Here is a 72,089-nt window from a genome sequence, read left to right as displayed (position 1 = left end):
TCGATTTTGAACTTCTTCTTCCTTAAAACTTTTGTTGAACCTTTGTTGTTTTCTTGAAATAGGGTACTAAAGCAGAGGGGACTTCCCAGCCCGAGCCTTCTTCCTCTCCAGCCCGCGCTGTGAGTCCTTATCCTTCTCAGGCCAAACCCTTAAAGGTATACTTCTTTCCTTCAATACTGGCTTAATTGTGTTTTTTGAATTTTCAAAGCTAATCTTTCACTTATGTTGTTGTCTAGGCAAGGGAAGGGTTTCCATGACACACCCCGACCCGGAATGTCCACTAGGACTCCGAATTGAGTTGTGTGGCCGACACCCGGAGGGTGACAAAGCCATAAAGTGTAGTGATGTGGAAAATGTGAATAAATTTAAACCTAAAAGTACCTAAAGACAAGAGTGCGCTGTGAGCAGGGATGAACCCATTTTACATGTGACGTTAGAGCATAAGTAAAGTACAGTAGTGTGGGTAAGGATCATACCCTCGGAGGTAGCCACATATACTGAGATTGGCCAAGAATCCTCGTCGATATGGACTTTCAGCAGCTAAAACCTAGAGGGGCGCAAAACAAGGGTGATTGGGCCTGAAAATAAAGTTTTTAATAAAAACCTTTTGAGAATGTTATAACCCTTCGCCATAAAACCCGTATAATTTTCCAGAAAATAATAATACATATGTATATAGAAATCATGCTCGAGAGTAGTAAAAACCGAGTATATGCCATGTCAAGTATCTCAGCAATGAAATAAGTAAGCCAGGTGAAATAAATCGATGTAAAATGATATGCCAGCCAGAGTCACCTAATGTGACTTGTACAGCTGAACCTATAGCTCATTAACCAATTCTTGCACACGAATCGGAACCACCTAATGTAGTATGTATGACAGGCTGGGTGTAAATAAGTACGCTCAAGTGCTACGATCATGTGAAGGCTGTGCGAAATATCGCAAGTCACCTACGAGTCGGAACTACCTAATGTGGTTTGTACGACAGGTTGGTACCTGCCTTGGATCCAAGGTGAACATGCTGTGCGGGAAATGAACGATCACGTGAAGGCTGTCCCTGGCCTCGGGTGGAGCACTAACACCGGGGTGCAGGATAATGGGCACTAAATGCATCTAAACATAACTATACACACTACAATCACTATCATCAATATGCACTCAACTGAAGCTTACCTGGGCATCCGCAGTCTCATGCAATAATATGCATATCTATATTAATGCATATACTAAAATGTAATGCAATTGACATGGCATTTAAAAACGTAAATCCATTTAAAACCATTTCTGGGAAAATGGAAAACATATATACATATATATAAAAAACAAAAATGCCACTCACCTGGAGTCCGAGCTACAACTCCCTAACACAAACATCAAGGCGTCACGAACGATCGATGCCTGGAACAATTATCAAATCATGTCTTAGAATTCTTATCAATAGAAATTTAGCCTAGGAAGGTCAGGGGATGTCTCAGCCCATGCGCCGCCGCAGGTGGCGGTCAGCCGGCCTGACTCGCTAGAAAATTCAACTATTTCTAAAAATTCTCAAAATTCATAGAGATGAAGATCTCAATGAGTAGATAACTTTCATACCTGTGGCCAAGGCTAATTTGCCCCAATTTCACTAAAACTCGTTGGAAACACTATAAAAAGTGATTCTTGATTCATCCTCCTATCGACTTCGACGCTTCAACCAATGATTGGGTGTCATTCCTAAGCTCAAGGGAAGGCTAATGTTGGTAGTGATCGAAGGTTTTGCCTTTAGAAATGGTGGAATTCCGCCGATCTCCCCTATAGTGCAGCCGGTGCTATCCTTGCGAAATCAAGACAAAAAACCGTCGGGTTTGGGGTAGAAATAGAAGAAGAAGGGTCGTGGAGTCATGTGCAGGTGATAGCGATGGTCAATTTTCCGGAAAAATGCTAGAATTGGCATGGGGTGTGTAGGAATTGGGTCGGGTCGACGGGGAAAAACCGAGTCAAGAGTGATCCGGTGCTTCTCCACTCCCCCATTTCCCCTCCCTTATTCTCTCCCCTATTGGTCACTTTCTCTTTCTCTTCTTTTTGATTGGGCGTTGATGCGAGATTTATACGCACACAAATTAAACCCTCTTTTTATCAATTGTAGTATATGTATAAGTAGGGATCGTTCTGGACCGGGGATTAGGAGGGATTGTTAATCACTTGGATTTGACTAAAAAACGTAAAATAAAGTTTAAAACACTATACTAGACTCAAAAAATGCAAAACTAAACTTTAAATCACTAAGACAAACCAAAGACTCAAAATGCTTTAAAACATAAACTAAATTGAACAATAAGGAAAAAGGGGGGAAGAGTTTTGATTTGACGAAAATTGAAATAACAAAACAAGTTAATAAACTAAGCAGAATGTAAATGTGAATATGGATGATGGAATAAATGGAATGAAGGCTAGCTAAGGGGTTCTTCTCCACACATGTTATACTTGCATACAAGATTGATTCTCAGTTGGTCTTTCGATAAATTATGAAACTCAATGCTCCAAGTTAATTAGGTCCGCTTAAATTAACTTTCAGATTTCCCTAAATTCATTGGATTGAATGGAATACGCATTACAACCAAATTATTCTTAATCAAAGTCCCTAACTATGGAATACGCATGATAAAGACATTCAACAAAGATCATTAAGTTCAATGAAAATTAGAAGTGTTGACGAGGCATTCGTTACTATGGAATACGCATGAAACTTATGCCAAGAATTCGTTTAACGCGATTGTTTATAAGCAACCTCCACTACTTGTGAATATAAGTTCATAACGATTAGGTGAAACTCACTTATATTCTAGCGTCATATTCATGCATGAAAATTAAGCTTGCAATCTCAATGAACATACATAAATAAGTTATCAATCAAACAGTTAAACGAATTGAATCCACAACTTATGAAATTCCAACCAAAAGTAATCAATTCATATTGCAAATATAAACATAGTTTCGAATCACTCCCTAGCTAAAGGGGGATTAGTTCCTCATTACTTTGAAATCAAAGAAACACCTAAACATTCCAACAACTCAAACTTGAATTGTATGAACGTTTAGGCATTCTTCTCTTCCATTCCTCATACGTACAAAACAAAGAGAATTGAATTTAAACTTTGAAATCAAAGAAACACCTAAACATTCCAACAACTCAAACTTGAATTGTATGAACGTTTAGGCCCTCTTATCTTCCTCGTTGTTGTAGCACAAGGTCTAAGGTGAGGTTTGGGGAATTATGGAAATGGATGAGGAATGGTGGAATGGGGACTCACGGTTAGGGAATAATGGAAGTGTTTGAGGGGTGTTGTGTTGTGAAATGGAATGAGATCTCCATGAATGAATGAATGCAAGGGTATTTATAGGAGTAGTGGAGGGAACATATGGCTATGTCATTTGTAGGTGAAGTAGGTGGATGTTGTAGGTGAAGTTGGTGGATGTTGTAGGTGAAGTAGGTGGATGTTGTAGGTGAAGTAGGTGTTGTAGGTGAAGTAGGTGGATGTTATGTTAAGTGATAAGTGATGAGTGATATGATATGTGGTTATGATATGATAAGTGGTTAAGTGGTGATGATAAGTGATAAGTGATTAAGTGATATGATATGTGGTGATGATAAGTGATAAGTGCATGTGGGTTAACTAATGAAGGAAATGCATGTGCAATGACAATGTGTTAGAATGGATGTGTGTTATGCATGGCATGATTGGGATTAGGAAAGGTTTAAATGTCCTAAAACTAAAGAGAACAAGGTTCCAACACTTTGGCTCCAATTAGGTCTTCAATTTCGTCCAACACTTTGGCTTCAAGCATAAGCTATCCGTCCTTAGCCCAAAAGTGCTCCAAAAGTCTCCAAAATGCATCTTTTTGCTCCTTTAGCCCTTTGGACCTACAAACACACGAAAATAGCTTAAAGTACTAAAATAACTAAAGAAACATAACGTAAATGTACGAGAACAAGCCATTTAAGTCGCATAAATATGCTCCTATCAAATACCCCCACACTTAGCTTTTGCTAGTCCTCGAGCAAAACAGAAAAACAAAACAAAAAGAACAAAACACAACCTACACCTTCCAACAATCGTATCAGGGACTTCCAATGCACATGACAAGTTAAAAATCATTATTCTCACAGATTTGAGCCATCTTTACACTTAAGTACATTCTTAATCATAGTCACCACATACTAGTTCACAATTAAGCAATTAAAACACATTTCAAATGTAGTAACATGCCTTTAGAGAATTCCCTCAATTTCTTACTAGATGTACTCTCGTTTTTCACACAGATTTTCTGACTACACACCCTACACTAGGTATATGTGAGAAGATTGATGTAAACATGTAGACGAACACTCACATATGTTATAATAAGGAAAGCATTTTCTGGAGTTAATAAGCATGTTTAGATATGATCTCATGAATGGAATGCTACTACTTAGACGCAAGAACCAGTGACACCATAAGCTCATACCAAGTTCAAACTCCACAATTGAAATACATAACACTCAATATAGAAGTCAAAGGGTAGTAACGGGGTTAGGGTATTGGCTAACAATGAAAGGTGAAGGATAAACAAACATTCTTAAAGCAATAGTGAGCAAAGTATTGAATTAGGCACTTAGAATTCCCTTAAGAACGCAGAAGTCAACTTTGAACACCCAAGGGAAAATCACACAAAACTTAGGGCCATATTCAACTTTTTGGACCCTTTCTTCAACCATCAACGCTCGTGAGTTCATTCTTACTTATTTTCACTCCTTTTTTTTTTTTTTTTTTTTTTTTTTTTTTTTTTTTTTTTTCTTTTCTTCTTTTTCTTTTGAATCTCAAAACATACATATAAACGTAAGAACAAACTTTTACTCCCCCACACTCATTTTCTTGCATAATGTAACTCAAAAGGAATTCATTTAAGTCATGCTCACTAAACTTTAAGAACAAGGGTATAGGAAAGTCCTACTCTAAGCTAGGTAAGGGGTGATGTGGGTAAACAAGGAATAAAGGCAAAACGAGGCTCAACGGGGTTAAAACTTACAACATATACGAAGTATGGGAAGTAAGGCTATTTGGCTATGGTGGTGGTCACTACACAACTTCTTCTTGAATATGTGTTATGCAAATCAATAACATGCTTTGAATGAAATGGGCATGAGTTCTAGCATTTGGAACTATATGATGAAACGCCTTCTAAGTAGTAACCAAGCAAAGAATAATGAGATCATGCAACGACTTTAGAAAACAAGAAATCACAGATTATACTCTCCAAAGAACGTTATAGGCTCAAGTCTCTCAGGGTTGTAGCGTTTGTTTGAGTTCCTTCCTTCAAGCATGTTACAAAAACGAATTTTTTTCTTTTATGATTGCATGTGAAGTCATACATTATAACCATAACCAAGCATATACCAAGAGTAAATCAAACTTTTCTCTATGTTTATAACTCTTTCTAACCGTCATGCAATTATAAACCAAATCCTTATCATTGTGTTGGAAGGTACCCTAAGACACAAACACACAAAAACGACTCTTAAAACAACTCTTTTTGGGTTTTTCAAAACAATTTTTCAAATTTTTATAGGATTTTCAAATTATAAAACAAAACACACTAAAACACTCTAAAACAACTTAAAAACACCTTAAAACAGCAAGGAACAACATTTGAAGTTATGGGTGATAAAATCCCACGAATTTAAATTAACAACATTAGTTACCCCTCCACACTTAAATCAAACATTGTCCTCAATGTTTTAAGCATAGATTCACACAAAACATAAGTAAACACACAAAAAACATTTAAACATACTAAACATGGCAGAATGTAATTAAAAAGAGAAGAGTTTAGGGACGCAAATCTGGTTATGGAGTGTAAATTCCCTCTTCTCCTTGGTGATTGCATTGAGGCTTTGATCTTTGTGATTCCACAGGCTTACTCTTGAACTGGTTTCTGCCCATCGTTGATTTTCCTTTGTGCTACTTCTTGAACTGGGCAGCAGGATGGTTCTTTTGGTTTCCCCCGAAGGTCTGAGCTTCCTCCTGTTATCTGTTTCTTTGTTCAATCTTTGCAGGAGTGGTCCCTTCTCTGGAAGTGTATCAACCGTTGAAGATGACTACTCGAGAGCAACGCTAGGTAAGCAATCAGGAATAGATTCCAGGCAGTTGGCTCCATATCGGAAGACTGACTCCAAGTGCCGGCTGATTGCTTCTTTTACTTTGCCATGCAAGTAAGAACAAGGACAAAGAAAAAGACAGGGAAAGAGCATGATATGAGATACTTTTGCTTTTGACCTTGATGATATGAGATACCTTTGCTTTGAAGAAGCGGTGAATGAATCAGCACATGCTTCAATCCGCCGTTTCCTCCTGGGTCATATGTACTCCAGGCATCTGGTATCATCTTTGGGGAAGAAGAAAGAATTGAGTATTTTGGATGGCTTTGCTAGGAGTGCACCCTCAGAGGTGAGGGAGAGTTGGGCATTTTCTTCAGGTTTGCCCTGCCATAAAAGACGAAGGTCGACATATATAGAGATAATATCAAGTGGTGGTACTTTTTACCCTTGTCGACAAACGTTTTGATCCCGCAAATCCGGCTCTTTGAAATAGTGGCGCCTCTTCGATCTTTGAATACGCCTCTTCGATTTCTGAGCAGGCGCCCCTTCGATTTCTGAACGACGCCCCTTTGCTTTCTGAACGACACGTGGTAGTGCAGATGCGGCTCCTTTTGACAAAGCTGCACGCGTCTTCTGAAAAGCAGAGAAAGCGTCACCGAACTTTGCGCTTGTCGGCTAAAGATGTGTAGATGCGATGATGGCCTCCACGTGTTTTCAGCTTTGTCAGAAATCTTTTGACAAAGTTGAACGCGTTTTCTGAAAAGCCGAGGGAGCGTCGCCTAAATTACGCCGGAAAATCCGGCTCTTTGAATCGGTGGACGCGTCGTCTTGGCTTTTTATAGAGCTATCAATCACCCCAACACACACACTCTGAAGATTTCCCATTCCTGAAACTCGACTCCGGCCCTTTGTGAAATTTTAACTCCATCCACCCCTTCTCTTTGAACACTTTTGAAAAAAATGGCAAACTCATCGAACCTTAGCTTAGATTTGAGTCTCAGCAGCGATCCGGTTGCGCCCCGTCAAGGTAATGTATGGCGCCCTTCTTTTTTATCTTCTAACGGTCCTCTTTCAGGTGAAGACTCTGTGATGCAGGACGCCACAACAGCTACAATAGTAGCTAAAAACCTCCTCACTCCAAAAGATAGTAGGCTGCTGTCAGGACGGTCCGATGAGTTCGCCGTTCAAGAGTCCCTCGCACTTAGTGTTCAGTGTGCGAGTTCTGTGTCCAACATGGGCCAACGCCTGCTTGCTCGGTCCCGCCAAGTGGAATCGTTGATGGCAGAGGTGGAAAGACTTAAGCAAGAGATCCAGCAGCTTAAGTACGAGAATAGAAGTTTGCATGTGCTTGCAAATAACTATTCGTCGGGGATGAAGAGGAAGCTTGATGAGCTGCAAGAATCTGAGGGTCGAATTCACAGTGACCGTCAAAGGCTTGCGTCTTATCTCCAGAGGCACCTTTTTCCTGGGTCATCCAGCGCTTGGCCAAGTATTGAGGCCTGGAATGCTCTAGCTCCGATGCCTCCCGCTCCGATGGCTTCCGCTCCGATGCCTCCCGCTTCTATGCCTCCCGCTTCTATGCCTTCCGCTTCTGCGCCTCGTAGTGGGGCTTCACGCAAACAACCTTTGTGAAGCTCCACCTTTCTCCATGTTTAGTATCTTTCTTTCTCTTTTTTTTTTTTTTTTTTTTTTTTTTTTTTTATTTATTTATTAACATAAATAAAATCAAACGGCATGGAATTGGTCCTTGAATGGAAGGTGATACTTGAAGTGAACCGGCAATGGTTTGAATTCTAGTGTAGGTGCCTGATTCATAAAAAACAGCAAGTTAGTATAAAATGTAAAGGAATTTGAAAAAAACTTACTTGTTTTGTCCGACAAGAACTCAATGACAAACACCACTCCTTTGAAAGTTTCAGGGATATTGGACTTGGCCAGATTGCAAGTGATGGTTATGACTTCTCCAATGTCATCAAATTTAACTTCCTTGGATTTTGTGGTTTCAAGAACGTCCTCTTTGATGAATTCATGACATTCCCTACTTGTCACCTTTGAAAGGGCTTCCAAGATGTCTTTTTCACCTTCTTCTTCCTTGGAAGTCATGAATCTGCAAGGAATAGGAATACTTGTTGGAACGGGGTTAAAAATAATGAAATTTGGAACAACCATACCTGTATTAGATGGCATAGGAGCAGTAGGTGCCTCCGGTAAAGGTGTTTCCACCCTTTCCGTGGGTTGGGTGTATTCCTCTTCCTTGTGATTTGATTTTGATGGTTGAGGGTCCGTTCCAACCTCCTTGTCACTTCTCAACATGATAGCATTGGTGTTTTCAAATTCTCCCTTCTGATTTGCAATGGTTGAACTAGGGAGTTCGCCTTGGTCTCGAAACTGTCCTACGAACTCCGCGATCTGCCCAATTTGCTTATCCAAGTGGTCCAACCTTTGTGGTGGCTGCATAGGCGTTGAATAGAACTCCTCATATGGCTGCCAATATCCTTCTTGTTGAGCCTCATTGTCTTGATTTTGTGAGCCCTGCACCAAACAAATTAATTCATTAAGCTTTTGATTATAATCTATTGACGAACTTAAATTTGGTTGGGCATATTGAATATGAGGTTGTGGTGGCTGCCAATATCCTCCTTGTTGAGCATTTTGAGGTTCCCACCACATAGAGTTTGAATGATCACTCCAATCCGAATTGTAAGTATTGGAAAACACGTTATTCCTTGATTGAAGATTAAATATATCAACTCTTTGCATTTGGGACCTTTCCATGAGCTGTGACAAAAGAGAAGCGTTATCAAGTGCCATGTTGTTCTTAACAAACAAAACACAAATAAAAAAAACTAAATCTAAAAGACAATACAGAAACAAATAATCCAAGGGATTAGCAAATTTTCTAGTCCCCGGCAACGGCGCCAAAATTTGATGCGAGATTTATACGCACACAAATTAAACCCTCTTTTTATCAATTGTAGTATATGTATAAGTAGGGATCGTTCTGGACCGGGGATTAGGAGGGATTGTTAATCACTTGGATTTGACTAAAAAACGTAAAATAAAGTTTAAAACACTATACTAGACTCAAAAAATGCAAAACTAAACTTTAAATCACTAAGACAAACCAAAGACTCAAAATGCTTTAAAACATAAACTAAATTGAACAATAAGGAAAAAGGGGGGAAGAGTTTTGATTTGACGAAAATTGAAATAACAAAACAAGTTAATAAACTAAGCAGAATGTAAATGTGAATATGGATGATGGAATAAATGGAATGAAGGCTAGCTAAGGGGTTCTTCTCCACACATGTTATACTTGCATACAAGATTGATTCTCAGTTGGTCTTTCGATAAATTATGAAACTCAATGCTCCAAGTTAATTAGGTCCGCTTAAATTAACTTTCAGATTTCCCTAAATTCATTGGATTGAATGGAATACGCATTACAACCAAATTATTCTTAATCAAAGTCCCTAACTATGGAATACGCATGATAGAGACATTCAACAAAGATCATTAAGTTCAATGAAAATTAGAAGTGTTGACGAGGCATTCGTTACTATGGAATACGCATGAAACTTATGCCAAGAATTCGTTTAACGCGATTGTTTATAAGCAACCTCCACTACTTGTGAATATAAGTTCATAACGATTAGGTGAAACTCACTTATATTCTAGCGTCATATTCATGCATGAAAATTAAGCTTGCAATCTCAATGAACATACATAAATAAGTTATCAATCAAACAGTTAAACGAATTGAATCCACAACTTATGAAATTCCAACCAAAAGTAATCAATTCATATTGCAAATATAAACATAGTTTCGAATCACTCCCTAGCTAAAGGGGGATTAGTTCCTCATTACTTTGAAATCAAAGAAACACCTAAACATTCCAACAACTCAAACTTGAATTGTATGAACGTTTAGGCATTCTTCTCTTCCATTCCTCATACGTACAAAACAAAGAGAATTGAATTTAAACTTTGAAATCAAAGAAACACCTAAACATTCCAACAACTCAAACTTGAATTGTATGAACGTTTAGGCCCTCTTATCTTCCTCGTTGTTGTAGCACAAGGTCTAAGGTGAGGTTTGGGGAATTATGGAAATGGATGAGGAATGGTGGAATGGGGACTCACGGTTAGGGAATAATGGAAGTGTTTGAGGGGTGTTGTGTTGTGAAATGGAATGAGATCTCCATGAATGAATGAATGCAAGGGTATTTATAGGAGTAGTGGAGGGAACATATGGCTATGTCATTTGTAGGTGAAGTAGGTGGATGTTGTAGGTGAAGTTGGTGGATGTTGTAGGTGAAGTAGGTGGATGTTGTAGGTGAAGTAGGTGTTGTAGGTGAAGTAGGTGGATGTTATGTTAAGTGATAAGTGATGAGTGATATGATATGTGGTTATGATATGATAAGTGGTTAAGTGGTGATGATAAGTGATAAGTGATTAAGTGATATGATATGTGGTGATGATAAGTGATAAGTGCATGTGGGTTAACTAATGAAGGAAATGCATGTGCAATGACAATGTGTTAGAATGGATGTGTGTTATGCATGGCATGATTGGGATTAGGAAAGGTTTAAATGTCCTAAAACTAAAGAGAACAAGGTTCCAACACTTTGGCTCCAATTAGGTCTTCAATTTCGTCCAACACTTTGGCTTCAAGCATAAGCTATCCGTCCTTAGCCCAAAAGTGCTCCAAAAGTCTCCAAAATGCATCTTTTTGCTCCTTTAGCCCTTTGGACCTACAAACACACGAAAATAGCTTAAAGTACTAAAATAACTAAAGAAACATAACGTAAATGTACGAGAACAAGCCATTTAAGTCGCATAAATATGCTCCTATCAGGCGTCCCACCCCTCATATCTCTCCTTTATACTTCATCTCCACAGCCCATCTTTTCTGTCTTTAAATCTGGGCCACACACGTGCCTCCACCAGATTTTGCTTCAAAAATCTAGAGCATTCTAGAAAATAACTAATTTACTAAAATGCCCCTGACTTTAAACGTTAATATCTCATTCGTTATAACTCCAAATCACGATCCGTTTACGCCCATGTGTCCGTAGGGATAAGTACTATGGGAATACACCAAGAAAATGAACCTTACGTGACACGACATGGTAGTCAACAAAAGTCAACACTTTGGGGCATTTTTGTAAATTCACTTTTGAAAATTATAAAAATCATAATAATTAAGGACAGGTTGTTACATTCCAGCTTCTCTAGTCGAGCGAGCACCCATCCCCTCTTCTTCTTCTTCCAATGCTTCGGCGATGGTGGTGGTCCCTACTTTCCAGTTTAACCCAACAACTGGGGAGATGCTACATTTCGTGGAAGATGATAGTGCCCCAGTAACTTTTTTAATCTTAAGATCTTCCTTAAATTTTCTTTTCAAGTTTCTTCAATAACTCATAATCTGTGTATTGTTTTTTGCTAGTCTTCTCTAGTGCATGAGGCCACCCCCCAACCAACAACAGCCTTCGAGGAACCCGTTGCCCTTGAGATACCTATTGTTTCAGAGGTAACTAGTCTGAAGGCTCCTTAAGCTCCTACTCAAGCTAGCGTGCTTGTTTCTTCTAAGGTAGCAGCATCAACAGAGGTCATTCATCCCAAAGCTTAAGGTTCAACTCAAGTATACAAGCTTTTGCTTTTCTGCTCTTCTTTTAGTTTAGTTATAGATTGATTAAACCTTTAACACACCATCATTTTGGTTTACAAAGGCTTCTGGCAAGGGCTCGGGCAAGGCTCCTCAACCCGCAGTGTTCAAGGTTGTCATTCCTTGGCTTCTCAAAGCTTCTAAAGTCACAAGGATGCCTGTCCCTAGGCCCAGGAATACACCTATGACAGAGGCTCCTCCAACCATCTCATTTGAGGCTGCTTCCACTACTGTTGCCTCTGGAGGCGCTGGAGTTATGCCTCCCCCCTTGGCATCCATTCCTGCCACAACTTTCTTGCCTGAACTTGTTAGGGAGTTCAGGCAAATTAAGACAAAACTAAGGTCTCCTAGGTGCCCCTCTGAGCCTCAACATCTTTGAGATCTGCACAGAGTCTTCAAGGAATGGATGCAGAAGGACTTCATAACTTCCTTTAGCCTTAAGGCACTTCAAGATGCCGAAAAAGCCATCACTGAGTTGTACAAAACTCAACAGATGTCGAAGGTTCAATGAGTCTTTCCATTCCTTCTTCAAAAATCTGAGGACTCTGAGGGATCAGTATCTTAAGGCTAAGAGGCAAGCTAACTAAGTGGAGTGTTACAAGGAGAAGCACTCCAAAACCTCTACCTCTCTGCAACAATTAGTGGAAGAGGGCTCAGCAATGGAAGATCGGATCATGGTGGTTGATGCGGAGATCCAGAAGTTGGAGGAGCAACTTTCTGCACTGAAGGCTGAATAGATGACCATCTCGAGCAAATTATATCAGAATATTGAAGAAGTGAAAAGGGTCAATCTCGAAGTGGAGGATGTTGAAGCCCAACTTGCTAATAGCAACATAGCTTTGGAAGAGCTTGGTCAAATTTTCACCATTATGCAAACCTATCATTCTAGGATAGCTGCTCTTGCCAAGGATGTAAGCTTGATAAAATAGGATTTATGTAATTCCCCCATTATGAAATGAAAAGTTCTTTACTTGCTCCAATACTTGTTTATTTACCATATTCGCAATACTTAACTACTTTTGAGCATAACAAAGACTTCTCCCACTTTTCTGAATACTTAAACCTCATTAATGTAACAATCTCTAACATCCCAAAGAGTTGGTCGATATTTCTTTAAAAACTTGGCATTGACTGGATGTCTTTGCAAACTTCCTTCTAAATCTGCCAAGTAATACTCTCCTCTATCTAACATTTTGTTGATGATAAAATGGCCTTCCCATATGGGACTCCATTTCCCAAAACCTCTAACTTGAGCTCCCAAGGGTAGAACTGCCTTCCATACCAACTCTCCTTCCTTGAAGGCTTTCAATTTTACTTTCTTGTTGTATGCTTAGGCAACAACCCTCTTTCTTTCTTGGACCTTGTTTAAGGCTTCAATTCAGGCTTCATCCAAATCTTCAATCCCTTGACACATAGCCTAGATACTATGTAGTCTGAACTAGTTTTGAAGTCTCACAAAACTTACATTAATCTCCATAGGGAGTACATCATCTTGTCCAAATGTTAATGCATAAGGGGTGGTCCCAATTACTGCCCTCTTTGAAGTTCGGTAAGCCCAAATATTTTCTCCTAAATTCTCATGCCATCTTTCTGGGCTATCTGCCACCATCCTCTTGATAATATTCACCAAGATCTTATTGCTAGCTTCTACTTGACCATTTGATTGGGGATAATAAGGACTAGACTAGATCATCTTTATCTTGAACTTATATACAAAATCTTCTACTTCTTTTGAGATAAAAGATGGCATTCTGTTTGTAATAATTGTCTCAAGCACCCCATATCTATGTAGGATTTTGGTTTCAATGAATTTCTTTACATCAGTTGAATTGATGGTTTTCACAGCTGAAGCCTCCACCCACTTAGTAAAGTAGTTAGTTTCCACAATTATGAAGGTGTGCCTTTTGCTAGAAGCTGGATAAATTTTCCCGATGAAGTCCATTTCCCATCCTCTGAAAGGCCATGGCTTTACCACTGGATTTAAGGGTACTGAGGGTACGTGCTGTAGAGCGTCATGTCTTTGACATTCTTCACATCCTCTAGCATAAGCTTTACAATCATTCTCCATGTTGGGCCAAAAGTAGCCATACCTTTTCAGCAACCACCTCATCTTAGTTCCAACTTGATATGCTCCACAAATGCTTTTATGTACTTTAGCCCTCACCCTCATTAATTCTTCCATGCCTAAACATTTCAACAAAAGGCTATATGCAATCTTTCTTAGTAAGGTATTGTCCCACATCACAAACTTAGTTGCTTGCTGCCTAAGGAATGAGTACCTATTAAATTCCCTTTGGATCAATGATGATAATCCCTGGTCCAGCAGCATGTTAAGTGCAAGACCCATCAAAATACAACTTCCAAGGAGTGATCCATAGACTAGTTATCCTCTGTACTTCTTGCTGGATCGATTCTCCTTTGCCAGAATGATCCATAAACTAGTTATCCTCCTTACTTCTTGCTAGATCGATTCTTCTTTGCCAGAGTGATCTTTAATATGTGGGATCCAAAGGCTAGCCACTTCCAGAGTTCTTGGGATGTTGATAAGTTCTTCCTGGGATTCTTGGTGCTCAGACAAGAAGTCTGCAATTGCTTGCCCTTTTATTGCCCTATGAGGTACATACTGAAAACTGAACTTTGATAATGCTAGAATCCACTTCCCAATTCTTCCAGTCAGCATTGATTTAGACAACATGTGCTTGATCCCATCAGTTTTGGCAATGATATAGATGTGGCATGGCAACATGTAATGCCTTAATTTGCAAGCAGTGAAGTATAAAGATAAACATAGCTTCTCAACTGGAGTATATCTTGTTTCTACCTTAGTATAGATCCTACTGAGGTAGTATATTGCTTGCTCATTCCCACCTTTATTGTTTTGAGCCAATAAGCTTCCTATCGACTCCTCATATACAGAGAAGGATACCAATGCTACCAAAGAGGTGGCAAGAACTGTGGCAACCAAAGCTTACTCCTCGATCGAGAAAGTCAAGAAGTTGAAATCTGAGCTTGCTACTTTGAAAGGGTCTAATATTTCTGCCCCCACTTCTCTGCAGCTTGAGACCGCTCGCCAATAAATTGTGGATTTGAAGACTAGGCTTGAAGCGATCTAAGTAAAGTATGAAAGTGCAGAGAAGGAGATCGGGTGTTACATACCTTATATTCAAGACCTTGAGCGTGCCATCTCTGAGCTTTGCTCCACTACTTATGCAAAGGATGAAGAACTGATCGATGCTTACAACCAAGTGATCCACTTCAAAAAGGCAGTTGATAGGCTTGAGCCTCAAGTGTTGGAACTCCATGGTTTTTTGAAGATCAACGATAGTCTGAAGAAAGAAGTGGATGAGCTGCAAACGGTCTGTGTTTGTCTGTTCAAGGAGAATGAGCAATTGAAATTAGGGCTGGGCAAACGGTCCTGGACCCGCGGTTAGGGGCGGGTCCAAGTGGATCGGGACGGGTACGGGGCGGGTCCTATTTTTAAAAATCTGAAACGGGACGGGGCGGGGCGGATCCATGTTATTTGCGGGGCGGGACGGGTCGTAATTGCTGAGGAAACGGGTCCCCGACCCGAACCGTTTCCACCTTCCAAAAATTTAAGATTTAATCTGATCCGTTGATTAAAACCACGATCGCACTCAAGATCAAGAGTCTCTCTGATCAGACTCTCAGTCTCAGACAGTCAGACCTCGACAGTTCCCTTCCCCCACTCCCCAAATCTCCTCTCCTCTCTTCTCTCTCGTCTCAGAGTCAGACCTCGATCGTCTTCCGCTTTCTCTGCGTTAAGGGTGTGGTTCGAAAAGCACAGCCCCCTTCTTCTTCCCTCCAACTTCCTCCACTTCCAGATCCGCGCTTCAGAGGTACCATTTTAGCGCTTTTCTCTGTTGGGTTTTCGTTTTCCTTGTCCTTCATGTTTGTGGTTTGATTATAATGTGAGCGGGCTGGCGGTTTGTGGGATTTTTAGGGGGACTTTATAAGTTTCGCTTTGGAAAAAATGAAAGATCTGGCAGGTTTAACTCGATGTGATTCTTTTTCGTTAGCATTTTCCCCTTGTGTTTTCTGATTTGACAAGTTAAATTCAAGTGTTTGGGTTTTGTTTCAGTAAACCTTGCAGATCTGATAATTTGTAGTTTTATGGGATTTTCATTGTTCCCTGTGGCTGTAAGTTTATGTATTCTGAAGATTTTTCGTAGACTGGTGTGACTTGTAATACTGTCCTTAGTAGAACCCTGTTAATGGTGGATATTTTAGTGAACTGCCCTTTATTCTTGAAGATGAGCTTGATGTTGTCATTCATCATATCTGTTTTGGAGTGCAGAATCTGTTGCGCTTTATATCTGATGTGATGTGATGCTTAAATGCTTTAGGGATATGTTTGTTCACTCTGTATTTGCTTTTCTGTGGGAATATTTACTTTTGTTAAATTCGAAAGTACAATTGATGTTGTTTTCAGATTTACGACAACTACGAATTTGGTGATATGCGGGTTTTTAATCTTTATTCTTTCTGTTGTTGGAGCTATGACATCTCTTTGTTGCTTATATTTATACGGATGTGTCTTGGTATACTTTTATCTTGTGTAGAGAATGGAGACTTTCCTATTCACATCTGAATCCGTGAACGAGGGTCACCCCGACAAGCTGTGCGACCAGATCTCTGATGCAGTGCTAGATGCCTGCCTTGCCCAGGACCCTGATAGCTTGGTGCTCGCCTCACTGAGGTCAGGAAGAATGGTACCTGCCCCTGGTTGAGACCCGACGGCAAGACCCAAGTTACCGTTGAGTACTACAACGAAAACGGAGCTATGGTTCCAGTGCGTGTCCACACCGTCCTTATCTCCACCCAGCATGATGAGACTGTCACAAACGATGAGATTGCCGCTAACCTCAAGGAGCATGTCATTAAGCCTGTTGTCCCTGAGAAGTACCTTGATGCACAATATGGAGAACATTTTGGTAAAATGTCATGAATGGTGAGTGCATGCATGTTGCTGCATGTTACTGGCCTGCAGGCCCTGCACACGATTTGAATTTTGAAATTTGAAGTACATGAGAAAAACTGCAAACGAAACCGAGAACCTTCAGTGTTATTTATTAGGCTATTTAAGGACACTTCTGAATTCTGATTGCATTTACTTGCATTGCTGCATTTCCAATACATGGACAAGTTTGCAATCTGTATTCTGTAAAATTTTTTTTTTTTTTTTCAAACAACCAAAAAAAAAAAAAAAAGGGACCCGTGGACCCGGCCCGAACCGGCCCGTTTCAACCGGGCCGGGTAATGTCCGGTTCTTATATTAAAAAATGTAATCCCCGGCCCGGCCCGCCCCGTTCCCTTTGAACCTAGGTCCGATCCGGTCCCTTCAAAATTGGGCCCGGCCCGGCCCGTGCCCAGCCCTAGTTGAAATGTGAGAAGGTTGGGTTCGAGGCTTCACTAACTCAAAGTCAAGCTGATTTCTACAAGCTAGGTTATGTCGACCATCTTTTTGGGCGGCCATCTAAGTTTGAGTTTTCTGGTAAAGACTTCAAGACCTTATCTATTTCTTCGGAAGACTTGCTCGCCTTTACTTTTGATGTTTCTATTGGTGAAGTAGTCTGAAAGGTTGGTGCCCAGGTTAGGGCAGCTGGGGGTAAAGCGTCGGATGGTGCCGTTACAAAGAGTGTCGCGGCTGCTGAAGGTATGGCGACCGAGTAGTCGTGGGATGTCCAAGCTGCTTAAGAGTAGTCTTTTAGGTAACCTTTAGGATTTTCTTTGTTTTCCTTGTTGGTTTTACTTTGCTTGAACTTCTTCGGTCTTTGCTAGTTGTTTATCAATTTTGCTAGAAAATTTAATAAACTTGTTTCCTTCGCTTTTCTCCATCTTTGCTTCTTTTGTTCATGCCCTAACCTTTAGACTTTATAGACCAGTGGCAGGCATGCTATTTTTCTATAAGCAGACAGGCCCGCGTAGCCTATGCAGTCATAGGTGTTAGTGTACAACTTTGCAAAGTTGTTAGCCGTACGGTTGGCAGCCGGACGCCTTACTTAAAGAAGCAGACAAGTCTGTATAACCACTAGGCTATTAACCTTGTCTTTCTCTAATTTTGTAGGTTGTGTAGCACATATCACAACACTTTAGGACTTGGTGTAGGTCGTTCTGCGCTTGGCAGTGGTAAAGCTTATCGACTACGTAGCATGTCAGCAGTGGATAAAGCTTCATATATGCATGCTAGCTTGTTTAACCTTTCATAAGAATGTGTGGTTGTATAAGTCTAGTGCGACTTTACTGTTCGAAAGGCAAGCCGTAGGTAGTCTTTCAGATACTGTAGGCTACCTTATGCACTTGGTAGCATCTTTAGGGTTCCAGGGCAGCCGTCTATAGGGCATACTGCGTTATGTGCCCCCTTCGTCTCTAGGGTTTGATTCCTCACGGATTATGCCAAGAGACCCAAAATCCTTCAGTTAGCTAAGCCTTGAAAAAAACCATTATGGCTACTTCTAGGAATCCTGGCGCAAGCCATCGTGCATCTAGTTATACTAGGGCAGCCTGGCTTATCCACATTTGGATATTCGGAGTGTAGAGTTTATCCTCTCGCTTTGAAAAACAGACCCATGTGGGTGTTGGGGTTTACTCTCTCACATTGAAGAGCATGGTTGGTCCCTCGGGCGATGCAATTCATGTGATGAGTCCCTTAGAAGGGCACGATCTTCTTTTGAAATGCAGGAGTGATCAATTGTTGTAGCCATGTAGCTGAGCCAAGTTGTAAATTACTTCTGAATTCCTCTTCAAAAATCATGTGAAATGAACGAAAACTTAGCTGTAAAATAGAGACTGCATAATAACTGAATAATCCTCGGCTTGCGAGGTGGTGCCCGTTGAACTACTTGAGTTCTTCGGGCTTTGATGTAGCGAATGGTCACACATGGTACTTCCTCAAATTGTAGGTGTTCCACTGCTTTTCGATCTCTTTGTCGTTCATGGTGGCGATGGTATAATTACCCTTGCTGCCTACTCTGCTAATCTTGTACGGACCTTCCCATATGGGATCTATCTTTTTGGAGCCTTCTCTGCGGGTAGTGATGAAGGCTTTTCTTAAGACTAGATCTCCATGTTGGAATTGCTAGATCTTGGCACTTTTGTTGTAACTGGAGAGAAGCTGCTGCTGGTAGGCTGCGATGCAGGTGATCGTTTGTTCGTGCTTTTCCTCTGCCAGATCTAAGCTTGTGGCCATCTCTTTATTGTTCTACTCAATGCTTGGCAGTAGAGTGTTGATACTTGGCACGATGACATTGGGAGGAATGATTACTTCTGAACCAAATGCCAAAGAGAAAGGAATCTCACCGGTTGCCTCTCTTTTAGTGGTGCAATATGCCCGTAGACATCCCGAGAGTTTGTTTGGCCATTTTCACTTCTTGTCGGAGAAGGATTTCTTAAGGCAATCGAGGATCATCCTGTTGGATGCTTCGGCTTACCCATTGCTTTGAGGATATCTTGGCATGGACATGTGCTGCTTAATGCCATACTTTTTGAAGAACTTTGCCAAATCTTTGCCCACGAATTGCAGGCTGTTGTCGGTGACGATGGATTGACGGATGCCAAATCGGCAAATGATGTTTCTCCATATGAAGCGCTCTATGTCCGTTTAAGTCGTGGTTGTCATGAGCTCTACTTCTACCCATTTGGTGAAGTAATCAATTACCATGATCATCATGCTTCTGCCCCTAGTAGCGAGCGGCATTGGCTCTACCAAGTCGATTGCTCACTGCATGAACAGCCAAGGACTCATCTACGTGTGTAGTTCGCTGGCAAGCATTGCTGGTATCGGCTTGTAGCTTTGGTAGCAGTTGCACTTTTGCACTAACTCTTTAGCATCTTGATGCATGGTAGGCCAGTAGTAGTCTGCAGTAAGAGCTTTCTGAGCTAAGGATCGACCTTTGGAGTGATTTCCACAAACGTCTTCGTGGATTGAGCTTAGAACCTTTAGGTCATCGGGAGGCATTAGGCAACGGAGATGTGGTCCGATGTAGGATCTTCAGATAAGAATGTCGTTCCATATTTAGTAGCGTGCTACCTTTATTTGGAGCTTTCTAGACTCCAATCTTTCCATGGGGAGTGTGCCATCAACTAGGTAGTCTATAATAGAACTTTGCTAGTTGGGAATTATACTAACTTGTGACACCTCGGCTGCCGACTTCACCTCTATGATTGGCTCGTCTAGATACTCCATTGGAATAAAGCGTTTGAGTTGGTGGTCAAGGCCAGAGCTTAGGCCGGCTAGCGCGTCTGTGTGGGCATTGTCTGTCTGCGGAACTTGAGTAAGTGTAAGTCTAAAATGCCTCAAGTTGCTTACGTACCTTCTCTAGGTATTGCGCCATCCTTGGATGTTTTGCCATATACTCCCCAATAACTTAGCTGGTGATTAGTTGGGAATCAGAATGAATTGCGAGCTTTTACACCGCTAAGTCTTTTTCCATTCGGAGGCCTGCTAGTAGGGCCTCGTACTCTGCTTCGTTGTTGGATGCGTTGAAGCTTAGAGTGATTGACTACTCGAGCATTGAGCCATCTGGGTGACAAGGACCACGCCTGCTCCCGAGCCTTTGTAGTAGGATGTGCTGTCGACATGCAAATGCTAGAAGTCTCCGTTGAGGGGAGCATGCGCGGCTAAGGTGTGCTCGGCTACTTCTAGGGTGTCGTTAGGCCGCTCTGTTGTGTCGCCTAAGCTAGGCGTGAATTCTGCTATGAAGTTTGCCAAGGCTTAGGCCTTTATCACCGTAAGGGGTCGGAAAACTAAACCATATTAGCCAAGTTCCAACACGCATTTCATAACTCATTGAGAAGCATCTGGACCATGTAGGATTGATTGTAGAGGATATTAAGTCATGGCGATGATTGTAAGAGCTTGAAAGTATGGTCTGAGCTTCCGAGTGGCAATAACTGATGCGAAAATTAATTTTTCAATATTCGGGTATCTAGTTACCATATCTAGAAGAGCTTTAGAAGTGTAGAATACCGGCACTTAGGCGCCCAGTTCTTCTAATATGAGGGCAGAACTCACTGCTATTTCTGCGATTGCCAAGTAGATGTATAAGTCGTTCGTTGCTTCCGGCTTGGATAGTAAGGGAGATGATGTGAAATACTTCTTAAGGGCTTGGAAAGCTCTTTCCTACTTTTCATCCCATTTGTCTCGTTGTGCCCTCTTGATCGCCTTGAAAAATGGCTTGCATCGATCGGTGGATCACGAAAAAAAGCGGTCGAGGGTGGCTGCTTGTCCAGTTAAACTTTGGATCTCCTTCAAGGTAGTTAGAGATTTCATCTCTAGGATCACTCGGATTTGTTTTTGAAGGAAATATTTGTGAAAACTAGCTCATTTGAACAACATCTATGCATGCAATTAACAATTAAAAGGCAAAATCATGCTTGTATGCACTCAAAAACAAAATTTTACCCATGAAATTCAAGGCCTAGTAATTGTGGTGAACCAAGACTCAACTCAAGAACAAAGTGAGTTAAGAAATATTATACCTTTGTTGATTCCTCTTTGCATAAGCAAAGGCTAATCACCCAAAAGATAGGGCCTTCATTCCTTACTTCTTAGCTCCATGGATTTCTAGGATGAGGATGCTAGAATGGATTCTCCAAGTTCCCAAAATAGGGAACCTCTAAGTCTTCACACTAAGAAGGGACTTAAAGAAGAGATGAGTGACCTTGGAGGATGGAAGACTACTAGCTAATCCCCTGCAAGGGGGCCGACCTCCTAGAGAGAAAAAGGGAGAGACTTTTCTTTCCAATTTCCTTAAAAGAGAACCCCTAATGAATTTTGGCTATAAATTTCTTTATATAGTCACTTCACTTGAGTATCTAAAAGAACAAAACCCTATTTTTCATCACATGGTCGGCCTACCATAGGCATTGGGCTGTTTGTGCCCTTTTAAATCTTAAGTCATTTAAGTTGTTATTCAACTTAAGTTAATGGGCTTGACATTTGAAGCCCATTGGGCCTTGAAGCCCAAAACTAACCTGAGGTATAAAACGAACTTATTCGTTTGATTAATTAACATATTAATTAATCCTAGCCATAAACAATTAAATCATTTAATTGTTCTTACTCAATTTTGTTGTTTCATCAATCTCTACCTTACACAGTGTACGATCCATTACGTTCCTTTTAGCGAAACAGTGGGCGATTGTTACTTTTAGCAATCGATTGTGAATTGAAACATACCTTCAATTCTCGCTTTAGTGATTAGACACCTTTAGGGATTTTCACAAACCATGAGTAACACCTACCCAAGCTAATCAGAAGAGGTGGAGAACCTATTCAGTTTAGGATTACAATGCAATACGGTATTTCTCTAATACAATACTCTTGACCACATTGTTTGGTTTGATAGTTTATTCATGTCTACTATCCAATGTGATTCTTTTACTTATATGATTACCTTGAATGTAATTTGGAACGACTTCCTAAATCTCATTCATACTCTGGCCAAAAATTCTTAATCATATGATAAAGTATTCTCCCTTAAACAGTTTGAAGGTTAGAGATCCCTTGTTGCGCATTCACTTGCCTCCATGGCTAAGTGGCTTAACCCCAACTATGTCGTGGACACCCTTTGGTGGAGTGACTTTGACATTGTCAAAGATTAAAGACCTCACCACAAGAACTATGATGCCTCAGGTCAAAGGACTACTTTGCATTATCATAACCATGAGTTCTCATGTGACATGAGTATGAGAACTCCTTGTTGATCGTGTTTAGTGGACTCATTCTCTATTCACCACCTACATGCTTGTCTTGGTGTCAGTCACACCATTGACTTGAGACCAGTCACTTTACCTAAGAGAAAACATAGCAGGTACTAATCTTAACAGACTGTCAATGCCCAATTGGCAATCCTATGATCAGGAACGTTTAGGATATGTATACGAAAGAAAATGGTCTCATGAATCTAACTTCTTTAGATCACATTCTCCCAATTGCATATTCCTTGGACTTATCGTTTAAGCATATAACATTTATATGAGACGGCTTAAAACAATAATCTTTGCCCTTTATATTAAACTAGATTAGTTTAACATGTGAAATGTTTGTAAAGTATCATCATATGATTGGTTTTAGGGCACATTTCCAATAGTTTGGGATGTGCCTTGATTCCTGGTTGGGTTACTATGTACCCTAAGAATCTGCCTAAAGATACTCCAAATGTGCATTTGGTGGGATTGAGCTTCATCTTGTACTTTCTAAGGATGTTAAAAGTTTCCACCAGGTTGCCGATGTGGTCTGACTACTGCTTGCTCTTCACCATGATGTCGTCGACATAGATGTGATAAAAGATAGCACTCAAATTAAACTCTCTTATTGACAATTGTAGTAAGGATGTAAGTAGGGATCATTCTAGACCGGGGATTATGAGGGATTGCTAATCTACTTAAAACTGACTTTAAAACATAAAACTAGGCTTGAAAACACTTAACTAGACTTATATGACTCAAAACAAACTAAAGAGACTCAAAACAGCACAAAACATTCAAAAAGACTCAAACTAGACTCTAAAGGGTGATTTGGACGAATTCTAACTTTAACTTGACTCAAAACACTTAAAAACACAATTTGGATAGATTCTAACTAATTTGACACAACAAAGTAAAGGGGATTGGGTTTTTGATGAATTTTAAGTAAAAACAAGTAAATTGCAGAAACTAAGTAAAGGAATACGAATTTGGGTGAATTTATGGGTGATTAGCTAGCTAGAGGGTCATTCTCCACACATGACACACTTGCATACAAATTGATTTCTAGTTGCTTTTTCAATAAATCATGAACCTCAACACCCCAGATTAACCGTGACATCACTAATTAACCCTCAGATTTTCCTTAACTCATTGAATTGGACAGACAACGCATTGGCAACCAAATTATTCTTCCCAAGTTCCCTACATGAATTGCATAATAAAGACCCAAGCAAGGATCATTAAGCTTTGTGAAAATCATAAGCATTGACAAGGCATTCGAAACTATGACATCATGATACTCATGCCAGGAATTTAACTTAACACGATCGTGACCAGCGACCTTCACTACTTATAAATATAAGTTCATAACAATTATGTGAAATTCCCTTATATTCTAGCATCAAATTCATGCATGCAAACCAAGTGTGCACCCTTAATCAACATACAAGAGTAAGTTCTTAATCCAACAGTTAAGCAAATTGCATTCACGATTTATGAAATCACAACTGGAGTTAATCAATTCATATTGCAAATATAATCATGGTTTCAAAGTCTCCTCTAGGTAAAACGAGTTTAGCCTCTCATGTTCACAGCAAAACAAAGAAAATATAAATTAAACATTGAAAACAAAGATTGAATACACCTAGAAACGTTCCAATAATCCAACAATCTTAAGTGGCAAGCACGACTCCAAGGGGTCTTCTCTCCTTCTTCTTTGCTGCGGCACAAGGGTGAAAGGGTGTGAAATTGGGTATGGTGAATGGATGTTGCGGAATTGTGGGTGTGGAAGGGAAGAATGATGGCTGAATAGGTGAATGATTGTGTGTATATGTATATGGGTGCGGCAAAGTGTATGTATTTTAGGGCAAGGATCATGACTTTAATTCAATGTTTTAGGAAAGATTTAGACCCCAAATCCTCAAGGCAAAGTGTAATTAAAGTCAGAATCCTAGGGGAGAAAGGATAGGAAAGTTGCGGCAAGGGATGAAAATAGGAAAGGTGTTTCCCTTGCACGGCAAGGGAAAGGGAAAAGGAGAGTTGGTGCGACAAGGACCCTTTGGCTGGGATTAAGGCTTCTAGAACTAATATTTAAGTGTCCTAAATTGATTAGGAACCCCTTTGATAGCTGGAACATAAGTAGGAAAAGATTAGGATTGACTAAGTCAAAATAAGGATGTTTGACTCATGTTTCCTTCTTTGTGACTGATTCCTTTTCTTCCAAGTCTTGAATTAATTTCTTCCATCTCTTTAGCAGATTCCTAGCCTCCTTTGGTCTTCAATTTCGTCCATCCACCTTGCTCCATGCATGTGTTATCCATTCCAAGCCCAAAATTGCTCCAAAATGCTCCAAATTGCCTTTTCTTGCCACTTTAACCATTTGGACCTACAAACACACGAAAATAGCTTAAAATACTAAAATAACTAAGAACTAACAACATAAATGTAAGAAAACAAGCTAACTAAGTAGCATAAAAATGCTCCTATCAGTAGACCTCCATGGTTACTTAAATTTGCTTCTTGAACATCATGTTTACTAACCTCTTCTATGAATCTGGCCTCCAGTAGCTTGTCAATTTCTGCTTTGATGATCGTCACTCATTCGGGTGCAAAATGCCTTCTTTTTTAGATCATCGGTTTGGCAGTGGGGTCAACGTATAACTTATGGCAAACTATCTCGGGATCGATGTCAGGCATGTCGGAAGGTAACCATACAAATACGTCACAATTTTCTCAAAGGAAAGCCGTAAGTTCTTCTTTCTCAGCTGGGCTTAGATGTGAACCGATTCTAGCCATCTTTTCTGGTTGTTGAGGATCAAGAATGATGTCATCGGCGTCCTCTTCGAGTTTCCATCTTATCTCATTTGCTTGGGTACCATCTTCTTGATCCACTTGCTGTAATTGCTATTGGGTAGCTTCTTTGTCCTTTTAGACCTCAGTAGCCTCTATGGTGGTAAAGGTCTTCTTCTTTGATTCCTTCAATACTTGCACAGTGCATTGTGGAGATGCGGCCTAGTTAGACTTGATTTCTCTGACTCCTCCTCCTGGGATACGGAATCGAATTTTTTTATACTTGATGGAAGTGACGACATCCAGCTTGATCAACCAAGGTCTCCCAAGAATCCCATTGTAGGGAGATGGGTCGCTTATGATTGTGAATGTCTACTTTGAGACAGCTTATGATTGTGAATGTCTACTTTGAGACAACTAGCGGTGTTTTCACATCAAGTGTGATGTGGCCGATGGTAGTCGAGGTGTGCCCGTTGAATCCGGTGAGTACCTTTGCTCGGCGTATGATTGTGTTTTCCAGGCCCATCTTCTGAATTACTGAGAGTTGAAGTAGGTTGATTGCACTTCCATTATCAACCATCATTATGTTGACTATAGCATGGGCTAGTTGGATAAATATTACTAGTGCATCGTCGTGTGGGAAGTCGACGCCTTCTGCATCCTACTCGGTGAAGCCAACAATGGGTCCAAGTTGGGTGTCGACTGCTTGGACCTATGAGACTAGTAGAGCCTGCTAGATCTTCCTCTTTTTGGAGTTGTTGGTGGTCCCTAAGTGTTCAGATTCGGCGAAGATGACATTGATCCGAATCGTCTTGGTTGGTGGCTCTTCGTTGTCGTCTGCGTTCCTTCTAAGCTGCACAGCTGGCTTGTCCAAGTATCTGTTGACCTTGCCTTTTTTCACGAGCTTTTCCAGGTAGTTTTTCCAAGTGTAGCAGTCGTCGGTTGTGTGACCGGGTCCTCGGTGGAATACGCAATACTTGGTATGATCGAACTTAGAAGTAACTCTCTTTGCTTGTTTCGGCAGCTTGAACCATGGCTCGTTCTTGATGTTGCAAAAGATTTGGTGGATCGAGATTGAGAACTTAGAGTAGTTCCTGGTTGTTGGGCCTTCCTTGGTCGTGGGTCGGTCCCTACGCTTGGCCTTTTACCTGCTTTTGATGGACTATTTCCCATCCTCCTTCGTTTGAGCCACTGTCGACTCTTTTCGAGGCTACTTGGGTGTCATGTCTACTTGTCGAGCCTCGTCCCAAAGTGCATGCTTCTTTGCTAGAGCGAAAAGTTTGCCAGAGTTAGATCTTCTTTCATGATTAATTCTTCGAACAGTGGGTGGTCTGCTAGGAGTCATTGTTGGAAGGCTGCAGTTGCTATCGAGTCGTCGCATCTGACTATCTTCGCCTTCTCTACTTTGAACCTCTCCACATAGTCGCAGAACGACTCCTTTAGATTCTTCTTCACATTGAGCAAATGGTCGGACTTCTTCTTAATCGAGCGGTAGGATGAGTATTCTTTAGTGAAAACCAAGGAAAGATCGTCAAAACTCCGGATGGATCGTGGCAGTAAGGTATGGAACCAATCTTGCGCTTCGCCTCGCAAAGTGGTGGCAAATATCTTGCACATAAGAGCATCATTGTTCCAGTAAAGGACCATTGTGCTTCAGTAGTGCTTCAAGTGCCTTTTCGAATCTCCATCTCCTTTGAAAGATGTGAAATGTGGCATGCTAAACTTGAGTGGAGGCTCTGCCTGCTCGATCTCGTCTGTGAGAGGTAACCTGCTCATGTTGGTCATGTCCCATTGTAGTGCTTCATTGGCCATTTCGTTGCATTGGAACTCACACAATCGCTTGTTTAAGAGTCTTTCTACCTCTTCCTAAATTTGCCTTTGTTGGGATAGCGGAGCTCTCGGCTGCCTCCGGTCTTGACCTGCTGGTCTAGGCTGCTCTTCTACATGCTCGGCTCATTTATGCTGCGGTGGTGGTGCATGTGGTTCGTTCTTAGCAGGCGAGAGAATTATTCGTTAGCTGTCGGTTGAACTTGAACCAGATTGAGTGATTGCTTCTCTCCGTCCGTCATGCTACCTACTCCAATGTGATGTGGAGGATGTTCCTTGCGGGCCTAGCCTCGAATGAACGCTTTGCCTGGAAGGCTGCTCATGTTGATTATCAAAGTGTGGCCCCAACCATGAGTGTATGCTCGTCCATGGGCCTAGTCGAGAGTGCACGCTCATTTGCAGGCTAAGACGAGAGTATACGCAATCTCGGGGGCCCAATCGGGAGTGTACATTGCCCGAACGCTTGATTCGTGGTTGGTAGAGTGGCTGCTTGCCGGGATACTGCTGGAGAGGCTCCTTATTTGCCCTTGTCCTACTTCAAGACACCTCGTGTGAGGCACGTTGGATGTCGGTGCACTGTAAGAGCTGATTCACCAAGGTCGTTTGCCGTGCAAGGGGGCTTGTCAAATCTATGACTTGTCGAGAATAGTGTTGTTCGCCATTTGGATTGGAAGAGCTTAGAAGAACCTTCAATGAATGTGGGGGCTTTGGCTGAAGAACCTCCGATGCCAAAGTTAGAGTTTTGAGGGAAAAGTGTTTGAAGAATTTAGAGAATTTTGCAAGAGGATTCAACTTAAGGTTTTAGAGAAAATGAAGTGGTATTTATAGGGTATGGTCGGCTCTATTAGGAGAATGAGGATCATCCATATGAGGTATTTTTTGGTTTTAATTACAATCAATTAGCTAAATAATAAATCAATTAGTTAGCTAATTAATATAATTTGAAAGAAATAATTTGAGAATTACCTTGTGGGGAGGATTTGATGAAGATGGATGAAATAGGTTTTGAATAAATAACTATTTTGATCACTTTTGACCTTGATTGAGTGATGAATGTTTGCTGCTAGCGCGTAGAAGCTTCGTTGTGCCTCGAGGATAATTTTGTCTTTTCACCATAGAATCCACGTGTCGCTTCTATATTTTTCTTGATTATTTTTGGCTCCACAATTGCTGACGTGGACTTTTTGTACATAAAATCCATGGTAAAATTTGGGTCGAAAGGGTTTGTATATTTATTGTTGAATTTAATTTTCGGTTTAGTAATGGGCCCATTGAACCGGCTATAAAATGGCTAATTTTCCAAGTGTTGAGCATTCATTCATGTCTAGTCACTAGTCGAGTATTTATCAAATATAATAAAAAATTAACCCTTAATTTCAAAAATGTCACTTTTTATAAAATCTTTCAAATGTATTCAAAATTCCACCTAAATAGATACAAATACTCTCAAATTTAACAATAAAATAAATTAAAGGTTTTTTAGCCAAAATGATTCGTGACATTGACATAACTCCTTAATCTGGTTCTTAACAATTAATGATAATCAATAGTAGTGTTCTTGAATTTGTCTATTGTGAATTATTTTAGTTTTTCTTTGAAATTGTCCATCGTGAGCAATTTAGTTTTTTCATGAAATATCTATCAATTGCTCTGTTAGTGTGATGATGTGGTGCCACGTGGGTCTCACAAATACAATCATATAACGACATGTGGATTAACTTTAGAAACTATTTTTATATTTAAATCTAAAAATGATATTAGTAAGAAAAAAGGCTTTGTAGGCATGATTGAAATTCTGCTGCTCCCATTTGCGGTAATCACGACAACACTCAATGTCGGTGAGGAGGGGGTTGAAGGGGATAGGGTTGTGGTGGTGGAGTGTAGAAGCGAAGGTGAAGTTGGACCAGAGCTTGAAGCGACAGTAGCTAAAAAGCTTTTAATTTATTTAATTATTAAATTTGACGGTATTTGTGTTTATTTAAGCGAAATTTTAGATATATAATATTTGAAGGTTTTTATAAAAAAGTTACATTTTTGAAATTAAGCATTAATTTTTTGCTATATTTGATAAATTCTTTCGAGGCGGAAAGGAGCAGCAGGGAACAGAGAGGGAGAGAGAGAGGTGTCTGATTGTCTCCGTCAACTTGCCACCGGCGTTGAAGAATTCTCCACTTTCCGATCGACGGCGGTGATCGATCTGTAAATGCCATGAAAGAATTCGTAAAACCTTTCCATGTATTCCGTTTTCGGATAATTACAATTCCTTGTATTATCTATTTTGATTAAATTCTCTCTCTCTCTCTCTCTCTCTCTCTCTCTCTCTCTCTCTCTCTCTCTCGTCTCTGCTCCCCCCACTCTCCCATTACCTGCATTATCTGCCATAATACGACGACGTCGCAGTTGCACCTTCTGGCTTCCCTCAGTCTCCGCCGCGACTTTGCCTTTACAGCCAAGAAAGAAAGGTAAGCTTCACTTCACTCCCCGCATTTCAATTTCTTGGTATTGTCGTGAATTTTAATTTTGATTATCTGTTTGGCTTCCTGGAGAATCATAAGATAATAAATCAACAAAACCACAGCAAAACACTTGAATTGATTACGTCACACTCGTTTGTTACTGTTAGGGTTTTGATTTCCTTTTGTTTAATTTTTTGTTTAATCAACCGTCATTGGCCGTGCCAGACTGCCAGTGCCAATCATCTCTTTTGGGGTTTTGTTGATTTTCATGTTTGTTTATTTAGGTCAGCGCCAGGAGGGAAGCGGTATAATGCTTCGTTTTAGTAATATACATCAAATGTAAATTACGTGAGTTAATATTATACTGCATTCAGATTTCAGAGGCTAGACTCAATATAGTTTAGATGGAGGACAAGGAAAAGTTGCACAATGAATCCAATACCAAACAGCACGAGTCCAAGGAGGATCAAACTGGGCAGCTACCTCAATTGGAAACCAACGATCAAGTTATGAGACATGTTACTGTGATCAACCCGCCTACTCATGAGGCAAATGTTGCTGATGTTAAAGTCAATGAGGCTCTTCTTAGTGATGTGCCCATACAACACAAGGACAATGCCAGCAATGCCAGTGTTAGGAATCAGCTCAAAACTGTAGATAAACAAGTGGGAGTAGGGGAGTTGAAGAATGGGTTGAACGATACCGAGGTATCCTACTTTGAGCATATATACTTATCCAGATATAATGTTTTGCTTCTGAATGACTTGACTCAAATGAGTATTCTGAGTTACGCAAAATTTCTCGATTGGATTTTTTTCTTTTCCCTTCAAGTTTCCTGTTTCCTTTTCTACAACAATTATTTTCTTTTTTAATTTGCAGATGGTTGAGGCTGAGGAATCTGGGGATGGGACACCATCGCAGCAAGCAGCATTTACGAAGGAGGTGGAAAGTTTCTATAGGGAGAATGCCTTAGAGTTTAAGGCCCCAAAGTTTTATGGAGAGCCGCTGAATTGCCTTAAGTAAGTTTCTGGTGATAATTATTTTCAGTATTGAATCATGTTTGTATTTTGCGTATAAAAAGGAGTTGTGTGTGTCTGAAGGCTGAAATCAGGTGTTGACTAGTTTCTGCAATCTTTCTGTGGGATGTAGGTTATGGAGAGCTGTTACTAGATTGGGTGGCTATGACGTGGTATGTATACTTCTTGTTGCATGTTGGAATAATTAAACTTAATGCTCAGCATAATCTTACATCTGTTGGCAATCGTCGATTTCTGTTATGCATGTACACAGCATTGCAAAGAATGGTTGCACTCAAGTAGAATTTGATTCAAAGTTTCACAGGCTTTGCTGGTTTATAAGTTTTAAGTGTTTTTACCAAACCATGCCAAGCTCAATAAAGTTATGTTTGTCCTATCACTAATGCATTCTCTGGTGTCAAATGCTGGGATCATATGATGGATGCATGGTTTTTCAATAAATAGTTTTTGTTACTTCCAAATTGACCTGATTGGTTATACTAGAGTTGGTGGCAGTTGAAATATAGAATGCTCATTCATGGAGTCTAAGAGAAAATTTGGTAAATATATACAGTGCTTTTGGTAAATTTTGGTAACTTATTTTTATTTTTCTATCACGGTTGATGAAAGAAGCATAGAAAAAAGAGAACACAATAATGGTTCCTATCTAATACATTTTTGGGGCGTTTTTATATCATTCTCTTGTTGTTTCCACTCATATTTGACTCAACTTTAACGATATACCTGGAGAAGAAAAAATGAAAGAAACAGGAAAAACAAGATGATGATATTTGATGGAACTTTGAGACAAATAGAACAATTCTTCAAGGGTATAAAGTTCCTATTGGGTATACAAAGTTTTGAAATTACTAGGGGATTTCTATTTGTCTTTAACCTACTCTAACCAATAAGTTGGATTTGTGTTAGAGGTTTTCTATCCCAAACACTTGGCTGTCAAAAGCATAAGTTTTGAACTACCTTTGTTGTAAGCTTAACTTCTATGTCTTAATCCATTAGATTGTAGAATGTGTTATTGTAATTAGTATTGCTGGATGTTAAAGCCATTAACCATCCAAGAATAGTATTGATTTGAATGGTTATCACATTTGGAGCAAAAATTTATGAAAGCTTCAAGTCTGATCTTGTGTTCTCAGTTTCAATAGGCGTAATAAGTATTCAGCGAAAATGAGTGAGTTATTTACATTGGCATTCCATATAGTAAGTTTCCCAAAATACCCTAAAATAGGAGGAAATCTTAATAATTAGACCTAATACCATAGAAAACTTCCTAATTTTCTATAAATTTAGCCAAATATACAGTCAACTCCTAAATTATTTCTAACACTTGAAAGCAAATAAAATAAGGGTGGTCTTTTTCACACGCCCTAAAATAAGGCTAATTGTTAGGCTTTTGCTTATGGATAGAATGAAGAGTAAACTCCCGAATTGCCCCTTGAACTATCACCCAAGTTGAAAATTTCAAAAAATGAAGGACCTGAAACTCTTAAAAACAGCCAATTTTTCTCCTTGGCCATTTGATTTCATTCATCTTATGTCAAACTGAAGGGTTTTTATTTTTTATTTTTTTATTTTTGTGTCTTCTCCTGTCCATTCCCAGCACCCACCCATAAAAAGGGTCCACGACTCCACGCAGACATAAAAAAATATTAGAGAAAATGTTAGAGAAAAAAAGAGAAGAAGAGAAAATGTTGTTTAAAAAAAATAATCAGAGAAAAAAATTGGGTTGCTGCAATGGAATGGGGATCTGGGTTGTGGATAGGTATGGGACAGCAGGGTAGTGGGGAACGGCAGGGGACAAGGAAGCTGGTGGTCAGTAAACGGTGTCCAAAATCTTGATTCAATTGTCTTGGAATCACTCCAATGCAAGTTAGGCAACCCATGCTGCACACACAAGCAGGGATGGAGCATTGTTCAGACCAAAATTTTCATGCATCCTTTAATGCGATTTAATAGATATTTATTAATAGAAGTTTTCTTGTGTTTGTGTGATCCTAATTGTGAATCTAGGATGGTGTGTGGTGTGAGGTGAAGTGGTTTGGTGGCAGGAAGTTTGTGTTGAGCTGTTTCTAAGTGCTAGTTTTAAACTTTTAGCAGAACTGAGTTGGAGTTCTTGAGTAAAAATCTTATCCAAGTTGTACCTACTCCTTACCCTTGTTTCATCTTTATGTCAATGATGGATATGAGTGGCACTTCCCTAATTATTTTTCAAGAAGATAGAAGATAGGTTTGAAGTTATCAATGTCTTTTCATGTTTGAAGTAAAAAAAAGAGTTTTTGAGTCACCTATCAGCAAGCCATTGGAACAGAGTTCTTTGTCTGAGTTGTGTTCTGGACACGTATGAACTTTATGCAGTGGCTTGAATGTAGTCTATTTAATGGTACTTTCCTTAATTTGTTTGGGAACTTTCCATTATTCGATGTTCTATTAATTGTGTTATTTAATTTGAATTTTATTCAATGTTTTAAAAGGCTCGCCTCAAGGCGTGCCTAGACGCCCTCTGAGGCTGGGCTTGTGGGTTGCCGCCTTTGTTTTGAGGGAGTGGGCGTAAGGCTTCACCAGAGCCGCCTAAGCGGCGGAAGGCATCGTCGGAGCTGCCTAGGCGGCAGAAGGCGCGCCTCAGGGCTTTTTTTTGTTTTTTTTTTAACTCACAAACCCAAAGTTTGGGTAGGGTTTTAATTGCCTCATACCTCTTCCTTGCACTATCGTCTCTCTGCCTTTTTATTTATTTTTTTATTTTTTATATAATGGATGTGTGTGCTGTTTGCGTGCATTGTTATATGTGTGCTCATTGTGCTTTATATGTATATATGTAATATAATATATAATATATATCTATATATGTGTGTATATATATTTATAATATATGAGTGTGCTCAGGGTGATTATTGGTTAATAATCTTCTGTTTTTTTTAATATAATATATTTGTACGCTTAGCGTATATATTAAAAAATTTAGGTCCTGTGAGGCTTCGCCTCACGCCTAGGCCAGGCTATCCCTCGGACACCTCGCCCACGCCTCACGCTTTTAATACACTGATTTTATATCACATTTTGATTTGGACTAACCTCTAGACTTCATGCAACTATTTTTTAAGACTGAAAAATGGGAAGAATGTTGACCAAAGAAACATAACTGACATGGAAGTGGAGTTGGACACAGACATCCTATTTGAATAGCCTTCTGTAGGAAGTTGACCATGGCCTTGAATACATAGGAAACTGTTTTTTTTATTCACATTCAGTTGTTCCTCTGTTAATCCATTATTCCATTGTAGTAAACTTTGCCTTTTCCTGCGCATGTCTAAACCCTAAACCCTATTAATAAGTAAGAGAATGTTATTATTTTATTTTATAATTATTTGCTAAAAAATTCTAGCTGCCGAAGCTTTACTATCACTAAAGCCATAATTTATAAGCTACAAGTCCTGAGGAGTATTTTGAAAATTTTCTGAACGCTTGGTCATATTTAATTTATGAATCTGGATTAAATTAGATTAATTTATGTGCTTAAGATATGTTTAAATATTTATTAATTGAATTATACTATGGCAACTGTAGGTGACTGCATCAAAGTTGTGGCGGCAAGTAGGAGAGTCCTTCCATCCCCCCAAGTATGGAACATTATGTTTACGGTTGACTTCTAGCAGTCATTTAGGACCTGCATTATTCTTACTAAAAATTCAAGACCTTGGTCACTGCTATAAAAATTTACAACCGGCTGACATTTGGGAGATGAGATGTTCTACTGTTGCAGGTTGTTGCAAGTTTTGGTTTGTAAGGTGCATATAGCCTGTGTCCTCCCCAATAATAAAGAAAATATTTATTTCTGCTTGCATTGCTTTGACATTTGTGTTTAGCTTTTTTTTTTTTTTTCCATTGGAGGCCATGGTGGATTTTGGTTTGTAACCTGCATATAGCTCATGTCCCTGAAAGAAAACGTTTCAAGACACCTGACATTATTACTGCTATATTTCTGCTATATTTCCATTCTTATCTTTTTATATTTTGGTTGCTAGCTTCATCTTATCCTATGTTGCTGGGTGTATTACATCTCTGTTTTATTTATTTTCATCTTTTAATATCTGCAAATTCAGAGTCCAATTTACTGTATCTCTTTCTCTCCCTCAGGACGTGCACAACAGTATCTTGGACATTCCGCATATTTTATGAGAAGGTAATGCCTTTTTCCAGGGATAAGATAAACATTAACTGTTCATGATATCGGCAACTACAAATCTTGCTCCCTTGGTAGAAACTTGATTTTGTGGTAAACATTAACTCTTCACGATCACTAGACAACGTGTGCTTCTATTTATTTAGAAATTAGTAATGGTAACTGGGTAGCGGGTACGTGCCACAATCATAAACATGACGTGGATTTTCTAGTTAATGATTTAAAATACTTAGAATAAAGTATATTTGTTATTTCATGGACATTATGGAGATATGAGCCCACTTAAAATGAATTCTATGAGTTTGTTGCTACTAGGGCTCATTTGGAAGTGCTTTTAAAATGACTGAAAGTGCTTTTAGCAAAAATGTTTTTGGGTTATAAAATCATTTAAAGTGCTTCCTGCAAGAAGCACCGGTTATGTGCTTCTTTCAAGAAGCACTTTAAGTGCATTTTGAGGATTCACTTGCATTTTTATAGAAGATTGGTTCCAAAAACATATTGCCCAGAAGTGCTTTCAATCATTTTAAAAGTACTTCCAAATGAGCTCTCTGTTTCTCTAGTATATGGTCAAGGGTTGTTTCAGTAATGGCATCAAATTGCTAGTTGTTGCGGAAGCTTTGGATTGTTTCACGCGTCCTCTATTCCCTAAGCTTATCAACTTGTGCAGGCACTTTTGGAATATGAGAAGCATAAGAGGAAAATTGGTGAGCTTCGACTTCCTGTGGGACCCATCACTCAATCTGCAAGTGTTGAGAAGGAGGTGGATTTTCCATTTGTTTACATTTTAGTTCTCGATTGCATCTGGATTTTCCACTTTTTTGGCTAGGTTAATAGGATTGTTGAATTAACTGACCATAAAAATTTCATGGTGTTGTCACTTTTGTAGTTGCCTTTCTGAATGTTCAGCATAATGTTGTGTCACAGGCTCCATAAAAGTCCACTGCTAAGGCTGCCATGCACTGATATTGCCTCACTTAACCACCTAGGCCCAATCCTCTAGGTGATATCAAGCCCAATGGACCTTAGGTGTGGGGTTTTATCTCAAAAGGCCTTAATGCAATTAGAAGTGGAACACCTATATTTAAACCTTAGATTATTGTTGTACTTCTCTGATGTGCAATTCTCTACACATCCATCTTGGCTTATATCAAGCCAACCTTTTACACCAACAATCTTCCACCCGAGAACAAGCCAAGGTAATGCCATCCTTCACAACAACCTGCACGTTTCCAAGAATGGTATGGTCGCCGCACCCACAACTCTACCTCCTTCGGCAATGATTTTTCTTTAAGCCCCACTAGGAGCCCTTGCTCCACCTAGCTCCTGGCAGACTAGGATTTCCAGAGCCCTGCTCTACTAGCCATGCTCCACCTTTTTCCACCGGTCCTCCAAGAGTAATAAGGCTGTCATGCACCGATGTTGTCCCCACTGAACCACCTAGAACAATCCCCTGGGTGGTATCGCCCAATGGACCTTAGGTGTGGGGTTTTATTTAAAAAGGCATCGGTGCAATTAGAAGTGGAACACCTATATTTAAACCTTAGATTATTGTTGTACTTCTCCGATGTGGGATTCTCTTCACATCCATCTTGGCTTGTATGGAGCCAACTTTTTAGGCCAATACATAAGGTCTCTTAACTGCATAGTGTATACAATGGACACCTGTCCCTTCCTCTTCCAGTGACACTTATATTTTTCTTTTGTGTAGGCAAGTGCTCATCAAGCTCTTGGATCAGGCAGGGCACGAAGAAATGCTGCAGCTCGTGCAATGCAGGGTTGGCATGCACAGCGTCTTGTTGGATATGGTGACGTTGCCGAGCCTATTATTAAGGTTTGTTGATTCTCTCTGTCTCGCTATAATGATTGTACTTATTAATATTATTTAAGTTTTGTATGCCTGGATTGGAAAGGTTGGACACCATTTAATACATTTCAAAATTTTCTTTTGAAATTTCTTTTACTTATAGGACAAGCACTTGAGTTCTACCCCAAAGCGTGAAAAGAGTCTTAAAAGCATTGGTATGTTCCCCTGCAAAGAAAATCCTTCTGGCCAATCAATATTTTATTGCCAATATACATTTACTGTTTACATTGTCTTGTCAGGTTCGGTTAAACACAGGCCACCAACAAACGTGGAGCTTGCAACTACAAATATTGAGGCAGATAAGCAGTTAAGATTGTTACTTGCTGGTCATTCCTGTAAATATATTTATTTTGCTATGATTTCCATGTTCTTGACCAACTCTTCTTCTCCTTACTTGTTCCAGTTGAATGATTTTACTTTCATGCATTGCTAAAATGTGATGGTATGTTAACATTCATTTGAAATTTTTGGAGTCTGTTTTGATATGCTTGAATTTGGAATAAACTTTACTAAGAATAATTGTGTGCACATTGAGGCTGCATTTAATTACCCTTCTGTTTTTTTTTTCCTCATCAAATCAATGCGACATGGTTTTCATTTGGTAGGATAGTCACGACTGTTGTTGATCTTGGACCTCCAGCTGATTGGGTGAAGGTCAATGTACGAGAAACTGTAAGTGTGTTTTATATTACTTTTCCTAATATGCTTCCCTATATTGTAGATTTGATTGAATTGCTGGCTATCTTTTGTTGGTCCTGACAACTTTCATCTCTACATGCTCAGAAAGATTGCTTTGAGGTATATGCTTTGGTTCCTGGTCTTCTGCGTGAGGAGGTAAACCCTTGTTACCCTCTTCCTTCCACTCTTCTATTTACCTCTCTTTTGTGCTGGTTTATATACTGTATGATAACATGGGGATTTTAGCATGATCTTGTTTAAATAGTTATGATTGGATGGCTATGATTAATCAGATGCACTGTGGTGGTTATGTTAAGATATTTTATTACCACTCTGGCATTAATTCATTCACTAGTCTTATGGCTACTAGTGTGAGATCCCACATCGTCCAGGGCTGAGGATCTTATAAGCTTTATATGTATTTTTCTATCTCTACTTAGCGTCAGGCCTTTGGGGAGCTCACTGACTTCGGGTTCCATTGGAACTACGAAGTTAAGCGAGATTGGGCTGGAGCAATCCCAGGATGGGTGGCTCACTAGGAAGTTTTGCTCGTGTGAGTTCGCAAAAACAAAATCGTGAAGGCGTGGTCGGGGTCCAAAGCGGACAATATCGTGCTACAGTAGAGTCGAGCCCAGGATGTGGTGGGGGCCCGGGCTGGGATGTGACAATTTGGTATCAGAGCCAATCCCTGGCCGGAAATATTCTGTCAAAATGTGAATAACTAAGAACCAAGCTAACTAATTTACACTTAAGGAAATAAAAGTGCAATCCCGATATTTAAGTGTGGTTACACAATAATCAAAACATAGGTAGCCAAAGTGCAGTCCAGCAGGACAAATACTAATTATACAATACTAGAGGTGGTCCTACATTAGTGATAATCTGTCAGAACCGCAGTTAATTCCCCATAAGCCATCAACAAGCACTCCTACCTAAAACTTGGAGGGGCGCAAAACAAAAAGTGTAAGTGGGCAAAAACAAAACTTTTCAAAACTATTTCACTTATCAAAGGGAATAACCCCTCGCTGTAAGACCTATATAATTTCCCAGAAAATAGAATACATACGTATGTCAAAACCATGCTCGGAATAGTAAAATCCACATATGTGCCATGTCAAATATCTTAGCATAAAATATGTAAGCCAGGTGATATAAACCAATGCAAATGATATGTCAGCCGGAGTCACTTAATATGCCCTGTACGGCTGAATCTATTGCTCATCCATCTAGTCGGAGTCACCTAATTTGACCTGCACAGCTCAACCAGTAGCTCAACAAGTATGCCTGCATACGAGTCGGAACCACCTAAAGCGGTCTGTACGACAGGACTGGGTGTAAATAAATACACTCAAGTGCTACGATCACGTGAAGACTGTGCGAATGATCGCAGGTCACTTACGAGTCGAAACCACCTATAGTGGTCTATACGACAGGACTATGCACCTAACTTGGATCCAAGGTGAGTATGATACGGGAGGTGAACATCACGTGAAGGATTGTGCCCTGACCACGGGTGGGAGCACTAACACCAGGGTGCAAGTTTATGAGCTATAACACATCTCAACATAATCATGCAACTCACATCCACAATCTATAAACTCAATTGGCACTTACCTAAGCTTCTGCAGCGTCAAACATAAATATGTGAAACTACTAAATACATATTCTAAGTACAAAATATTTGGCATGGCATTTCAAAACATAAGTCCATTTAAATGAGTTTCTGGGAAAAATACCAAACATATATATATATTGAAAGCCAAAAGCCTGCTCACTGATGTGGCAAGGTCGTAACCCCCGAGCCTCGCCTGAATGCGCTCGTCCTCTAGAAACGTCTCACCTATATATGAAACAACTATTTTAATTTTAAGCACATAACCAAAATTAGGTGATAACTTCTTATACATTGCTCAATTGGGGTATTTGAATATATCATCGTGGCCTATTTAACCCTACGAACATCCCCATATTTTTAGAATAATTTTCTAAGTTCCCACGCGCCCTCACGCGCCGGCCAAGGCACGGCCAAACGCACCACCCACGTGCAAGCACATGCCTGGCACACTGACGGATTTCCTAACGGCATTAAGGAATATTCCGTTAAATAACAGCATATACCGTTAATTTTACCTGACGCTGTTAGCATATTCTGTCAAAATTAGACGGAATATTCTCCTTCTTCTTTGATGGTTCGCCAGATTTCGACGCCGGCCACCGCTGCACTCGTCGGTTTCTGGAAAAACTTAAAACTTTAATATCGTCGCCATTTCTCAACCAAATTTCATGAAATTTGTACCAAAATGAAGCTCTAAACGATTAGAACTAGTTCTTTACCACTTTTACATCCTAAACCCAACGGAAAATGGCCAGTAAAATCCTTGAAAAACCAGCTATTCCTGCAATCCCACAACCAAGCTCATTTCGACGTCCAAACTTGACCAAAACTACCCTAACATGCTAGAGAAGATGAATTCTTAACTTCTTAAGTCTTAAATCCAGCTAACATCTTCTCGATCACACAGAAGAAAATTCCACTCCTTACCGGAGCTCGGGCATCTTGAGTTCTACTAGTCTTTTCCTCAAACCAAAGGCATGGCTCGACTCCAAGGCTTGCAAGGAGTTCAAAAACAAACTCTATTAGCTCGATCTGTAAGAGATGAAGCTAGTAGAGAGATTGGACGTACGAATTGTACGAACGAGGAAGACTCGAGAGAGGGAGAGAGAGGTCTATACATGTGTGTGCACGTGTGTGTGTGTGTCCAGATTGGGTATCCATATAAAATCGTTAAGCCTTAATTGGGCTACCAATTCTAGGCTAAGATTCATCCAAAACAATCCCAAGTTTCAATTGGGTCAAAAGAAGTAGGAAATGAAAATATTTAGTCCATTTTCTTAGCCCAATGATATATTCACAACTCAACGCTCAAGTGTAAAATAGTCATTCCACGTTATAAAGGATAAAATATATTATATTTCGGGACGGGTTGTCACAACCTACCCCCTTAAGAAAATTTCGTCCCCGAAATTTCATACAATAATAAACAACCATTAATATCCAATAAACAAGCGTGGGTACAAATCCCTCATACGATCCTCCATCTCCCAAGTGGCTTCCTCCACCAAATGATTTCTCCACAAAACTTTCACTAAGCGTATGGTCTTATTCTTCAAAACCTTATCTTTCCAATCTAAAATCGTCACTGACTCCTCGTCATAAGTTAAATATGGATTAATTTCCAATGGTTGAGGAGGTATCACATGTGATGGATCTGAGACATAATGACGAAGCATGGAAACATGAAAAACATTGTGCACTTTAGATAACTCTGGAGGTAACCCAAGCCTGTAAGCAACTTCACTGACTTGCTCGATGATCTGATACGGTCCGATGTACCTAGGACTTAGCTTACCCATTTTCCCGAACCGTATTACACCTTTCCACGGTAATAACTTTAAAAACACCAAATCACCAACTTTATACACCTGATCAGTGGCATGCTTGTCTGCTAGACTCTTTCGATCGTGGACCGCTTTCAGGTTAGACTTAATTACCTGAATATTCTGAGTAGTCTCATCTACAATCTAAGGGCCCACCAATACTCTTTCACCAACCTCTGACCAGCATAATGACGTACGACAACACTTAGCATAAAGTGCCTCAAAAGGTGACATACCAATGCTCGAATGATGGTTGTTATTGTAGGCGAATTCCATCAAATCTGAACATTTATGCCAAGTATTACCAAACTGCAATACTGAAGATCTTAGCATATCCTCTAATGTTTAAATAGTCCTCTTAGATTGCTTGTCTGTTTAAGGATGATGTGATATACTATAGAGTAACCTCGAACCAAGAGCCTCCTGAAATGCCACTCAGAACTTAGAAGTGAACCTAGAATCCTAATCAGAAATAATACTAACTAGAACCTCATGGTATTTAACAATCTTTTATATGAATAACTCAGCTAATCGGCTTAAAGAATATTTCTCCCTTACTGGAATGAAGTGCGTTGATTTAGTAAGCCGATCCACAATCACCCAAATACCATCATAACCATTTCGTGTACGAGGAAGTTTATATACGAAATCTATGGTGATATCTTCCTATTTCCACTGTGGTATGGGAAGTGGCTACATCAATCCAAATGGCTTTTTCCTTTCAGCTTTGACCTGTTGATAAATGGCACACCACGTACATTCGTCTCTCTTGCATAAGCATACCATCAGACTCTCGAACTCTAAGATCTTTCTTTTTCCTTCGTGATAAAATCTGAATTAACTCTTGGGTTTCTTCATCATTCATTTGAGCCTCGAGCACACGATTAATTCAAATTGGTCTGACCTGGAAACTAGCAAGCAAAGCTTCCTCCCGATCTTCCACCCCTAATTTCACTTCAGTGGATCTCAAATTTGTAAGAAGAGGGATACAACAAGCATATAAAGTATTAATTCGGCCTTGAGACTTCCTACTAAGTGCGTCTGCCACCACATTTGCACGACCAAGGTGATACTCAATCGTGCAATCATAATCACCGAGCAATTCTATCCATCTTCATTGTCGAAGATTAAGATCATTCTGAGTGAAAAGATACTGAAGACTTTTATGATCCGTAAAAATCTTACATTTTTTACCATAAAGATAATATTTCCAAATCTTCAAGACAAAGATAATGACTGCTAATTCAAGATCATTAGTAGGATAATTCATCTCATGATGCTTCAACTGTACCATGCTGCATCAACACAACCCAAGCCATTCAAGGAAGCATCACAGTAGATCTCAAAATTACTATCATCTGGGAGTGTCAAAACAGGTGCATGAGTGAGACAATACTTCAGTTGCTGGAAACTCTACTCACAATTATCGTCCCACTCAAATCTAACGTCTTTTCTTGTCAACCTCGTTAGTGGTAATGTAATAACAGAAAAATCTTTAACAAACCGTCTATAATAACCTGCTAGACCAAGGAAACTTCGTACCTCTGTGACGGTTCGTGACTGCTCCCAATTCTCAACGACTGCTACCTTTTGATCTAACCAAAATTGGCATTTGCTAAACTTAGCATACAATTGATGTTCCCTCAATTTCTTCAACACCAAAGTAAATGTCGAACATGCTCTGCTTTAGACTTAAGAGTACACCAAAATATCGTCAAGTCCATAAAAGCTACAGGTGCATTAGTTAACCCGAATGGCATCACAAGAAATTCATAATGACCATATTGAGTCCTAAAAGTCGTCTTAAGAACATCCTCATTTTTTATCTTCAACTCATAGTAACCAGACCTCAAATCAATCTTAGAAAACACACAGGTGCCTCGAAGTTGATCAAATAAATCATCTATACGCGGTAACGGATAACAATTCTTAATTGTTACCCGATTCAATTATCGATAGTCAATACATAGCCTTAAAGTCCCATCTTTCTTCCGTACAAATAAAATTGGAATTCTTGAGGACGAATTACTAGGCTGAATAAAACCCTTATCAACTAGTTCCTGTAATTGAATTTTCAATTCTCTCAATTCAGCAGGAGCCATTCGATAAGGAGTTAAAGATATAGGGTATGTACTGGAAGTAAATCAATTGTGAACTCCACGTCTCGGTCTGGCGGTAGCCCAGGTAAATCATCAGGGAAGACGTCAGAAAAATGTCTGACTACTCGCACATCCTCCACATTACTAAGAGTATTATCATTCAACACCATATGAGCCAAATATCCTTGACAACCTTTCTTTAATAATCCTTTTAGCCCTTACGGCCGAAATAATGTCGTGCCTCATTCCACTACGTTCGTCCACAAATGTAACCTTAGGCAATCCAAGACGATGAAAAGAGACTGTCTTCCCGTAGTAATCTATATTGGCATGATAACAATGTAACCAATATGTGCCAAAATAACATCAAAATCAACAATATCCAACGGAATGAGGTTAGCGAGCATAACATCCTCCACCAACACGGGACATCCTATATACACACAGTTAACATAACATGTCTCCCCTATAGGCATTGAAAACTCTAAATCATACCCAAGAGTTGTAGGAAGAGGTGGTGTCGTCTAAGCAAATGTACGAGAAATAACAGAATGCGTAGCACCACAATCAATTAATACTCTAGCAAAATGACCAAGAATATTCAACGTACCCATGGTCAAATCTAGATTATTTTGAGCATCTTATAATGTAATGTGGTGAATACGCCCCTGTGCCTGTTGTCGTCCTCCTCAACATTTGCTAGCCTGATTACCGCGTCCCTGCACACTACGCCCTTGACCTGGTTGACTAGGCTGCCTCGATGGTCCTGCACTACTAGAAGCAACCTCCATGTGCTGGGACTATCCTCCAGGATACCATTGAGACCCACCAGCTGAATAGGGAGGATACGACGTATAACCTCCAGAATACTGAGGGTAACCACTCTGATAATATGGATCCTGTGGATACTAATATTGCCCTGCAGAATAAGGAGCTACGTCGCCCTCATAATAATAAGCACCACCGCGACCCGTCTGAGTATAACTACTAGGTCCTGAAACTTGCTGGATCGGAACTAGTGGTGGTAAGGAAGAAAACTGGGGCTTCTGCTGATTCTGTGGACAACGAATAGCCATATGCCCCATCTAACCACAAGTATAGCATTCGCTGTTGCCTTGCTTACACTTCCCAAAATGCCTATTATTACATCTGCGGCATAAGGGAGCACCTATGCTACCAGAATCCCTGTCTCAGAAAACGAGGACCTCCAGAAAATCTACCACCCCTTCTCTGCCCGATGGAACTCAAACCCTTGTTAGAAGAACTGGAACTGGCACCACTTCTCTTAAAATTGAGTCTTACGAGGTCCCTAAGACGATTGACTCTTATCTTTATCATTTTTCTTCTGTTTACAATCTTTTTCTTCTTCCGCCTCACTATCATTAGGTATGTTCTCCAAATCTTTAATTTGAAGTAAAATCTCATAAAACTCCTGGTAAGATGCTCCCAGATGATAGTGGTAATTTTGAGATCTATAGTGATGCTTCCTTGAATAGTTTGGGTTGTGTGTTGATGCAGCATGGTAGGGTGATTGCTTATGTTTCGCGACAGTTGAAGCCTCATGAGATGAATTATCCTACTCATGATCTTGAATTAGCAGCCATTATCTTTGCCTTGAAGATTTGGAGACATTATCTTTATGGTGAAAAATGTAAGATTTTTACAGTCTTTAGTATCTTTTCACTCAAGAGGAATCTTAATCTTCGACAACGAAGATGGATTGAATTGCTCAGTGATTATGATTGCACGATTGAGTATCACACTGGTCGTGCAAATGTGGTGGCATAAGCACTTAGTAGGAAGTCTCAAGGCCGAATTAATGCTTTATACGCTTGTCGTATCCCTCTTCTTGCAAATTTGAGATCCACTAGAGTGAAGTAAGGGGTGGAAGATCGGGAGGAAGCTTTGCTTGCTAGTTTCTAGGTCAGACCAATTTTAATTGATCTTGTGCTCGAGGCTCAGATGAATGATGAAAAAGCTCAGGAGTGAATTCAGACTTTATAACGGAGGAAAAAGAAAGATCTTAGAGTTCGGGAGTCTGATGGTATGCTTATGCAAGAAAAACGAATGTACGTGCCGAAAAATGCTGAATTAAAGAAAGAAATTTTTGATGAAGCTCATATATCGGCATATGCAATGCATTTTTGGGGTACTAAAATGTGTCATACCATTCGACCATTTTATTACTGGCCTGACATGAAAAGAGAAATTGCTGAATATGTGAGTAGGTGTGCCATTTGTCAACAGGTCAAAGCTGAAAGGAAAAAGCCATTTGGATTGATGCAGCCACTTGCCATACCACAGTGGAAATGGGAAGATATCAACATGGATTTCATGTATAAACTTCCTCGTACATGAAATGGTTATGATAGTATTTGGGTGATAGTGGATTGGTTTACTAAATCAGCGCATTTTATTCCAGTTGGGGAGAAATATTTTTTAAGCCGATTAGCTGAGTTCTTCATATCAAAGATTTTTAAATATAACGGGGTTCCAGTTAGTATTATTTCTGATTGGGATCCTAAGTTTACTTCTAAGTTCTGGGTGGCATTTTAGGAGGCTCTTGGTTCGAGGTTACTCTATAGTATATCATATCATCCTTAAACAGACGGGCAATCTGAGAAGACTATTAAGACATTAGAGGATATGCTGAGATCTTCGGTATTGCAGTTTGGTGATGCTTGGCATAAACGTTTAGATTTGATGGAATTCGCCTACAATAACAGCTATCATTTGAGCATTGGTATGTCACCATTTGAGGCACTTTATGGTAAGTCATGTTGTACGCCATTATGCTGGTTAAAGAGTATTGGTGGGCCCTGAGATTGTAGATGGGACTACTAAGAATATTTAGGTAATTAAGTCTAACCTGAAAGCGGTTCAGGAACGACAAAAGAGTCTAGCAGACAAGCATGCCACTGATCGGGTGTATAAAGTTGGTGATTGGGTGTTTTTAAAGTTATCACCGTGGAAAGGTGTAGTACGGTTCGGGAAAAAGGGTAAGCTAAATCCTAGGTACATCGGACTGTATCAGATCACCAAGCGAGTCGGTGAAGTTGCTTACAGGCTTGGGCTGCCTCCAAAGTTATCTAAAGTGCACGATGTTTTTCTTGTTTCCATGCTTCGTCATTATATCTCAGATCCATCACATGTGATACCTCCTCAACCATTGGAAATTAATCCATATTTAACTTATGACGAGGAGCCAGTGATGATTTTGGATTGGAAAGACAAGGTTTTGAAGAATAAGACCGTACGCTTAGTGAAAGTTTTGTGGAGAAATCACTCGGTGGATGAAGCCACCTGGGAGACGGAGGATCGTACGAGAGATTTGTACCCATGCTTGTTTATTGGATATTAATGGTTGTATATTATTGTATGAAATTTCGGGAACGAAATTTTCCTAAGGGGGGTGGATTGTAAAATCCCACATTGCCCAGGGGTGAGGATGTTGTAACCTTTATATGTATATTCCTATCTCTACCTAGCACGAGGCCTTTTGGGAGCTCACTGGCTTCGGGTTCCTTTGGAAATCCGAAGTTACGCGAGATTGGGCTGAAGCAATCCCAGGATGGGTGACCCACTGGGAAGTTCTGTTCACGTGAGTTCCCAAAAACAAAACCGTGAGGGCATGGTCGGGGCCCAAAACCGACAATATCGTGCTACGGTAGAGTCGAGCCCGGGATGTGATGGGGGTCCGGGCTGGGATGTGACAATTTGGTATCAGAGCCAATCCCTGGCCAGAAGTGTGGCGACGAGGACGTCGGGCCCCTAAGGGGGGTGGATTGTAAGATCCCACATCGCCCAGGGGTGGGGATCTTGTAACCTTTATATGTATATTCTCATCTCTGCCTAGCACAAGGCCTTTTGGGAGCTCACTGGTTTCAGGTTCCATTGGAACTCCGAAGTTAAGCGGGATTGGGCTGGAGCAATCCCAGGATGGGTGACCCACTGGGAAGTTCTGCTTGCATGAGTTCCCAAAACCAAAATCGTGAGGGCGTGGTCGGAGCCCAAAACGGACAATATCGTGTTACGGTGGAGTTGAGCCTAAGATATGGTAGGGGCCCGGGCTGGGATGTGACAACTAGTAATGATATTCTTTATTTATTCTTTTTATTCTTTAAATCTGTTGAAAGGCAACAACTGCAATGGTGTGCAAAGGCTAGGCTTAAGTCTTTCAGAACATGGATTACTTTAATAAGAAATAAATAAAGAACGCACGTTATTAACTGTCATTGAAGCATAATAGTTGGTCCTCAAACATAAAATACTCAATTAGTCATGCATCAATTAAATCTGAAAGAAACAGTCCAAGTTGAACCCTTGCTTATCAAATAATTACGGACTATTTCTTTAGCAAGACAACACTGTCAACAAAACATTATCAACAGATGAACAGATTGAATTACTTATGTATAAATAATCAACATCAACAACACAAGACAGTGCTAAAATTAAAGTAAGATAAAAAATTGGGTCATATATTTATTCAGTTCAGTTCAGATTAAAGTAATAGTCATTTATACATGTTTGAGGTGGCTGGAATAGAAACATAAACAAAATATAAAGGAAAAACAAAGAAGGAATATAGAAGAGAGCTGTTTAGAAGCTGAGCTAATCCTATTGGAGTGTCAAAGAGGAAAGAAAAATAAGGAGTACGGTATGGAGGTGGGTGAAATGGAGATGGGACTTTGTTGGTTTACTTCTTGTGGGAGCGAGGCATGGAGGTGGGTTTGAAAGATCTGGCATGCAATGCAAAGGGGGAAAAAATAAAGGGGAAAAACTATATGTTTTAATGCTAGGCTGGGGGAGTGAGGCATGGAGGTGGGTTTGAAATCAGCTTGCTAAAAAGAAGACAGCTGTTAGACCTCAAGATTCAGTTTTAATAAAACCAATTGTTTCATTTGAAAAGACATGAGAAATGAACCAAATTGCGTTGTAAAGTATAAAAGTTTCACAATAAAGAAGGGTGTGGGCTCATCTTTGAGAAACCGTAAACCTCAAACTTTGCAGCTGCTTACTAATCGTGCCTTTAGTCGCCTTGCTGCCATCTTGTATGCCAAATGGGAAGTCTGTTAAAGAAATGGTGCCTAGAGGCAAGTTGTGGGTGCCTTGTCTTAATGCTAGGCTCAGTATTAATCTCCATCTTTGACTGGTCCTTCGCAATGCTAGGCCTAGTATTTTAGTTGGTGCTCCATGATTGGGTTTGCTAAAGATCCAGGGGATTGGTCCGCCATCATTCCTTTTAAAATTAACTTGTCAGTAAATCAAAGTCTACAATGATGGACATCTTCAATGACTGGCTGAATTTCTGCCACAATGAATGTTACTGACACCTCCATGCCTTGAGGTATTTACACTTGATAAGCGTTTTCACCAAGACACTTTTGTAGTTGAAATGGACTGACCACCTTCTATTAGTAGAGCATGCACATGAATCTCTTCTTGGGTTTCTTCCAATTTTCCCACATAGAAAAGCAGTTAGAACTTTTTCCCCTGTCCATGCCTTGAGGTAGTTATACTTGATAAGCGTTTTCACCAAGACGCTTTTGTAGTCGAAATGGACTATCCGCCTTTTATTACTAGAGCATGCACATGAATCTCTTCTTGGGTTTCTTCCAATTTTCCTAGATAGAAACATAGTTAGCACTTTTTCCTCTATCCATTTACCCACACTTCTCCATGATGGACCCAAAATTATGTTTCTTCAGTCTTTCAAGTTTGTTTTGATGATTTGGAAACCATGGTAGTGAGCTTCTCCATCATAAGAGATGGCAAGCATCAATGTGCACTAGGATCACACCATACTTCATCTTGATAAAACTTCAAAATAGAGAATGATACAAGACAATGAATATGAACATTTACCTCAATCCATTTTGTGAACCAAGAAAGCTTGTAAAAGTGGGTAATTCTTAGTTTTAAATTTGAGCTTGTTCAAGCATTTCTAGTGATATTATGTTATTTAAACTTCCATCAATTATCACGTTGCATAACTTCCTATTGGGAATCAATCTGGTGTGTTGCTTCACCAGTCTTTGCCTTCAACATATAAAGTCTTCAATCTTCATGCTTCATTGAATCACTAGAGTTTCTCTATTATAACTCCATGTATTCATTCTAAACGGGATCTTGATCCTCTGTTTAAGAATCTTCCAAAAATTGATCTCCGTTTTCTATGCAATATTTAAGCGCGCGTGTCTGAATATAGAAGACACTAAACGCCCATTTGATAACCATTTTGTTTTTAGTTTTTGGTTTTCACTTTGTTTGCCTGGGATATGAGGAAAGTATACGGGGGAAAGGTGGGACGAAGAGGGGTGATGCAAGAGAGGGGAAGAAGTAAAGAAGAATGAATGAAAACAAAAGTTTGGAAGTGAAAACAACTGAAAGTAGTTGTTGGTTTTTGATTTTTTTAGTTTTCATTTTGTATATTTAATATTTATATATCTTCTATATCTCTCTCACCATCTTTCCTGCACTCTTCTATATGCATCATTTCTCCCATGTATCTCCCCTTTCTCTCAAACAAAACAAAAAAACAAAAAAAATGAAAACTATAAGTTATTAACAAAATGATTTATCAAATGGGATCTTTGAATTGTCCTTAAATATGCATAATATGGCATCAATTGACGTACGCTTGAAAATTTTCCTCACCATCATTTTTGACATCTAGATAGTATGTGTCTTAATCTATGGTACTCCTACCAGGTCCGAGTTCAATCAGATCCAGCTGGACGTCTTGTTATAACAGGTCAACCAGAGCAGATTAACAATCCTTGGGGTATTACACCATTTAAGAAGGTATCTAATACTTACCATTAGCTTCTAAGGTTCGTGCATGGATCAGAAATAAATATATATATTACCTGTGGGATCCCAAAAACCCAAAGATGGTTTACTCATATTTCCAAATTAGCAGAAAAGATTAAAATAATGAAGGGAAGAAAACACCAAATTGAATGGGAGATGTATTGGCACTCCAAATAGTCATCATGGACTCCTCCCTAAAAAAAAAAAAAACACACAATGGAGGGAGAAGTGCATGATGACAATTTTGGAGTGCTAATAACATTGCCAAACTGAACCACAAGAGCTTTATGACTTTGAAATGGGTAATCATATGGGATTTTCATTGGGGAGCATCACATTTTTTGTTGGTATACGAAACTGATACCTAAAATATGTTATCAAACGATTATGTATGTAAAGAGGCATGAGGTTTTATAAAACTTAATGATAAATAAAAAATAAAAATAAAACATGTTTTATTGATGCATACAGTAATATGTAAGGTACTTGCAGGCATATATATGCAGTCTTTGTACAATAATGATTTCATAGTTTCTTAAGTTATGGACATCCCTGCAAAAAGAAAATAATCATCCAAATCAGAAACTGTTTGGTCACCTTGTAGTTCAGGCTGAAAAATTATCATTAAGTTGTTTATCCAAGAATAGGAGTCGGATCCTTTCCCAATCTTGCTCGAGTTACCAAAAGTGCAGGTTGGATCTCAGGTTGGTTGGGTTTGTCCAAACCAATGCCGACTCCAACGATGGTATATTTTGGACCAAAGCTTTGATTTGGTTATTTGTGAGCATTTGTGGTCTTTAAACTCTCCTATCTGCCATGAGCGTTGGAGGGAGATAAATATGTTAAGATTTAACAATATATTACAAGTTTTTTATTTTTGTTATCACAGTTCCATTATAGTTTATGTTGCGTTTTCCAGGTTGTGAGCTTACCTGGCAAAATTGATCCGCTCCAAACATCTGCTGTGGTTAGCCTGCATGGGCGGTTATTCGTGCGTGTTCCTTTTGAACAGTGATCGCTTTGAAATTTCATCTCATGGATCAGCTGAATAATTTTTTAGGGTGTTTGCAATATTTTTCCTCTTTTTTTTTTCTTTTGGGGTTGTGAAAGAATGTTGCAACTAGTTGGTGTTAATTCATGCTAGTTTATCAACTTCAGTGCTAATTTATTAGCTAGTTAGATTGATTTACTGCTGCTCGTCGATGTCGAGTTGCAAATAACCCATTTCAATGTGTTATAAATTCCGACTCTCCTCTAGATCTTGTTTTTTATGTATCCAACAATAGACTAAACAAATTAGAGAATAACTACAAACGCACAATTGATTCGATAACTTTTTTCTACATCTAGTTGTGGTTTCCCCAGGTAGAGGGAAACCATGGCTTCTTTGATAATTAATGGAGTATACAGTACTTTTGTAAATCCTATAACTAACCCATTTTCTCTCAGATGTCTTTGGTTGTTCTCCTATTTTTTTTCTAGCCGTGCGGCACCTTATTTATATGTATAGGGTGCTGGAAAGTTTTTTATTTCCTATTCTATATGGAATAGGGAAGTACACTTTCTTTTCTTTTTCTAATTATGCTTCTAGGATTCCAATTTAAATTGTACAAAGAAACTTAATTCTTTCCTAATACAATCCTAAACAAAATAAGACACTGACTTTGACAAGCCAATTTGCTTCCCCACCCCCCCCCCCCCCCCCCCCAAAAAAAGTTTCAGTTGTTCGGGCAATGGTGTCGAAAACATGCTTTGATTGAAGAATATATAAAAAATTTGGCAAAAACTAAGGTCTAATGTATTTTTTTTCACTTGTAAGTGAAATGTGACAAACGTCTTAAGTTTGAATCTTATAAATGGCAAATTTAATACTAATTATGACTTTAAGTGAATGGATATGGAGTTTGATAGATGTTGCAACTCTCAAATTCAAGCGTATTGAGTATGGACTCTTATGAAGTTAATAAAAGTCATTGTATTGAATAAAAACATTTTTATGAGTTCGTGGATTTTAAAAGGATAAATTACATTTTACCCTCTCAGGTGTGAGATCGATTTCAATTTCTTACAATATCTTTAAAACATTTCACTTTCATACCTTACCTACTATTTTATTTCAATATAGTACCTCCGTTACATTTTTCATCCATAGATTGGTTAAGAGTTGACGTGGTTGCAACATTTGCACCACGTGGCAAAAAAAAAAATTTAATATTTTTTTCAAACCTGAATCTTCTCAAAAAAAAAAAAAAAAATTGAAAAACTTCGAACCCACCCCACCTTCCCCGCAACCCCTCCCCACCCCTCTTCTCCCTCCTAAGCCTCCCAACCACCTCCCCTCCTTCGACCTGGAGTTCTCCCTCCAGCTCCACCCCTACGACGCCCTCTTCAATTCCTAGCACAAGGAATACAAATCCCTCACCCTTACCAGATTCGGCCGCGACTCGGCCCGAGTGAACTCGCTCCATACCAAGCTCCAGTTGGCACTCCAGGGGATAAAAAAAGGGGATCTCGAGCCCATGCACGCCAAGATCCAACCCCAGGACCTCTCCACCCCTGTCGTCTCCGGCGTTAGCCAGGGTAGCGGCGAGTACTTCTCCTGGATCGGCGTTGAGACTCTGGCAAAATTGTTCTACATGGTGCTCGACACCGGTAGTGATGTCAACTGGCTCCAATGCGGCCCCTACTCCGATTGCTACCAGCAATCTGACCCAGTTTTCAACCTGGCCGGATCTTTCACCTACAGCCAACTCTCGGGCTCGATTAACAAAATCGCGTCGGGATGCGGACATGATAATGAGGGATTAGGTGAAGAGAGTGGAGAAGAGGGAGGTGGTTGGGAGGCTCGGCTCTGGAGGGGGAAGAAGGGTGGGGAGGGGTTGCGGGGAAGGTGGGGTAGGTTCTACGTTTTTCAGTTTTTTTTTTTTTTTTTTTTTTTTTTTTTCTTTTGTTGAAGATTCCGGTTATTTTAAAAAAAATAAAAAAATTTGCCACATGGCACATAGGTGGTAGCCACGTTAGCTCTTAATGGATTAATTGATGGAAAATGTAACAGAGGTATTATATTGAAATAAAATAATAGGTGAGGTATGAAAGTGAAATGTTTTAAAGATGTTGTAAGGAATTGAAATTGACTTCAAACCTGAGAGGGGTAAAATGTAATTTACCCATTTAAAAAAGTTATGGACTTTGATAAACTTCGAGGGATTTTATGATATTGCATTGTCGTATCAAATCCAACATCTTCCACTAAGATTTTGACGGATTTCTTTTTCTCACTTCTTTAATGATATACTTCACTATAATGCAATGAGGATCACTACTTCCACTTCCACCACACCATGTGGTCACTACGACTTAACGATGACCATCCCCACTACCCTATTGTCGATATTGCCATCATCATTGCCACCATCATCACCAATGTTGCCGCCACCGCCACCATTATATCATTCTCCTACCACCACCTTGTGATACTCATCATCATATAAACACCTCTTAGGCCTATCACCCCCACTCCCGGGGGAGGATCTACTAAGGGACCAAGGTGGTCCCAGGACCACCCGGAAGTTTGAATAAGTGGTTGTAAGGACCTCCAAGGACCACCCAAGTCTGGGTGTGCGGTGGTAATGGCGGCCAATGAAGAAAGAACCAACAGGCAGCCTAAAGAAGAAAGAGAAAAACTACTACTCTTTATTTCTTAACTCTCGATTGGATGGTGTCGTTTCTTCTATTCGTTTACTGAGTATTTGCTAGGCTGTTTATTTTTGGGCCCTAGCTTATAGAAACTAATGCCAGGTCACTTTATTTATATCTTTGCCTTTCTGTTTTTCATTGCTGATCAATTTCATCTTGGTTGTCTGTGTGTTCTTCTCTTTGGTTCCTTTTTTTTTTTTTTTTTTTTTTTTTTTTGTGTTTTCATTTTCATTTGTTTCCTTTGTTTTCTAATTATAGAGGATAATTCTACACTTATTTTACAATAAGAGAAGGAAAAAAGTTTGAATTGTTTGCTTCGTTTTAAAACCAGTCATAAAAGTAAAAGTAAAGACATTTAATTAGGTATAAAATGCTGAAATTGAAACCTTGTGGTCCAAAAAGAAATTCTCGCTTAATTATTCAAAAGATGCAAAATTATTCACCGAACTCAAACATGCCATACAAAGAAGCAACTCGGTGTTTACCTCATTGAAGCGTTCATTCAATTTCTTAGATTTTAAGAGAAATAACGTTGTGGCTTAAAAAAAATTGAAAAAAATGGTCAAATTAATTGGACAATAATTAAAAAAAAAACAAATCTCAAGATAAATCAGCACATTAAATAGCAAGTTAGGTGGCGCACATTGATTGGCCAATGGCTAAAAAAAAGAAAAGAAACTGGGGTAATTTTGAAAGGGCACGTGGGTGGGATCGGAGAAAGAGAAAGTCTCTCTTCTTCCCCCCTCTTCTTCTTCGTTAGAACCAGAACTCCATTTCCAGAAGCTGTAAAATGCAGATCTTCATTCTTCCTTTCATTTGCCAGGCCGGGTAATTATCTGTAAGGAAAAAAAAATGAGAACTCGCACGCAGCCTACGCTGTGCTAGAGTAGGGAAACCTAAAAGGCCGGAAAACTAGAAATTTCATCACTTCCAATGGGACCAGAAAGGCAAACCACTGCTCTTGGGCTTGATTTTCGGAGAGGGGAGGGGCGGTAACCACTCCTCGCCCTCACGTAGCTTCGTCTATGTATATTGGGACCACTCAATGTTAAAATCCTTGATCCGCCACTGCCCACTCCTTCACCACACCAACACCACATTAGAAACATGCACTTACAAGAATGTGGAATAAAAACATTAAAATGTTCATGAGTTAAAGATTCTTTCGCGTGTAACAATTTTAGTCATAGCCCTTAATTGGTCCATCGGTAATAAAAAAAATAGTAAAAATTATTACAAAGTTTGTTAAATTATTTTGAACTCTACAAAAGTCTAGCATTAAACTCTCAAAAATCTGTAAAAACCTAGCATTAAAAGTTTGAATTTTATGGAGTTCCTATTAGTCAATAAAAGTCTACGAAAGTTAAAAAAGTCTTATTTATTTATACAAAATTTCTTACCACGCATCAATATTTTAATTTATTTATTTGTATTACACCCGCATTTTATAATATTGTCTTATCCCACATTTTATAGACACTACAAGCACAAGCATTCTACAATGCAAACAACAACAACAAATCATTCACCAGATGGGAATGTTGGGATGTTGTCAAAGATTGTCCCATATACAAATTTGTGCCAACCAGTCTAGAAGTTGTCATGCACGGCATCCCTTTACACAGTTTGTAAGAAGCAGACTCGGCCGAACAGGAAGGCGACACATTTGAAGAACGGGAAGGGACGCTTAAAGAAGTGCCGAAGTCGACTCGTCGGTCCCTAAGGCCTCAAGGTAAAAAAGCGGCAAAGAAAAAAGGGAGTTCTTCTAAGAATGACTACACAAAATATATGGACAAACTTGCTCGCCAAGGTGAACTGAACATGGCACGGGACGCGGCAAGAGATAAGGCAAAAGCTGTGTCTCTGCAAGAAATCTTAGTAGCTACTGAGAGACGTGATGCGGCTAATGAGAGACAAAGAGAAATACTTAATCCAGAAAGCCAGATGCTTAGAGAAGAAAGCATGGCTCAAGTAGATCATGACACTATGAACAAGCCTCTAGTAGGAATGTCTCCAAATTCTAAATATTTTTGGACATCAAAAAAAAAAAAGACGTGGTGCGAAGGAGGCGTGCAAGAGACGAGGAAACAAGTCGAGGGGGTTCTAGCTACACAGATCTTAGCAACGAAGATCCTAGCACCACATATCCTAACTCCTTAGACTTTATATAATTTCTTATTTATTTCTTGTACTTTATTTTTAGTACTTTATGTAATTTCTTATTTCTTTTTAGTACTTTATGTAATTTCTTATTTATTTGTAGTACTTTATGTAATTTCTTATTTATTTTTAGTACTTGATGTAATTTCTTATTTATTTGTAGTACTTTATTATTTTATAAAAAAATTAATAATATTTTAAATGGGCTGACATGGATCTCTTCACGTGATCTAAGAAGCAATGTGGATAATTGAGTGGGGTCGGACAACCAAATTAATCCAGAGGTAGTAGGAAAGAGATCCTCTCCATATCTCTTCCACCAAAGCCCAAGGGTCAAGTGATATGGGTCCTTAAAGTTTGATCCAACGGCTAAAAACAAGGTACCATTTTAAAAGTTATAATAATTTTAGCCGTTGGATCAAATTTCAAATGTCCGGATCACTTGATCCTTAGGCTTTGGAGGGAGAGATTTGGAAAGGATCTCTTTCTGAGGTAGTAAACTTTGTCCTCTCGCTACTTTGCGGATTTGTCTAGTCATGTGAGAAGCGGGATGCCTGAAAGCATTACAGCTTCTTACTGACAAGAGTAAATTTTAACAATGGTCTCTTAACTTTAATTTAATTGGAGCAATAGTCCTTCGACTAAAAATTCATTATCATCAGTCGCTTAACTCATCAAAACATGCAACTATGGTCCCTCAACTAAAGATACATTACCATTAGTCCCTCAACTTTAATCCAACTAGAGAAATTGTCCCTCAACTTTAATCCAATTGGAGCAATTGTCTCTCAACTTCAACGCAATTGTAGCAATGGTCATTCTAACATAACTCATTTTGACAAAATTCTGACGAAGTTGAGGAAAATGACCATAGCTACACATTTTAATGAGTTGAGAGACCCCAATTATGGCAATGGTCCTTTCAACATAACTCATTTTGACAAAATTTTGACGAAATTGATTCTAAGGACCATAGCTACATATTTTGGTGAGTTGAGGGACAATGGTAATGGATTTTTAGTTGAGGGACCGTTGCTCCAATTTGATTAAAGTTGAGGGACCACTGCTACAATTTACTATACTTACAAATCAAAAATGCATTCCAAAGAAAATAATATAAAAGACAAATCAAAATAATTGTGTAGGAGGATCATAAAATTCTGAATCTTGAATTTGGTAACTCCTACTTCATAAAAACCACCTTCTTTTCAATTTCAAAACATCCATTGCAAAAACCGAAAAAAAAAAAATTATGTGGATTTCAATTTTCACATATGAAACTGATGATTTTCTAGCATAACTAGTAGATCAAGTTCTTTTTATTTTTTATTTTTTTTTATTTTTTTTTATTTTTTTATTTTTTATGGAGAGATCAAGTGCTTTTTTTATGGAGAGATCAAATGCTTAAGCTTTGATTTGAAGTAGAATCTTATGTGAGAGAGTGATTTTTTTCGCCTTCACACTCTGTTCATAATAAGATCAGAAAAGGAAGGTTTGGGAAATGACTCTAAAACTAATGTAGTGGTAAGGAAAGAGGCAGTGTCTAAAGTTGCTCTTCCAAAGCTTATACACGACGTGGATGGAGAGGTACAGGGACAAGTGTAGCTCTGCTTAAAGTGACTGACAATGAGTGGTTTGGAGTGAAGAGAAATATTGATATTTAAGTGGGATTTCAAGTGACTAGTGTGCATATTCAATTCAAAATTAACATACATAAGCAACGCAAACATATTATCAAAGCTATAGTCATGCAAATCCCCTTCAAGAAGCATAGGTTCATATTTGTTGCATCTAAGAAACTTATTGAAAAACAAGTTTAAGAAGAAATGTGTTTTACCTTTGGACCTTGACTTGAGTCCAATAAGTGACCACCTCCAAGACCTCTCCTCTTGGAAGTTCTTGAGCCTAGCCTCCCTCCTTGCTTCCTCCACCTTGATGGGTTTGGAACTCCTTTGCTTCCTCCACCAAGAGAGAGAGATATTTTTGTTTTCCCTTGAGGCAAAAGCTCACACCAAAAACCCTAAGGAACCTTTTCCTATATCTTTCTATATAAAGGTGAGATAAGTAAGTTAACAATTAACTTTTACCCTCTCTCCTTTACTCACCCTAATGGTCGGCCACTGTGTGTTAGTTTGGGCTTTAGCTTTTATTAATTTAAGGCATTTTTATGCTTGCATTAAAAGCCCAATTGTTTTAGGCCCACTAGACCCAAAAGTACCCAAACTTTTCTTTAAACCCAAAACGATATTTTATCGTCTCTATGATTGATTTAGACATTCTAATCAATCATAACACTTAATTAATCCAATTAATTAATTCCATCATCCATTAATTTTCTCAACACACGAGTGTATCGGTGTACAATCGTTTTAGGTTCCAATTAGTGAGGCAGTGATGTGATTGGTGTCAATCTAATTGATTAATGTTTATGCAATCACTTAGTGAATTAAAACTTACTTTTAATTCTCCTTTTGTTCTTTGATGACTGCTTATTTAATCATCTAAAAGAACCCACAAGCCATGAGTGACATCTAACCATATATCATGGCTACCCAAACTAATGTAGAATTTGGTCGAAGAACCTACTAAGTTGGAATTACAATGTAATTCGATCGTTCTCTAATACAATACTCACAATCACATTACTAGGGTATGAATACTTTATGTCAAACCCCTAGTGTGATTATACTAAGTTATATGATTCAATTGAGTCGTATAGGAACACCTTCCATCATTACGCTCAATACTTCGGCCGAAGATTCCTAAATCATATCTTAGAGTATTCTTCCTCTCATAACGAGGATTAGAGATCCCTTGTTGATCATTCACATGCCTCTGACAATAAATCACTAACCCCAACAATGCATAGAACACATCCAAGATCAGATGTCGTCACATCTCATTATCAAATGATCAGCAACGTATCCCTAAGACAACTATGATGTCTTAGTTCAAATGATTACTTACATTATTCCAACTAGTAGAGTTACTTGCTGGACATGTGAGTAGACCTCCATGCAAGAACTCTCGTTTGATTGTGTTCAGTGAACTCATTCCCTTAATGAGCACCTACATACTTGTCTTAGTGTCACTACACAAATGGCTTGAGACTTTCCATCCTTCCTATTTGAAGGGGACATAGTATGTACTGGTCTATGTATTGTTAGTATCCCTCTGACAATCCTATGACCAAGAACCTTTTGGACATTATGGTTATGTGAAGAAGGTCTCTGCAGTCTAACATCATTAGATTACTTCTTCCATCGATCCATTGTCCATGGATTCACTATTTTGGACATATATCGTTTATTAAGGTAGTCCTAATGAGTGACTTTGCCTTTTGCTGTATTAGAGTTATCTATACATACAGACATTATCCTGAAAGGTTTCTTCCAAAGATTGACTTTCATGGCATATCTCTGACATGGAGTCACATTCTAAGTTGAGGTAGCGTATTCCTAAACCCGGAGAAGACATATGCAGTGTCCCTATATATAGGTCAGGCTCTTTCTCTTACAATGCCTCTTAATTTCTACAACACTTTTGCTTTCCCTTCAAATAATTTCGCTCTGCCATCTGTCTTCCTTTTTTCCCACCTTTTTCTCTGCACTTTAACCCCATCTTCTAGCAACACATCAGCCCTTGCAAATTGTTCCTTTAATCAATTGTTAACTATGTAATGAATGACCATTCAATTGTCCCTTTAATCAAGCCCACATAATTTGAGCATTAAAATATAATTAATTTCATGATTTACTTTTTTTCAGATCCTGGATTGTTTTTCAAATCCGTTGATTGATGTTCTCTCTATGCAAAAACCACTTGCATGGCCTTACCCACCTCCTTCTCTAGGCACCCAAACTTGTAGAGTCTTAGGCACTGAGCCCTTAGCTCACTCTTCCTGACTCCTTAGGAAACAAAATCAATTGTCCACCTACCAACTTTCACCTACCTTCCTCCTCCATCCTTTCTCTCTAAAAATCTCCATCTCAATGAAGTTGAAACCCCCCTTTCACAGAGCAACATCTGAAGAAGTGGAATCGTAGGAAACCAAAGTCCCAAACCCCATATTTCCAAAGACCCTTTACCATCGCTGCAACCGAGATCGCAAAGCTACCTTATTCAGAAGACCCTGAATTTGACGCAGCTATGTCGAAATCTAAGTAGGTGGGGAGGAAGGCCTCAACCTTTGATGAGACGTAGAGGCCGTCAAAGTTGTCGAAGGAGGAAACCCATCGACTTCGCTCGCAGTGCCATGTTAGGGTTTTCAGAGAGGTTTCTCTAGGAATTTAAAAAGAGAGAGAGAGGGCAGATGAAGACTGAAAGAATTAGGATAAAGAGTTTTGATTTGGCGATCAAATTAAAAAACCAAGTTTTAATAATTAAATATTAAAGAACTGAAATAATCTTTAATGATTGAATGTTTTTTCATGTTGTGGACTATATTTAATTGAGAGGTGCAGCATGGAAAGAAAGAGAATGGATAATAGACTTGAGGAATTGTGTTAATTCCCCAATCATTGTGCCTTTATTTATAGTAATAAGGATGAGAGAAACTTGCTCTCCAAGTAATACAAAGTTTATTAGGAAAGATCTTCTAGATCCCAAAGGATTCCTAATTTATCTCTACTTAGAATTTACACAATCACAATATTTATTAGAACATATATCACAACACTCCCCCTTAAGTGTGCAAATACTCAAGTAGATGGCGCATTAGATCATCACGCAAATGTAGAAGTAGTTGATGAAGTTGTCTCGTCTAGTCGGCACAAGTAGAGAATACGAGGCTCAAAACAAATGGAAGAATGCATGGGTAGTAAAACTCACAAAACATCATTATGTCAAAACCCAAGGTGGGACAAAAGCCCATAGTCAAAGGAAAAAAAGTGAGAAGTTGAATTAAGCCAAAACTATACGTCTTCGAGACGCAAGTAGGACGTACACAAAGGTATGACAAACCTAGGATGGGTGCACCATCAAAAGCTAGTCAGGTAGCAAAAACCCAGTAGGAAATATGCTCCTAATCTTAGGAAAAAGAGTATATTAAGGTCAAGTGAGTATACTTCGGGATACTCCCTTTGAGTTTGATAGTACTTCCAAATGAAACTACAAGCATCGCAAGTGAGAAAGTTACACAAACTAATTCCTCGAACAAGCTTCTAGAAGGTAGACTTTGGCAGTGACTTTGTAGAGGTCAGCAAGGTTGTCTAGGATCAGACTGCTTGCCTTCAATCTTCTAATGCTCATGCTGATGTAGACACAATATGCTTGGTGTTGACTTGTTGGGATGTGTCATCATCTGGTCGATACATACAGCGTTGTCTTCATGGATCGTTATTGGGACTCAACGATGTATGAAAATCATAGGGAGTTTGAATATGCTTAATAAGAGTTCTCAACCATATCTCTCACGTGATGAGATACAGCGAATCTTTAGAACGATTCAAAGGTTTCTCAACAAAGGTCTATATCGAACCTCAAAGATATTGTAGTTTTCCTTAATAGTAAAAGACATAAACATTCGGGAACGTACCTTGTATGGTCAGACATATGATTTGATTCAACGAATCCCACAAGGTAGGCATCATTCTGAAGATCAATGGGGTGTGATGTATTTTGAGATGCATGAGGATAGATAAACTTAAATTTGTAGTAACAGAAAAAAAAGTCTTTAACACCAAATTTGGTGGTGGCATGTAGGAGCAGTGCTGCTTTATGCCAAAAGATTATCAGCACATAAGATGTTTGATCTAGTGCATTGAGCTAAGTACAATGAAGGCCAATTGTACTTAGATATGGTTGCCTCACATTCCAATATGAAACCTTATGCTTCATATCCTCCGTACATGTCTCATTTGCATCTAGCGTATAGACGATCAGGGTATACTCGGACGTAACACCTTCTGGGTCTAGTTTGAGCGGTAGACCAGAATACCACCAGAACTAGCTCGAAACTTCAGGTCGAGCTAATGTTGAGTTTTCCCAAGATCATTCATCTTACAATCCCACTTTAGGTGCGAGTCAGTTTTCTCAACTCTAGCAATTTCAGATTTTGTACATGCAGGGGCATATATCCCTAACTGATCAAATATTCACTTAGAAGGGTATACCACATCTGCCTAAATAGTTCTGCATCCGCAAAGTGAAGGTCTCACTAGAACCAAGAGGGTGTTCTTATGGTCTAGAACTATTTGAATTAGTACATGTAAGTCCTTTGGAAACTCCATGTAGGTTTGGTATCAGGATCCCAAAGACAATGCAACCACGTTTGTAATGCCGCATTAATCATAAGGCGTATGAGAGAAGCCTTGCGCCACAAGGCGTCATTCACACTATTTCATTCATCTCATTCGTCATAGATTGATTCTTCTAGTTGACCGATCAGTTATATGTTAACAATAATCTACGGAAAGCGGTTCGTTATCGTCGATTTTCATTTATGTCGGTAGTTACCATATAAATGAAACATCACCTATGATAATCTCATTCCAATTCCATATCTCATCCAAACTAGTATACTGGACCAAAAGCTTCAGGTCTCGGGAGTAAACTGGATTTAATCTGATGAGATGAAGAGGATTGAGACAGCAATCGAGGGGCAGATTCATTCGTGCAACTTTCCTCCACTTTTGGGAAAGGTGAATTCTTCGAACCGAGTGATTTGCCATGCTTTTGGAGTAGGACAAATTGATTGGCTAGCTGCAAATGTACGAGGGTCGGCCACAATAGTGGCATTCCTGCTTTTGGGATAAATATCCGTCGTACATTTGGTACACATCTTTGCAGGCACATTTATAGCTGGTATATGTGATCTCGTCACTTTTGCTAGATCAGAGGAAGTGTCTGGTTATACTCTGACGATCTAGATTAGGATCGAGATGAGACATAATGGGGATGTCCACGATAATTCGCGTCATTCTTGTAGGAACGTTGGCGTTCTTATCCCCCCTAACGGCGGGAAGATTGTCTCATAAAAGTGACAATTCGCAAAACGAGCAGTAAAGAGATCGTCTGTCAAAGGTTTTAAGTAACGAATATTAGAAGGAGAATCATAACTGACATAGATTTCCATCCTTTCCTGAGGACCCTTTTTTTTTTTTTTTTTTGGTACGAAAGGGCGATACAAAATGGCACATAGACCGGACAACCAAAGATGCGTAGATGCAATATGTCGAGTTCATATTTGGCAACCAACTGACATGCCTTTCATAAGGTTGGGTCATAACGGGTTTCAGGCGGACCAACATGGTTGCTTGCAATATTGTAAGGCCCCAAGCAGAGATTGAGAACTTGGTATGTATGACTAACGATCGCGCAATCATTTGAAGGCATTTAATTAATGCTTCTACTGGGTTGTTCTATGTATGAACATGGGGTACTTGATGTTCAACTTCAAAACCCAATCGACATGCAATATCCATTGAAAGTTTTCGATGTAAATTCTCCAACTTTTCCAATCAAATAGATTTAATCAAATAATCAGGGTGGTGAGCCCTGAGCTTGTTAATCTGAGCCACTAGTATGGAGAATACAGCTTGTGGACAACAACAACATGTGTGACCAATGTGTAGAAGTATCAACCAATACTATAAAGTATCTAAATGGTCTGTTAGGTGGTTAAATCAATCCACAAATGTCCCCTTGAATCTTTTGTAGAAAAGATGGAGGGTGCTAAGGCATGATACGCTTCCAGGTATGACGTCTTTACTTCTAGTAAAAGGATACCTAAAATGGCGCATCACGGATCATCCTAGATATCCCAAATGTACATCCATAGTAAAAATTCCTTTGAAATCGTAGGCTTCGGGCTGGCCATATAGTGGACCTAAATGGGTGTAATCCACTCGTTAAGTGTTTCATCTTCTCTAGAATATGCTTCTAGCTATATTCGTAGGAAGTGCAATATGGTAATATGCCAAGGAACTTTACTCCATTTTCTGCATTGGTTTCAATATGGTAAAAATGCTCTTGAACATCCCTAAAGCTCAAACAAGGCGTTCTTTCGGAACGAAGTGAGTATAAGGCTTCCCTTTATGGTAAAATTAGTACCATTGGACAATATATGGCAGTGCCATGCCCCACAATCAGGTTGGATAAGCCTAAAAGGTTGTCAAGGGATGACTAGGTATGAAGTTAGCATAGAACTAGACTGCTAACTTCCCCACAAAACATACCTAAGCATGAGTTAATTGTATTAATCACATGTGATAATTTTTTGTTAATTAAGTCTTATTCGAGAATAATAGTGACATCCAAACACCAATCTTAAGTCCGAGAATAAAATAAATTGTTCACAAAGTAAACAAATATACAAGGGGGTTCGACCAATAAGCCTTCCATGTCAAATTTTGCTCTTCCATATGTGTTAGGTGGAGCAAAATTAGTCTCACAAATTGATTATGGGAATGATACTCCTCAACAACATTGGTAGAGGCACATACAAGTGCATAACCAATGATCTGTTTCGTCAAAATTGAATTAGATTCTGCAAGGTTGAGGTTCGGGAATACTATCCCTTATTCTTGAAGTTTTAGGTGCCAAGGATCATGCTTCGGGCGTGATACCACCTTGTGGTAAGCATGATTCTACCATATGGTGTAAAACAAACTCAAGATGGGATTATGAGAGAGAGACAGACCCAGACTTGGGTTTGGTAGGCTCTAGCCGAAGCTGGAAGGGTCTGTTCGGTAGCCTTTACCGAAGTAGAGCAATATTATTCGGTGCACCTTTACCAAAGTAGAGCATGCACGTTGGTGCACCATTAGGTAGACTCCAGTCGAAACCAGGTCTATACTGTTCGGTACTTCCCAACCGAATTGTTAGGGTACCTTTCTCTCACAAGTGTGGTAGTAATCAGATTTGAGAATTTGGTAACTTTTGTTCCCTATGCTGTTACTTCAGGAGTGATTTAGCTATAGAAGGACGAGAAAGATTTTCTTCCAATCAAAATTCGATCGAATATAAACTTCAAAATTGTACCTATTCATGGACGTAAAGGTTTCAATCATGTTTTGCTTCGGGCAAGAATTCATCTTTGCATGATTTGAAATGGTCCATAGCAAGTCAAAGGGCCATGAAGTCCTCGGTAGTGAGGTACTTCCATTTGATATGCTTCATGCATAAGTTTTTGAATGAAGATCATAGCGGAGGCTTGTTCAGCTCTTCCACACCATAACTGGTTACAATGATTTCGCAACTAGTCGTAGTCAAGCGGGGTGTCATGTCATGTATCCACAGAAAGTAGTTTCTTATTCAAAGCTTTCAAATCAGTGAAATCGAACTTGTTAAGGTTCGATGATGCGTTGAATAGCGAAAACAAGAATGTGATTGATGTTTTAGGAAATAAAATTTCCATAAACAGCAAAGTTAGAACATGCAGGTTTTAAGGCATAGTTTGATTTAAACGTATTTAAGCATGGAGAACTTTGTGTCTCAACATGAATGTTGCGCGTAAAGAAACTTCAGGTTTCTATGGAACTTTTCCGAAACTTTGGGTTCAGAAGTATGAACTTTAAGTTCATAATACCTGCAAACAAACGCAATATATACAAAAATAAGCACATAGATCTTCATGTCTAGAATTATAATTTAATTATTTTGACTTCGGGCCAAAATTAAAAGTTGGGCAAAAAAATTAAAACCCAGAAGGCCTAAAAAAAGGCAATATAATTGGTGGCCCAAGGCATTGGACCAAAGCCTTAATAGGCTTTAAAAAAAATAGAATTGGGAAGTCTAAACCCAAAAAATTGGGCCAGAGTTAGTTCAAGCCAAGCAGTGCAAGAAGCAGGTCCAGAATGGGGCAAGATCCAATAGCCCAAAAAAGGCAGCGATCGTGTGTTCCGCGGTGCACTAAGACACACCTTAGCCTCATGGGCTGATGTCACTCAAACCAAGCCAAAGAATTGGGCCACTACATGCGAGCCCAAAGGAACGAAAAAAAAAAACTAATTTTTTTTTCAGGTCGTTGCTTGGTGTGCTCGCCGAAAAGGAAGACCAACGCTGTCACTTTTGGAGGTTGTGTTCTAGGTCGAGACCATCAGGGAAAGTCAGGTTTCAACAGAGAGCCACGCATGAGTGACGAAGAGAGTTACTCTCAATGCCGAAGAGCCAAAAACCCACAAATTTGAAATCAAGATTTCAAAATTCGGTGAGATTCGAAGGAATCTTGGCTATATCCTTCATCAATGATGATTGCAGGTCATCGGCGTTGGTCGTGGTGGTGGTGTACAGGCCCGAGCCCAAGGGGACAAGGACGATGCCATGGGTGTCACATTCTGGGTTCAACGGAGGGGTGCATGCCTTATTGGCTCATGGTTCGCGGCTCGGCATAGGGGAACTTAGCGGCTCAGTGGATTTCCACCAAAACCTTAGCATATTTTTTTTCTATTCAATTAAATTCAATTGCATATTATAATTCATAGTAATATCACAATATGAATTCATATAATTCAACAAGATTATGAATATAATGCATACACAATTTATGTAGAATCTAAAATTCGAAAAACGTAAAGTTAGGTCATCCATGTTCATGCTATCAGGGCTGTAAAAATATGAGATAAAAACTGTTGTTTTGGAAGAACCTGATTGCATGATGATATTGGTGAACTGGTTTGATGCAGAAAATTATTTCTTCAATTTCGACTTTCCATCTCCAAAGCTTGTATCATGTTTGTACCATACTTAACCAATTCCGAAACTACCGAGCACCGGTTAACATCATACTTTCAAAGACTCACTAAGGGGTTCATACTGAGGCACCCCTGCCGAAGCACAAGAATTTCCCTCCAACCAGGAGGCCAATCATAACACGACACATGTCAACATCAAAATAAAGCTCATAAAGTCCCACATCGACCGTTCTTCTATAATTAATCCCTAATGTCATTATTGTACTTAAAGTAGTCATTAGAACTCACTAATTATGATTATGCTTGAACCTATGTATTTATGTAAACCATTCACTATTAATGAGAACTCCTCTACTCCATGGACATAGCCAGACTTAAGGTGAACCACGTACATCTTATGTTTGATTCCCTGTCTTTATCTCTTTACATATTTATCCTCACTAGTAACCGAAGCAACCGAGTGAAGGTCACAAACTTGACACTTTATGTTGTTCCAAAGTCCTTACTGATTTTGTGCATCAACATTTGGCACCGTCTGTGGGAAGTGACACTTATTCCTACTCCCTTCAGCTTTGTCAAGCTGGTTTCCATCATTCATACACTCTCATTTAACCAGGCATCCTTCTCCAACATGGGGAGCGAAGGAAGCCACAACACGTAGAACGACACTTCCCTCGTGCCTAGTGTGAGGCAGCAAAGGAAGGAACGAAAGAAGTTTACTCTTCAAGCTAAAGTCGAAGAGCAGGAGGCTCAGAACAACAAGATAGCAATGAAGAATGAAATCCTCCAAGAACAGTATGAAAAGCTCTTTGAAATGCTCCACGAGGCTAGGCATACTCAGTCACATGAACCTATTGCCCCTGTGGACATCAACCATCACCTGGGTTTCCCCCAAGATAGAGAGTCACCGACCTTCAACATGGATATTCCTGATGAGGAGAAAGCTACTCATCAATATGTTAATTAACATAAGACTTCTCTCAACCCAGCTGCTTCGACCTGGAGTAGGAGAAATAAAGGGAGGCACCTCCTTGCAGAGGGAGTAAAAAGATTGAAGGTTATTTATCACAACTATCGAGACTTCCTGAGGCAACGTCGACAAAACCCCATCCACATAAGCTCAAAGATCAAGGACCCAAGGGTTTCCGAAATATTCGGTCCTGTACCACATCTCATGCTAGCTACCAATCTAGGGAAAGAACGAAAAGTTCTGGAGGAACATGAGAATGTAGAAGACTCAAAGGGCTACCAACAGGCATGCCCTAGAGGCCAGTATGGTGAGTCCAAAGAAAAACCACCTAACCTTGGTCAAACTTCCCTACTTTCAAAAGGTGATGGAAACTTAGGAAGGAATGCTCCAATAGTACATGACTCTACTCAGGACCACTTATCCTACAACTATTTGAGGAAGTAAACAAGTTGAAGGCTAAACGTCAGGCCAAGATACCTGACTGGAATCAGCCAAGGCCAGGCCTTCTAACAAGAAGGTTCCTTTGCACCCTACTACTAGGAAAAACTAAACACAAGCTTGGGTTACAATCGTATACTAGGAGGGAATATCCAATTGAGCATATCCACATCTTTGAATCTACCATGGCACACCAAAGACACAATGATGAGGAACGATGTCTTATATTCCCCTCAACTCTATCTGGTGGAGTTCTTAATTTGTATTGTCATCTTCAACCTAATACTATTGATTCCCTTGCTGAGCTAAAAAGACTCTTCGTGGCTCAACACATTTTCCAAGATGATCACTTACACTCCGCTGATAAGTTATACACCATTCGTCAGAAGTCGGATGAGTCATTGCGTGAATATACTGGTCACTTCAGTCATGAGTTCTCTCGTTGCGTTGAGGCAGATGATAAAACAACACTAAGAGCCTTCACGGTAGGCATGCGTGAATGCTTCTTCAGTACATGATCAATGTTAACACTTAGAAGACTTACTCAGAGGTGATGGTATAAGCTTACAATCATGCATTTGTTGAGGCAAGGACATACCAAGGGAACCTTGCTATAATTAACCCCTATCAACAAGTAGGGAGTGAAAGTCAAGTTCTACCAAGTGAGAAGGTTTTGGCCATCCAAACATCCATTGTACCCTCTCCTACCTCACTTAGTTACTTGCTAAGTCACCAAATGTATTCGTCTCTTGGCAAGAGAAAGGATTTTTACTCTCAACAAGCTCATTACAAGAAGAGGGATAAAGCTTCGTATCAAGACAACCAGGGGTGAACGTACCTTCAACTATTTTGACCATGGGGTCAAGCCTCACTATTTCAAAAGAGGGGACTTGGTGCTGAAGGAAATGCTTTTACAAAAAGGCATACGCATTACAAATATTTTGACCTTCAACCATTTGAGATCCTTTGTAACACAAGTCATTCGGCAAATATTTAATGAAGAGGAAATTCAGACAACTTCGTCTGAGTCTTTGACATTCTTAGCATTGGAACACTTGGTCTATGCTAACCTACCTCTATACTCTAACTCAAAGCTTCAACATGCATATTTGACATAAAGTAAGTGTAACTAAGTGTTACAACCAACATGGTTCACTATCCAATTCCTTCATGCATAGCAAAACATTCATAAGCATCACTCATGTTGATCAACATAAACATCATACATTTTAATACATTCATACATAAGCCAACTGGGTTTTGAAAGGGTGTCAACATGCATTTTTCCATTCAGCACTTGCTATAATGTGCCTTGGCAACTTGCCCTTATTCTCACCAACCAGGTGATGAAGAAATTCACCTTCGTATCATCAACCAAGTGATAAAGAGTACAACCTATACTCTAATATCCTTTAACAACTTGCCACTATATCCACCAACTAGGTGATGAAGGCACTCATCTCTGTATCACCAACTAGGTGATGAAGAGTACAACCAATACTCTAAGAAACAATTTTGAGTTTCGACAACTTGCCACTCTTCTTATCAACCAGGTTATGAAGGAACTCACATTTGTATCACCAACTAGTTGATGAAGAGCACAGCCAGTACTCTAATAAACAATGCTGAGATTCGGCAACTTGCCACTCTTCTTACTAATTAGGTGATGAAGGAACTCACTTCATATCACCACTGTTCTCCAAAGCTTGTATCATGTTTGTACCATACTTGGCCAATCCCGAAACTACAAAGCATCGGTCAACGTCATACCTTCAAGACCCATTTTTAGGGTTCATACTTAGGCACCCCTATCGAAGCACAAGAGTTTCCCTTTAACCAGGAGGCCAATCATAGCACGACACATGTCAATGTCAGAATAAAGCTCATAGAGTCCCACATTGACCACGGACAAAAGCTGGAGACTTTCTGATAGAGATTTTACCACACGCACAAACGGGTTAAAAACTCCTATATTACTTGCAAGAATGATAAGGTCGTTGTAGTATAAACGATTCTCGCAAGGTCGTTCTCCACATGAATTATTAAATAATTTGAAACAAACCAAATTCCAATTAATTATTGTAAGCAGAAAATTGAGATGATTGGTTTTATAATCTACTTAAATTAAAACGAATTTAATTAATAAAAATAAACTAATCTACAATATTAAAGATGAAGGGGAAAGAAAACTGTTTTGGAAAAATCAAATTAAGAAAGCATTAGGGTTCCACCATCACCTAGCAATCCTATGTATTTTTACCAATTACTTATGATCTACACATGCCACTTTGAAGATTAGGTTTTCCTAATTTATATTCTACTTGGAACCTCCAACATAGAACGTATATCTAGCATGCAACCCGTCTGGATATTTGGATCAAATCTGATCATGAAAGACTCATTATGCTTTATGAAAACCCTTTGAAAAACCATGCAACCCTTAAGACGTGGTGTTCACCTTAAGTGAAATTACAATTATTAATCACAAGAAGCCAGCGTCAATTTCAGGGAACCTTCCGACCAAAACTGCATTAAATTACTTTTCTAAAGATCCTAATAGTGATCAGGCATTAAGACAATTAGATAGTTTTAATCATGGTGATCAATAATTCAAAGTATGCATGCAATCAATCACAAGCAATTAAATAAAAATTACATATTCATGCTAAGGCTTAAGGCTTCGCCCTAGCAAAAGGAATTAGTTGCGCATATTCATAAATGAAATCATAGAAAATATTATTAAGAATAAAAGGAATGAAAACACCTTAAACTAGAAAATCTCCAAGAACCCTAGCAATTACTCTCTGACTCCAAAGTTGCATAAAAGAAAGCGTCCCAAAGATTAAGAACGGCAAAGCAATATATTTGCTAAGCCATCACACAAACCCTAAAACATAGGTCTCTTATTCCAACTAGGAAACTAAATAATAATAAAATATCTTAGAAAATAAAACCCTAATTAAACTAGAAGAATCTGCCAAGTACTTGTCCAGCCACGTTTTAGCTTCAAATCTCCTCCAAATCCAGCCCATAATAGCTTGTTCTAAGGATCAGGATGTTCTGAACACATCTCCAGAAGGCTACGAACCCATCCGAGGTCATCTTGGGCTCCAAAAATGTCATTCAAGCCCAAAACGTCACTATTCCAGCATTGCGCATGGCTCCTTTATTTTAATGCCAGAAAATCATCGCTTGGTAGAAAAACTGATCTTTTGACATGATCAAGCTAAGTGACTCACGAACGTCCTCCAATTAGAATTACTCCAAAATTCATCCATTTGACCATGTTTTGCTCCAGAAGAAGTCGAAAGTCCTATATTAGAAATATAATTCAAAGTATCAAAATTCTTTCAAATTATTAACCAAAATATACTAAGAATAGGGTAAAATATATAATATAAAATATACTCATCACTCTCCTCAACTATAAAAGAAGACCATTCTCCTACAATTAATCCCTAATGTCATTATTGTACTTAAACTAGTCATTAGAACTCACTAATGATGATTATGCTTGAACCTATGTATTTATGTAAACCCTTCACTATTAATGAGAACTCTTCTACTTCATGGACGTAGCCAGACTTAGGGTGAATCACGTACATCTTATGTTTGCTTCCTTATCTCTATCGCTTTACATATTTATCCTTACTAGTGAATGGAGCAACCGAGGGAATGTCACAAACTTTACACTTTACGTTGTTCCAAAGTCCTCACTGATTTTGGGAATCAACATGTCATGTTCAAGAAAAAAATAAATTGAATCAATAAAAGCATATGAATTCAATAAAATCAAAATTTAATCAATTAAAATAATTGAAATGTAATACTCCCTTGATTGAAGACGAATAAATTCTCTTTAGCACAGTGTGAAGAGTGTGCTGATAACGTGTCGTGGCCCATAACGACCCGTCCCAGATTTTACGAAATGGAAGGGTAATTTTGTAATTTCACCTTGGTTGGGAGATGTTTTGTAATGTATGCTTCTTGGGTATTAATTGGAGTGCCCAAGGGGGTCCACCCCTTTGGTTTTGTCCCCAGCCCAACCCCACTTCTTCTCTCCCACTCTTCGTGACTTCACTCTTTCATCTCTCTCCCTCTCTTCCTCTCGACTCTCTCTAAAAACAACTCTTCCGAGGGCTTTACGCAACAAACAACAACGACAGAAACCCTCCACCACCATCCTCTCCCCTCACCCACAAACCCAGAAAACCTCCCAAACCCCTCACTTTCCCTCAGCATACACTGTTCACCAAAGTTCTACGACGAGTTTCCACTTTCTTTGGCGAAGGTAAGCCTCGAACTTCATCCAAAAGTTGTAGATCGTGTCTTGCTGTATGTTTGGAAGTAGTTTTGAGAAGTTTTGGTGATGTTTGGACATAGGAATCTCACAGGGAAAGCTTCCCTAATTTTCCAGCAAGGACATCCACTTTCGAAGAGTTTTCCGGTCAAACCACATTGAGTTAGCCATCATGCAAGGTACCATTCTCTTCGTCGCATTGAGAACTATGATTTTTGCTTT

At 39.3% G+C, this 72,089-nt stretch overlaps 2 protein-coding genes across 4 annotated transcripts; one reads left to right on the top strand and one right to left on the bottom strand.

The window, feature by feature from the left end:
• Positions 1-26,621: 26,621 nt before the first annotated feature.
• LOC137732966 (uncharacterized) lies at positions 26,622-26,927 on the bottom strand. Its single transcript, XM_068472195.1, has one exon. It carries the CDS (start codon positions 26,925-26,927, stop codon positions 26,622-26,624), a length of 306 nt encoding a protein of 101 aa, XP_068328296.1.
• Positions 26,928-29,163: 2,236 nt separating this feature from the next.
• Positions 29,164-51,100, top strand: LOC137732472 (AT-rich interactive domain-containing protein 5-like). 3 transcript variants are annotated; one of them, XM_068471783.1, is made up of 14 exons: positions 29,164-29,569; positions 29,848-29,868; positions 29,938-30,270; positions 30,443-30,582; positions 30,713-30,752; positions 34,159-34,211; positions 34,729-34,774; positions 35,442-35,534; positions 36,483-36,605; positions 36,742-36,793; positions 36,878-36,944; positions 37,244-37,310; positions 37,422-37,472; positions 44,372-45,648. In XM_068471783.1, exons 3-14 carry the CDS (start codon positions 29,968-29,970, stop codon positions 44,639-44,641), a joined length of 1,305 nt encoding a protein of 434 aa, XP_068327884.1. In that variant the 5' UTR covers positions 29,164-29,569; positions 29,848-29,868; positions 29,938-29,967; the 3' UTR covers positions 44,642-45,648. The 3 variants fall into 3 exon arrangements, 2 of the variants coding, with proteins under 2 accessions (XP_068327884.1, XP_068327885.1); XR_011068343.1 differs by lacking the exons at positions 29,848-29,868; positions 44,372-45,648 and adding exons at positions 49,568-49,660; positions 50,589-51,100 and having other exon boundaries at positions 29,170-29,569; positions 37,426-37,472; XM_068471784.1 differs by lacking the exons at positions 29,848-29,868; positions 44,372-45,648 and adding exons at positions 49,568-49,660; positions 50,589-51,100 and having other exon boundaries at positions 29,173-29,569.
• The last annotated feature ends 20,989 nt before the right edge of the window (positions 51,101-72,089 follow it).

This window comes from Pyrus communis, chromosome 4 (assembly GCF_963583255.1).
Source record: "Pyrus communis chromosome 4, drPyrComm1.1, whole genome shotgun sequence".
NCBI classification, from domain to species: Eukaryota; Viridiplantae; Streptophyta; class Magnoliopsida; order Rosales; family Rosaceae; genus Pyrus; species Pyrus communis.
The sequence above is the reverse complement of the archived record's forward strand: the minus strand, read 5'-3'. Positions and strand labels throughout refer to the sequence as shown.

Coding starts and splice junctions, on each gene's coding strand:
- LOC137732472 (XM_068471783.1), top strand. CDS start 29,968: ATGGAGGACAAGGAAAAGTTGCACAATGAATCCAATACCAAACAGCAC. Junction 30,753..34,158: donor GATTGGGTGGCTATGACGTG/GTATGTATACTT, acceptor TGGCAACTGTAG/GTGACTGCATCAAAGTTGTG. Junction 37,311..37,421: donor AGGTCAATGTACGAGAAACT/GTAAGTGTGTTT, acceptor CTACATGCTCAG/AAAGATTGCTTTGAGGTATA.
- LOC137732966 (XM_068472195.1), bottom strand. CDS start 26,927: ATGGTCCTTTACTGGAACAATGATGCTCTTATGTGCAAGATATTTGCC.